General features: G+C 32.0%; 3 protein-coding genes across 6 annotated transcripts; 1 reads left to right on the top strand and 2 right to left on the bottom strand.

Annotated features, from left to right (window-relative positions):
- Positions 1-16372: 16372 nt before the first annotated feature.
- Positions 16373-24264, bottom strand: LOC128186819 (uncharacterized). Its single transcript, XM_052856727.1, has 4 exons — positions 24134-24264; positions 20195-20746; positions 19990-20094; positions 16373-19885 (listed from the first exon to the last, which is right to left on the bottom strand). Exons 2-4 carry the CDS (start codon positions 20744-20746, stop codon positions 19262-19264), a joined length of 1281 nt encoding a protein of 426 aa, XP_052712687.1. The 5' UTR covers positions 24134-24264; the 3' UTR covers positions 16373-19261.
- Positions 24265-28421: 4157 nt separating this feature from the next.
- Positions 28422-35922, top strand: LOC128186818 (TAR DNA-binding protein 43-like). Its single transcript, XM_052856726.1, has 4 exons — positions 28422-28812; positions 29387-29592; positions 30751-30891; positions 31256-35922. Exons 1-4 carry the CDS (start codon positions 28575-28577, stop codon positions 32042-32044), a joined length of 1374 nt encoding a protein of 457 aa, XP_052712686.1. The 5' UTR covers positions 28422-28574; the 3' UTR covers positions 32045-35922.
- Positions 35923-39753: 3831 nt separating this feature from the next.
- LOC128186817 (small cardioactive peptides-like) lies at positions 39754-48831 on the bottom strand. 4 transcript variants are annotated; one of them, XM_052856721.1, is made up of 7 exons: positions 48588-48823; positions 43636-43668; positions 43111-43149; positions 42753-42815; positions 42535-42651; positions 42079-42159; positions 41676-41962 (listed from the first exon to the last, which is right to left on the bottom strand). In XM_052856721.1, exons 1-7 carry the CDS (start codon positions 48651-48653, stop codon positions 41837-41839), a joined length of 525 nt encoding a protein of 174 aa, XP_052712681.1. In that variant the 5' UTR covers positions 48654-48823; the 3' UTR covers positions 41676-41836. The 4 variants fall into 4 exon arrangements, with proteins under 4 accessions (XP_052712684.1, XP_052712681.1, XP_052712682.1 ...); XM_052856722.1 differs by lacking the exon at positions 42753-42815 and having other exon boundaries at positions 48588-48831; XM_052856724.1 differs by lacking the exons at positions 41676-41962; positions 42079-42159; positions 42535-42651; positions 42753-42815; positions 43111-43149 and adding exons at positions 39754-39897; positions 40095-40316; positions 41529-41561 and having other exon boundaries at positions 48588-48775.
- Positions 48832-67851: the final 19020 nt, after the last annotated feature.

Raw genomic sequence — 67851 nt, 5'->3', positions numbered from 1 at the left:
TTTACGTCATTATACTTTCTAATGTTAGTGAATTCAATTTTGAACAACAACAAAATACAAATTGTTGTGTAACGTACTGACCTGTCTGTTTAACACACGATTCCAAGAAGCAAGGAAGACTTTCCTTTTATTCCGCTCCCTTTCTGACGCACCATGAGATAAAATATTTTGTAATACGTGAACTTATGAAATTGAAGATGATTCGGTAATCGTGTACCTAGTATGTGAGGAAGCACAATCAAAGCTATTGAAAATATAAAGGTTTTCACAATTTATGTACAAGTTAATTTATGATTAAGTGTTCACAATATCAAAGAATTGTTTAATTTGGAAAAAGTTTATGTTGCTTAGAATTTTTAATTATTTTTTTCTTATATTTTTATGCCTTCCTCCATATTCATTCTTTATGCAGCCAGACATGTGATGTGGTGCTTTATAGGATCTAACCGTTCATTCGTTAATTATTTTTTACCAAGGGTTGTAGAGGAGAGAAGCGGATCGTAGAGGAGAGAAGCGGATCGTAAACCCTTGGCTAGCGAAAATGTGACGAACATTGCAGTTTACAGCTTATGCTGGTAAATGTTATGTTTTCCACTTCATAAATACGATAGAAGTTGCAAAGCTGCAAAACAAAACAAAATTATATAAATGATTTATAATACAGATTATACTTTTGGGGGTTGAAACAAATTCTCATTATGTAAGTAAGCATGTTGAACATATGCTGCATCCATAATTTTCCTTCGGTAATTGTGGTACGGCATCAATTCATCAAATCAACAATACACATTTTGGGATCATGGAGTTTTATAGGCTGTGTAACATTTATAATTGATATAATTTACTTCCCTATTTTAGAGAAGACCTTTCATTCATAATATGTATCACCTATAAAGGGAAAGTCTTGACGGTTATACTTAAAGGTGTATGGTCACGATTTTGGTCCAAAATTGTTTTTTTTTTGAGATTTTAATGTTGAGAATGCTTTTGTAAGGTATTTTTAATGAGCAACTAAAATTTGAGTATCATTTGTCGAGTTATAAACGAGTTACAGAGCTTGCAATTCCTTGCTATGTAAACAGACCGTTTGTTTACATTTTGAATGTTGAAGTGAAAATTATAGTTTAGACCTAAAATGAATGCGATGAACGTTAAGAACTGTTTATCTATGCTTAGAATGAATAAGAATATAGACAAATCAGCTTTTAAAAGATTTTAATTTGGCATATTGAACCTATGTATACAAAAACAGGGCACGAACCTTATTTACCTGATAAAGAATTGTGAGCCCTGTATCTTGCTTATAACTCTACGACTGGCTCTCAAATTCCATTTGATCATTAAAAATGCATTCCCAAAGCATTGTAAATAAAAAAAAACCAGAAAAATAGAATTTGACCAAAATCGTGACCATGCCTCTTTAAAGTATAACATAAGTTGAAACAGTAAATATTGGTATGTTACTTCAAATTCACCGACAAATTGTTCAAAAGAGTTCTATGATATAGCTTCACTGTAGTCATTTTAATCTTTAAAACAATTTAAATGCTGAATTCAATGTATTTGTCAAAATTGAAAATATTACGTTTAGTGAAACCAAGATCATATAGCTAAAATATATTTCAAACACAATTTATAATCGCACAGTATGACACATTGGTTCTTCTAATACGCTGTCAATAATTACGATGACCAAGAAGTAAATGTATTACTGATTTTCTTAATTTATATTTCATAGTTACAGCAAGGAAAAGTATTATTAATATAGTAAAATAATCCTCGATGTACCCAGGATAATGAAAATAGATCATTTTACCTTCGATAGTAATACCATAAGTGAAAAATCACAACATAAAGATGATGGAGAGGATAACACAGGTGTGGTTTAGTTCGTACTAGTAGTTAGAGTCATTTTCTTTACAGTACCTGTTAACCTCAGATCAATGACCCGGTATTCAAGAATAATTTGTAGGATTAGGTTTTCCCTAACATATTTTTTGTTTTGTTACTTTTTGGAGAAATATTGAATTTTTTTTTTAAATAGTCCATGGCCACGCTAAGATTCATTGTTAAGGTTGAAACTTAATCTTCTAGGTTATTACCGATTTCATGTTTTGTTTAATTTCTGACCACATCAAATAAGCGTTAATTTTCACGGAAATGATTTAAAAAAAAAATTTCATCATCATCATCGGGATATTGAAACAAGAATGAAATAGCTTAAAACTATCTAACTACCTGTATTTAGTTCTACAACAGGTTACAATTTATCACATATCATTCAATAATTGGCATTCTGTACGCCTTTTTCAAAATGGTTTTTATATCGTCATTAATTTATTGGATTGCTTGAAAATTTTGTGTTTTGCTCGACATTATGGTAATCCTTTTTTATATTTTTCGTACAAACACTGAAATGGTATATGATAGTAGTAAAATTGCCATTGTTATCAATTGATTGAGGAATTTCCGGAAACTCCCACTTCGCTGGCTATCAATTAAAGGTACCCTAAAGTACAAAACATTATGCTGTATGAGTCCTTTCCTAACACTGTTCTATTTTGACCAGTCAGACTGTATTTCCTTTTTTGCCTTTTACAGCCTTGTAGCAACATCTAATGATACACTTTTCACTAATCATATAAAGTTGCACTAGTGGAAAGAATCCCGACAATTAATGATTTAATTCTACCATTGTCGAAATACCAAGCGGCCCCTTATGATATAATTTTAAACTTATATCATTTAAGGTAAAAAAAAATACATCCATTAATGATACATGATAATGATACAAAGAAAACTGTTAAATAAGTAGATCGTTAAACATAAATGATGTAATTCTTTTTGCATTAGTGGATGGACCAACCATCAATGAAACAATTACGTATAAAATAGTACTGTTTTAAATTTGCATTTTTGCATGTGCTTCTATTTATTTTTATGTTGGCAAAAGAAGTATCAGAAAGATTATCGATCAGTTTTTACTTTGCTTTTCCTATTCTTTTTGTTTGATAAGGTTTAATTTTCCAGGTACAAGCGTATTTGAACCATAACTTCTAATTAATCCCAGATACACCGAATTATTAGAATTAACAACAAACAAATAAGCATGAGAATTTATTTCCGATAATAAGAAAGTAATAACATTTAGTGGCGAGTTTTGTCACAATCTATTTATACAAAGTAAGCCCAAGGAACACTACCCACCTACAGGGGTGACCTCCCCTGGTCACTGGCGCGATAGTACCCCCACAGGCGACTATGGTGGGAACAGTCCTCTAGATGCCCACCAGAGTGACTGCCACAACCCAAGGAGGAAATCAAGTTCTGACTCGGGTCCTAACTCTTCCCTGCCTGGTATAACCCACCTAGGGATAACACACCACACAAGGGTAGGCCTCCCTAAGCTTGCCCTTGGCACCAAGGGTCCTTCATGTACCAATGAAGTGACGGCTGAATCCTCCCCAGCACTGAGGATGGATACCCCCCAGACAGCTCGTTTTATCTCACTCCCTTTTATTTAAAATAAATATAAATTTTACCTAACATATATATAAATGAGGTATCTAGAACGAACTGATCTTTGCTGTAAAGTAATGTCGTAAACTAAAATTAAAACATCCTTTTTTATTCATTTCTTTCTCATAACATTGGACATTAACTATTCAGAATCAACATTAATTATGACTATATATGACTTGAGTCTAAAATGGCCCCCTAAATTGAACATCATCATTTCACTGTAATTCTTTGTTCTCTTTGAACAGATATACATTTGAAGTTTTTCATAATTCTTATTTTGATTCAAGTTGCCACAATTTAGAAATATGACATCATGAAATTAACCTTTTCCCGCCATTTTCGCACTTATAGCCTAAAACAGCTTGTGTTCGAGATATTTTTCTTTCAGAAAACATAGAGAGCATGCTTGAACAAACGCAATATTTTCATCAGAGATGTATCTTTCCAAGACTAATAAATGACAAAAACAATTCCTTGTTCAAAGTGTCGCTCTATCTTTCCCATTCAAAAAAGATAAGGAAGATAAGAAAAAAAGTCAACTTTTGACTGATTTTGATTGAATTATAAAGTTTCCATCACTTCTGTCGTCATTTACTACTGAGTGCAAATGAATAAAAAAATGAGTGAAAAATATATTTATATCAACTCTTCTAAAAAATAAGATTACAATGTAAAGTACCTGAAACAATTCAAAAAATGGCGAGTTATGGAGGCCAAGTTTAGCTCATGAATATCATATATTATTCTTTTTAGTTGTTTTTCGATGTAATTACGTTATTATATGCATAGATAAATCAAGCTTAATGGACATGACATTGTGTATTTTAGAATCGTTTAAGATCAACGGAATAACCAATCAGTTGATGAATAGCAAGTTTATACTATGGTTTTCCAGTTTACAGGTATCCATTACACCTACTATAAATAACTTTATTTTCACACTTTTCTCATATTATTTAGCAAAAGGTCACTACATAGTTTTATTTTAGAACTCCATTTAAGAGTACTTAAATTATAAAAAATAATTTAGATTTTAGAATATTAAAAAATGTTCACTATATTTATTATCAATACCTGGCTATTCTTGTAAACGCAATATCACCACTTATCATTATTTTATCATTATAAACGCATGCATATTATACAAGTCACGTGACCGTAAGAACTGGGTAAAGCTTATTTAGTTTAATTTGATAAAATGCGATGTTTCAAATTACTGGTATGAGGAAAGATGAAGCAAAACACGTAGAAATATTGGTATCATGAAGTTTAGGTTATTACAAAACAGGTTAGTATTTTTATATAGAAATAGTTCGTGACATCAAGGTGTCGCATCAAAGGTAAATAACCGACCACCTGGTGTTGTGTTGTAACAGTTGTGTTCGCAACAAATACGAGTAGATCTATACGAACACTGTATAGGTACATGTACAACCAAGAAAATACTTGTATCAAAGGGAACCCCTGAAAAGTAGTACGCAACTAATTCAACGTGTGCTTAACTCAAACTGTTGTAAAACCCCAAGGCACTTTCTATTTGGTAAGCGCACAGAACAGATCTTACACACACGACTTAGACTCAATTGTAGTATACTTAATTCGCATTTATCCAAAAAACATATAATAGATAATCCTAATTGTGCCTGTGGACAAATTGAAACAACAATACACTTTTTATTAGAATGTCCTCTATACACTGATGCAAGGAAAAAATTCATTGACCCATTAAGACCGGTCACTTTAAACATTCTGTTATTTGGAGACCCAGATAGAAATTATTCCTATAATACAAACATTTTCAAACATGTACATCATTTTATTTCTGCTACTAAACGATTTGTAACTTAATTCCACTTGCTACCGTACTGTCGATTCTGTTATTTTTGCATCGTACGACTGTTTATTACTCGGTCACTTTTAATGTTAATTCAAGTTATGATATCTCTCTCTGTATATTTTCTATCATATTTTTCCCTTTTCATTTTTTTTGTTAAATTTTTCCATCAATTCCATTTTTTTTTATTTGTTGTTCCTAATATACTTGCCATTCAGCAAGGGCAACTATCGTTTTTAATAGTTGAAAGTCAATTTAAGGAAACGGATTAATATAAGTTGTAACAACTTGTTTCCGAATCCTGTTTGCATTATTTATTGTTTATATTGATGTACAATTCAAAATGAAATAAAGTTTAAACTAACTAATTCAAAAAACAAAATACCACAGTCTGAGTACTGAATAAAGATTGGCAATCGTCCTCCATGCGGATCGACTGATATTGTATTTTATTTTTATGTAACAATGAATCTGCTCCCTAAAATTTCGTAAAGTAAATAATTACTATGTCCAGGTATAAAAAAAAACATTGAAAAGCTGAGCCAGTATCCGTTTTTCATTAAAATAAGGATGGAGACACTAAGGTTAAGAGTGATAATAATCGGTGTAGGATGTTTTCAATTACCATCTATTTCTATTGATATGTACTTAATTGAAGCCGTGTCTACGAAAACGAAATCAGGTAAAGACCAATCGCAATCACTGGAAGCAGTGACAGCACTTCATTATTTCCTCGAGAGCGATGGTGGAAACATCACAGCTTTATCTTTCAAAGCCATAAAACTAGCCATTATTGATAACAATCATTGTCGTATTGTGTGAGTATAAAAAATGGTGGTACCTAACCAATGTACTTTCTTATTATAATAACCTGATTTCATTAGCAAACGCTTTATAAAATACAATTAATATTAATAAAATATGTATATGGTATAACCCCATACATATTTACTATTTAATGTCATAATTATAAGAGCTCTACAACTGTAACTGTAAAAAGAAGACAATGTGAAATTATTTAGAGGGAATAAGAAAAGAAAAATCAGGTTATAAACGATCCTATTTGGATATAATAAGGCTCAATTCCAGAATTTAGGGGAGGGGTCATTTGCCAAACAAGCTGCATCGGTTAACATCCATTACTTATACACATGCACCTGGAATTAAATCGATAAGTTCTCTTATCCTTATTATGGAAGTACTTTTCTACCAACACTCTCTGTAACTTAGGTGTTACTAAGATCAGTGAGTAACTTTCTGAAATTTTAGGTGTTTGTGAAATAAGTGGGATAAGTGAACCATTCTCTGTAATTCTAGGTGTTAGAGAGAGTAGTGAGATATCCATTGTAATTCTAGATGTTAGTGAGATATTCTCTGTAATTCTAAATGTAAGTGAGATTAGAGAGATATTCACTGTAATTCTATGTGTTAATGAGATAATTTTAGGTGCTAGTGAGATTAGTGAGATATTATCTGTAATTCTAGGTGTTAGTAAGATTAGTAAGATATTATCTATAATTCTAGCTGTTAGTGAGATTAGTGAGATATTCTCTATAATTCTAGGTGTAAGTGAGATTAGTGAGAAATTATCTGTAATTCTAGATGTTAGAGAGAATAGTGAGATATTCATTGTAATTCTAGATGTTAATGAGATATTCTCTGTAATTCTAGGTGTGAGATTAGTGAGATATTCACTGTAATTCTATGTGTTAATGAGATGAGTGAGATATTCTCAATAATTTTAGGTGTTAGTGATATAAGTTAGATATTCACTGTATTTCTAGCTATTAGTGAGATCACTGAGATATTATAAATTGTAATTTATCATTGAGAACTGTTGATGTTTTTAATACAAAAGAGTTTGAGGCATATTTATACAATAAGGTTCTATTTTAAAGTATATCCACCACAGTAAGATGTTGACCCTGACACTTAACAGTACTGTAACCTCTGGCAACAGTCTTACTTTAATGCTCACTCGTATCGGACCGCCACGGGTAAAAGTTTAGATTGATATACAAAGGAATGACATCCCAACAGTGTTTTTAAGCAAGTAATGAAAAATGAATTTTTAAAGATAACCCATTTGGAGAAAGGATAAATTTGAGCGCAGTACGATAACATATATTTATAACCTGTAATTTAAATAATATTCTGGCACATTTTATTAATATTTTTCTCTACATTATTAAATTCAACCTTTACATTTTAAAATATAAAAAAATGTTTCATAACCGCTAAAGTAGCCGTTTAAGGATTTTATTATCTATTAATGATTTTTTTTGCCTTGTTAACAGCATGACTTTTCATGTTGAATATATCTTACGGCAATCGCTTTTAACTTAGTTCTTGTGTGTTTTGTAACTGTGTCATCGTATTCAAACGTTTACCTAGTTTGACAATGATGATTAGTGTTAATAATTATGTGGGTTGTCTCCACAGCTTTCGCTTACACCTTGAATCTGCAAACCCGAATAAACAAATCGAATTAGGGAAAAGTCAGATAATGATAGTAAAACAATGTAGAAAAGACAATGTCTGAAGTTCAAGGTTCTTGCATGACGCCATTTAAGTCATTTAAGTTGTTTTACAGTTCCGTCTAAAAGCTTTTTATTTTCAATATGAAATTTTGTTATTCTTGGTACAAGTACTCCAATGTGTAAACCAATCAAACACCGGTATAAAAATCGTTTGAGAAATTACATCTTGATTTTCAAATTCACAAATATAGTAGGCATATTATCCTTTTATTTTTGATAACATGATATCCTTAATAATGATTGTAATATATAACTCATGTTAAAGAGATATAAAAAAAATATTTGTACTTACGAACTTGTTTGCTTACCTGAATAAATACAATACCTACGTTATATTTCGGTTTTTATTTCTAATTTTGAAAAGAAAATAAATATAACTGTCTGTGTGCAGAATAACTGGCTTCTTCAGAACGTTATCCTTTTGAAATGGGTCATCTGTTTCCTAGTGGTCCATATAAAGTATCTTAAGATATTTAATTTTTCGCGGATCATAAGATAATCCTTGACTAAAAACGATTTAAAAAATGATGAACCATCTATTACCAGTCTTTAGAATACATTAAAGGGACATGGTGACGCACAAACCCATGATTCAGCAAATACCGAATTTTTACACGATTTCAATACATTTCAATACATTTAATACATCATATGAAAAGATGAACTTTTGAAAAATTACGGTGTTCAATTCAATTCAGTTTATTCTCTCAAACCATGAAATGAGGTCAATCATTATATACAGTTCAAAAGTCAGAGGCACATTTTATAAATGAATAGATAAGTAGTAGATAAATAGTAATTAAGCATAAATATACAATATATACAGTGAAGATAGGAAAAAGTATAATAATGGAGAACAGACAATTCAAAAGTAAATAAATCAAATTAAAAGAGAAAAATAGAATTGCGCGTTGGGCCAACACAAAAATATTGAGTTTTCCTTCCGCTTCATAGCCACGCAAACGCAGGGCAATGTAAATACTGCAGCGTGACATACATCATGAGCCAGAAACCTTTCATTGAAACATGATGTCTTCAAGAACTACATATTTATTAAGATGCATTTTCTATAAATGCAAATTTCTTACCACAGTCATCGAATAGCTTCAAATTCAAATTCTTTTTCTTTAGTGTGTCAATCCCATTGTAACTATTTTTAGACAGAAATCGCAATCACATGACACTAAACCAATGTCCAAAACAACTCGGTTTGTTTACATGTGCAAATTCCGGATGAGTTTTAAAGACCTGTAAATAGGTTATGACTTATGATGCGCGAAAGCTTCTGTATGATGAAATCTCGAGTAGCTCTTTTTATTTCCGTTGTTATAATCACATATATTTTGAGTCACCGTGCCACTTTAAGATATTGTGGTGTTAGTGGGGGGGGGGGGGGTTTCTTGGTTGCATTCTTAACTGGTTCATATGTTTTTAAGCATGTATTGTTTTGGTTTATTTACTTGGTTTTTATTTCTCATGGCATTATTCTATGTCATATTTCTACCGTCATATTATTAGATATTATACTGTTACATTGTCATATTACATAGTATGACAGTAATATTACCATATTACAAGCATACTATGGCATATTACATGTATACTTTGTCCTAACAGTTTTTTTAAATAACTTATCTCAATTTCGAAACAAATGTATTGAGTAGTAATTTATCAAACTTACCACAGCACAGAATACTATCACGTGACTTATTTAACACATGATATTGAGAAAGACTTTTAAAAGTTGTGATTAAATAGATAAAAGGTTTAGACAATTTTCAATTTAGCTTGACGATTGCCTGTTTATCATTATTCTAACCACCTAAGGCGTCTTTGTTCCGAGGATGTTCTTTTGATCCTACCCCGGAATGTCGAATATGACATTACATAATAATTAAGTCTTTATAAAAAAAAATTTCTAACCCTCGTTACTTTATGGTAGAACAGAAAGAACAATACGTAGCTCAGTGCAAATAAGGCAGAAATTGATTGGTCGAATTCCCTTCTATTGGGCATAAACAGCCGTATAATTGTTCAAAATATGCAAAATTGTATATTCTGGGTTCCGTTTTTTGCGTGGTCAGCATACTTTGGATGTCTCCAGAAAGTGTTGGGGCCTTGTTCATCATGCAATTACATCCTTCAAACTTAATATTAGCATATTTCCTTGGGCAAGCTGTGTTGGTTTGTAAGTCCTTATTAACTTATTTATTCAGTAAATAGACATGATGAATGTAATGCATAGGAACTTCGACCTTCTCAATTAGCGATGAAGCTGTGTTTGCTAATTGGCCTGGGAACCTTAAGGGCGCTATACTGAGAAACACTAAATGTTATTTCCTATACTTTTTAATGTGAATGATACTGAAACCGAATTTTGAAATTGTTTTCGTAACTTCTCGTTACTGAGAACTGCGTCTTTATTTATGCAAATGCATGTAGTCTTTAGCTATTTTTACTGGAAATATATTACACGAGATTCGATAGATTTTAGATACGTTGTATGAACATACAACTACATCTAAACAGAAGACAGAATAATCTCCTACGAAGTACTTTGATATATAATGTAGTATACATGAATAATATACATGTCCCATAACTATATTTAGTATACCGTCCACAGGGGCATCGTATCTGCTCTACACTCTATGACATATATATAAATAATAAATAATAATGTGTATTATTTATATATATGTCATAGAGTGTAGAGCGGATACGATGCCCCTGTGTACCGCCATACTAGACCATGTTTGTTGTGTATTTTATATATAATGCAAATCAAACTATATAACGGAAAAAAGGATCCACTGAGCGTACGCTCCACTTTTCGTTGTCAAAATACACAATTCATTTACCTAGTACTCTAAAAAATGGGGTTTTCTGTAGTTTATGCGACATTATGAATACGAAACATCCATTTTTGCATTTTCATTTTTGTATACATGTTCTGTGGAATTATTGAATTCGTGAGGACCGCTTTTCATATATTGTGAACCCAGAGGTTCGAGGAGTTGTACAATCATGTAATTTCCTTAATTTACTTGCACGGACATTTATGATTTGTTCGGATTGTTTTTTGGGGGGGGGGGGTTTTGGCGTGAAGTAATCACGAATTTCTAATATTTCTACAGTATACCGGTATGTGTGACTTATTTTGGTTTTAACAAAAATCAATTTGTTTCAAATGCCCTACTTTCATTCTTTATGGTTTTTTTCATGTTTTAGGGGGAAAAAAGGACAGTTTCGAATAAAGTATCCTTAATACTTGAAAGATTATTAGTGTTGCTTAAATTCTTTTCATTGTTTTTAATGATTATCATCCATTAAAGGAATGTATCTTGTTAAAATTGTAATATATAGATGTTAAGTATGTACTTAGTAAAGTAAAATGCGAAACTTGCGGCTATGACTGTGGTATTGAATTTACTCAGTCAGTGAAAAATGCAAGTTACAGACGGGAGGTAAAATAACACGAAAAGTAAAATGGATATGACACAGTAAATTATACACCGGTAAGTTTCTGATATGTAATGGTGCAACATGAACACGGTTCGGAAGGTAAACCCATTGCATGGAATTAGATGGGTGTCTAAAAAGCGATAAACTGATAAAAAATAATGAAAATGGGTGAAACATGAAAGAGTTTCGGGGGGGGGGGGGGGGACCGAAACACTATCAAAATGTAGAAAATTTTACACGTTCTGACCAGTAATTTTCCTCAGAAGTTGGTGATTGGCCTTATAAGGAGTGAAATAAAGGTATTTGGCTAAATGAAAACTGAATTTCTGATTACAGAGTTCTGAAGACACATATCCTATAAATCGAATAAAAAACTGGCCCCTGCAACCTTATTGATATTCATGATTAACCCTTAGAGATCTGGTTTTTATAAAACATTTACATTGTAATGTTTGGCATTATATCAAAAGGAAAAATATTATAATAATTGATCTTGTTTTTATTTTAATTTAGTACGAAAAAATCAAGGGCAAGAGAGAGAGTCGCAGTAAGTCGTCCTCAAAAACCATAACTCTTGTAAGAAGGACTGTTCCTGTTTTTCAGTTGAAATAGGTGCAGAAAACAAGCTTCTAAATTATTATCTTGAAATTTACTCACTCTCACTGCTTTGTCACATGAGTGAAACGTCTCTGTCACGCAATATTTAGGACGACAAATGGAAGGTCAGTGTTATCCAATTAAATGTGCTCAGCATGGGGTCAAAATATCCCGAATCATACTTGACAGGACCGTTGCATTGCTTTAACCTTAGTAATGGGCATGGTACTGATGGGCATTTTTATATCTTCCTGACATGCGATTTTGTTTTGAAATCAAATTGACATTTCATGTTTTTGTGGGTTATTTTAATGCTCCCGAAAAACAACTGCACAAGGATTGTCCTGTTGTTCATCATTCTGTCTTTGAAAACTTTTTTTCTAGTTAAAGGTGCATCATAAAAAAGTCGGTTGGAAGAATCGTAGTTCATAACCTTGTCGGCCTGCAAACATAGATAGCGTCACTTACATGTAATATGCGTAACTATATCCGTCCTGCATATTCTCTAGAGAGGTCAGTTTGAAAAGAACTAAAACGTATATCATTTGGACACGTGTGCGTGTATTATATATATATATATATATATATATATATATATATATATATATATATATATATATATATATATATTCAATAGACTTATGCTCGTTTTGTCCATTTTCTGTTGAGGTTTTCATGACTTGTTAATAATACGTGTACAAAATTGCTGTTTTATTACTTCTTAGAAAACTATGAAATAGATATGTGCTCAGTAGATTACCAAACTTGGAAGGTATTTCTTGATCACGATCAAACCTATATGCTTTTCTGAAATAGTTTAGGAATGACAAAGGGAATATTCCCTAAGGTATATTTGTAGACTATAGTTATTGCTTATTTGTTCAATTATAGATTGATCATTGTTTAAAACATACATAACATTGTAAATAGATCGAAAATGCAATCGAACATACAATATGAGAAAACTATATTTTTTCAGGGTTTACTTGATGTATTGAGCTTTTAGCTTGACAAATAATGTCAGCATATACTTTTATGAAATTCTATTCCTAACTTCTTATTTTATAGAATAAAATCATAAATAAAATCTAATCAAATTAAGTTTCATAACATAGTTGAAACTGACCAACATTGATGTAGCATTTTATTTGTTTGTTTTGCATTCTGGTGTCAGCCTTACAAAGTACACTCAGTTGTCATTGTTACGCAAAAAAAACCCGATATTATATAGTTTATTTTATTACCTAATCAAAGGGATTTGTTGCTTTATTACAGATAAAATATTTTCGTCTATTTTGTAGCCGTAAGATGTATTCAAGTTTGAAGGTAATCTATTGGACCGCCGGTCAATATACTGCGATCTATTTGACTGGAAACGTATTTTAGAAAAGTGTAATTGCTACAAGATTAAACGATAACTTTATTATGTTTATTTTACTATTGTCCTTAAAATTTATCTTTTAGGTCATCTTGGTTTTGATTAACAATGGGCTGAATGCATAATGGTATGAAAACATTCTGTAATTTATAATTGTGAACACAAAATTCTAAAAAAAATTATCTAATGCCTGAACAGTCAATTGCAATAGACCCGAATTGTTTCCCTTGGTGCAGGGAACAGCTCAGTATGATCTATTGCCCGAGGCCAAGTGCAGGGAACAGCTCAGTATGATCTATTGCCCGAGGCCTGTTGGCCTCGGGCAATAGATCATACTGAGCTGTTCCCTGCACCTCGGAAAAAATATTCGGGTCTATTGCCTGTTAATTTAATTTAAGAAGTATTTTATTCAAGTTTATAGATACATTGAAATGGATTGAACAGCAGGCATAATGCCTATTTATGTTCTCTCCTGTAGTCAAGGTATAATATGAGTAATTATATAATTTCATATAAGATATATATACATATATATTGCAACTGAATTTTGCATAATAGATTAATATTATAAATAGCATTGGAATGAGGTACAGTGCAAAAAAAATAAACAAAACAAATAGCTTATGATAGGAAAATGAAAATCAAAAAAAAAAATAGAAAAATAATGGTTAATTGCTAAGGTTGAAAATCAAAAAAAGTATATGTAGTGTAGAGAAAAAATGAGAAAGAAAAGAAAAAAACGTGTTATAAAAACAAAACAAGAATTGATAACAGAGTCGAAAAAAATGGAAAGTTGGGGAGGGGGGTGGGAGGGGAAGGGGGAGAACAAATGAGCAATAAAAAAAATGAAAAGAAGAGAGTGTAAGGAAAGTCAGTGGTACCCATTTTGATACATTTTTTATACAATGTGTACATTTTTACCTATTGACTTACTAAAATCTGTTTGTACTTTTTATGTAAAAATGAATTTTATCAAAAAATAGTAAGTTATTTTGAAATGTTAGTTTATCACTTCCAAAAAGTATATTCTTAATTGTGATTGGTATGGAATTGTCGTTCATATAATCAAATAGAGATTTTCTTTGGGAGGCATATAATGGACAGTGTAAGAAATAATGTTTAGAGTCTTCCACTTCTAGGAAGCACTTTTGACATAGTGGAGAAGCAATAAGGTGGTGTGAGTAAAGGTCGGCATTTAAGTTATTAATGTTATTTCTCAACTGACAATGCCAAATATTTTCTAATCTTTTGCCATGGTTAAATAATTTATACATATTCAGTTTTTTACTATTAATATTTTTGAGGCTGTTCTTAAATGCTGAAACTGTAGTTTTTTGTATTCTGAGGTAGATTGTTCCACAATATAACTGTAGATGGTATAAAACTATTGAAATAAGATGTTGTTCTTGCAACAGGAGTGCGATAGATGAAATTGTTGCGAATATTGTAGGTATTATGTGGGGAAAGACATTCACCAACAATATTAGATAAATATTCAGGGGTATAATTGTTTAATATTTTGAACAATAATATTAATTTATGGTTATTTCTACGTTTCTTAAGTGTTTCCCAGCCTAATTCCTGATATATGTATTGTTTAGATGAGTTTCGTCTAAGACCAGTAATTATTCGTGCAGCTTCAATCTGTATACTTTCCAATAAATTACTTTGTTCATCTGTACAATTGTCCCAGACTACATCACCATACTCTAACATAGGGCGAATAAATGCAAAGTAAATTTTAATTAATTATTGACTGTTCTAGCATTAAATAATTGTATACCATCGAATGGTTATATTCTATTCTGTTTCAAAACACGATTATTATTTATTTTTAAAAAAAGGCAGAAGTTTGGCACTTATTTTTTTTGATGATTTTTCAATTAAAGTGGTGCTTACTGCTGAGAGGCGATAAGCATGACATGAACTTAAAATCTGTCTTATGCTTATCTATCCTTTAAAATTAAGCCTTTTAAGACTGAGCTGATAAAGTTTCAAGTAAGAAACCATTTTAATCAATTGACAAACGATGAATTTCTATTAATTTAAATGAAGATCGATTTGCACAAATGTTCTTCCAATGAGCCCGGTATTTTGCAGTGGAGGCGACCCACCCAGTATATCTATGGTCGTGCATTAGGGATTCTGTGTGAGTTTAATGTCGCCATAACAGACATTTATCAAGGAACGCCTAGAATGTGTCTCTCTCGGGAACATGTCCATCCTAGATATCTTAAACAGATATATAAGACGCAGATTTTTATCAAAATACTATTGAACCATTGGATAATTTTAAAAGAGGATTTTTAAAAGAGAATGCTTTAGGTTAGCAAAAAAACGTCCCTGGCGAAATAAGATTGATTTTTTTCTGTACGTTGTAATGCTGTAATAAGTTTTCAGAAAAATATCCCATTAATAGTACAATTAAAATAAATATTTCTGCACGATCGATGGCAATGCAATTTACACAAGGCACGCGACAGTAAAGCATTCGTTTGAATTCATAATACGTATTGTATTGTTTATTACCAAGAACCATACGATTCATAGGTTTAAAGGGACTTGGACACGATTTTAGGACATTTTCTTTTATTATGTATAAAATGGTTTACTTGCTCATTTTGAATGATTGACTAAAATTTCAATATCTGAATGTTAGAAGTCAAGTTTTAAGAGAGATATAGAGGTAAGAAATCATTGTTATGTAAACAAAGCTCGAGTCTTATATTTGTTTACAAATAATGTAAAGTATGGAATTATCATTTCTTTGACCAAGTGACTCGTGGAAAACAAGGTAAACCGATTCAGTATGTTCATAGATAATATGATAAACAGAAAAAAGCAACATTTGATTGAGACTTATACCAATAAAACACATATGTAAACCATAACAAAGCTTAAGCTTTGTTTACAAAACAAAGACTTTCAAACTTTGTATCTTGGTTATAACTTAATATTTGACTTTCAAGTTTTGATAAAGCATTAAAAGTACCCATATTAACCATTCTAAACATTAAATTTGAAAAAAATAAAATTTTAAATTTTGAGATCAAATCGTGTCCAAGTCCCTTTAATATATATACATAAGTAAAGTGAACAAACATATGTAGACATTTTTTTTAAAAAATCACAATCTTGTATTAGACTACGTGTGCACATAGCAGTGTGCAAAATGTACATGACAAAAGTAAACAGGATAATGAAGAGTATGTTCTCAAAAAACAAAAACAATAATTATAATTTTATCGTAATTTTGAGCATTTATATAGGTATTTTCCCAAATTGCACAACTCTTTGATATTCTTTGTTGAAAGCAATTGCATAAGTTTGAAGACAGAAGGCTTTTCATAATATTTTTTTACATACAACTTTCTTATTTCCTTATAAAATGGACATACATGTATTAAAATAAAATGAAACTCATCTTCAATCTGTGATAGTGAACATAGTTTACAAACTCTCTCATTTCTATGGATTTTATAAAATCTGCCACGCTCAATCTCGAGTTGATGAGAGGATAAACGGTATTTACTTATAAATTGTACATATACAGCTGGTATTGGTTTTTTTTTAATATTCTTGTACTTCAAAATTATTACTTAAGTGCTTATACATTATACATTTGGGGGAATTTTCAAAGTAGCCATGACCTTCTTGTATAAACATATCGGTCAACCTCTGGCTTCACTTCGAATAAGAATTCATGTTCATTAAATTGTTCTTTACAGTTCCATATATATCCAAAACCTAATTGTTAATCAATTGTTTTATGTACGAGAGCCAACAATTAGAGGCTAACTGTGTTTCACATTCATTTACCGTATCTTGGTATATATTGCTTAAAATAGAATTATCACTATTCTTTAATTTTATCCAATATTTCAATATTCTATATTGATTCATTCTACGTAGATATCACTTATGATAAGTCATTATATTATAAGATCAAGATCTGAACAGTTCACGAAAACTCTCATGAATTTAATGCTCATCTCTTCGAAGAAAACCATATTACTCCACGAATAACAGCGTTTTTCCCAGTATCTGATAGCCAAGTTAAGGTGGAATAACACACCTAGAAAAAGTCACTCAAATTAACTGTAAATTATTTGATTATGAATGATATAATGATAAATAAACTATACATATGTCAAATACGCGAAAAATTTGCCAATTGGGGCTAAAAAATGAATATCTAAAAAAAAAACCAATTCATTAAGTAACAACAAAAGCCCCTGCGGGGGTCGAACACGGTATGTACGGGTCACAAGCTAGACACTTTATCCACTCGGCTAATAGGTAAGTTATATGTTCCTTTCAATAAAACAAAATGTCGTTTCGATCAGGGGTCAGCCATGTTATGACGATGTGTTATTCCACCTTAAAACAGAAGACATCATAAGAAAACTCCAATTATGAAAATAGGGTCTTTTAGCTTTATTATTTCGTCTGGGGGGGGGGGGGGGGAGGGGGGGGGGGAGATCCTCAGTATAGCATCAACTGAAACTACATTGATTAATTATCTAATTTAAAAAAATCAATTTTGCATGTACATGTCAAGTGTATTATGTATTGGTCACACAAACTCTCTACAATTATTTTCAGATTTTTTCACACTCATATCACAATGAACACAGTTGTAAACTTATAAAAAAAAAATACAAAAAAAAAAAAAAATACATAAATGTCCGTTCACGCCGAACAAGACAGAAACAAACAATATATGTAATACTCAACACGCTCTGTGTTTGTTATAAAATATGCACGACGGATTCATTTAAACAATAAAATACTTTCTTTGATGATTCATGCGGATTATGAAGGTGGTGACAATGCAGAAAACAATTACATAATCCGTGATATAGCGGGTTACGTAATTTTTTTCTGCAATGATCGCTACCTTCATAAACCGCATGAATCACCATAGAAAGAATTTTATGGTTAATAATTACATCTTTCTTTTAACTAATTGGTAAATTGATTATAAAAAGTAAGTGAAATTCACTTACTATTATGTACATTAGCACGTAAGATTAAAAAAAACGGGGCGTGTAGATTGCAGCTAGTCTGGCTGTTTCTATAGAGTTATGAATTAACTATAAGTTTCCGTAAGAAATAGAGGGAATCATACTCGGTAGATGTAAATATTCTTAACTAAATCGCAACTTTGATTTTAGAATTCTATTGATGTCTAAATGGGTTATACATTAACGTGTACAAACATTATTTTACATATCATAAATGACTACATTCTATTTCCATGACAAAGTTCTTTGCCCTTAAAATATAGAGCTGTAAAATATCAACAAACAAATAGAAACAAAAAAAATAAATAGATCAAAAAGCAGACATTACATTCCAAGAATGTTATAAATAAATATATCAAAATACAAGTATAGTCACACCAATATGTGCGAAAGAGCATAAAACAACGAATTAGTTGAAACATTTCAAATCTGAAATGTGCACCAACACTTTCTGGGAAACTGAGATCAACAAATATTACATGTGTTAATAATGACTTAGATCACAGGCTTTAAACGCTATTTAAGAAATAAAAGAAGAAGAAAAAATAACCATACTACATGCATAAAGAATAAACTTTTTTCTTCTTTTATACATTTAAAAACACGCCAAGTGCCTCTGATTCGGACCGTTGAATGTGAACAATACAGTCAATTATATTAAGTTAAAATTGCATAGTTTTGCAATTTACGGATATATATATAACGCATGGACATACACAAACATCTGTCCTGAGAGTTAACTATGCCCTGTAAGTGTACTTTTCTATGCTGCAATGCTTGGGCGCTCGTATACTGTTGTTTACATTTCTTCCTATGCTCTTGCTCACTGAGCTCCCTATCGTTGGACGTAGGCCTTCGACCTTTCACTGTCTTTTTCCCAGTCTGTAGCTTAGGTCCTTCATCTCCTTAGATATTGCTCTTTTCTCGCTCTCGTTCGTCGTTGATACATATAAAATAGGGCACCACATACCATGGTGGGCAGAATTACCACAAACAACATCTCTCCATAAGTCCACGGCTGCTCTGGAAAATGATAAACTGTTTCTACGTCTTCTTTTGTTATAAAACGAGGAATGGATAACTTGTCCATACGAGAAGAAAATTGGAAGACTCTATTGACGATTATACTAAAAGCTGATTGGGCAAACCAATGACATCCAGTTGTCTTAGGTCGTTCCCAATGAAAACATTCAGAGTTCTTGGCACCTTTCGGAGATATGCAATTAACAGAGAGGGCACATTTCAGCCATGGCTTCATGATGCCAAGCCACGTCAAATTTGTCCTGTATAGAACTATAATGCTAGTGTCCATCATACCCATGTCCGTAAAGGTGCATCGTTTTTCTTCGAAAAACTCGAACGTCTTCGGGTGAGTGTACGCAACAATTGAATTGAAAATTTCTTCTTCCCACAGAAAGAAATCGTGAGACCCTCGGAATTTAAGCATGCTCAGATCACGTGCATCCTTCAGCTTAACAGTTGGATCAATCCAGATAACGGATCCTAATTCTTCCAAAATAGTCTAACACGAAGAAACAAAAATACCGCATGTTATTTACATCTCATATGATTGAAAAATCAAAATCAAAGAACTAAGTAATAACTAAATAATTTTAAAACTTGTACCTGGATTATGATTGGCTGATAGGCCTTGTTTGAGAAAACAGCCATGTGTGCTGGGTAATGGCCGACGTCAAACGATCTCACTTCGCAGTTGCAATGTTTCTTCATCTATTAGTTAAACAAGTCATACATGTATCATATGTCACGTGATTATGATTTTCAAAATATGTTCATTTGCAGTGATTGGTAATGTTATAATGATACTTACGATTTCTTTCTCTGAGTTGTACATTCCTAAATCGAAAATGATGAGTTTGATGACAACTTTCCCGCTCTTATTGACATCTTCGATGTCCCGGATGAGACCTTGAACTTGAAAAAAATCAGCAGACGACACTGCAGTGACGATGGGAGGAATCTGTGGTAGTTCCCTCGGAGAAGGTGTCCCAGCAAACGTCTCCCCATACATCTGAGAGCCTATTCTCTTGATATAAGGACCAGCATCTCCACTGGAGTAATTCTCAGCAATTTTTAGATTTTCTTCCAATGATTTCTTGAAGTGAACATCACAGTTTTTGCCATCCAAGTCTGGTTCAATTGAGCGGTACGTACCAAAGTATAAGAGGCATTTATAGGCTGCTAGGCCAATGCACACCCAGAGACAAAAAGACGCAAGCACCGTCCATGGGCTGAGGGGGAAATTGTGAGGCGTTAACCTGCCCCCTCCCCCGAACAGAAGTGGTGGCCCCGGCGTATCCTTTCCTTTCCCCAACCTCTGCTTGTTGTGTAGAGGCAAGGCCGATTTCTTGGATTTTGGCATCTAAAGAAAATAAAGCACCCACTTCAATGTATGTAAATAGTTTTAGAATACACATGTACTTTGTTATAGGTTCAAAATATTAACACGTATATTAACCTGAAAACATGCACTGTTACAACGCACTTTGAAAAATTACGCACTTTGAAAAATTTGTTCAAAGTGCGGTTTTTTTGGGACCAAGTCAACGCACTTTGAAAAAATATTTTTTTTTCAAAGTGCATTGATATCGTCGATGTTAACGCATTTAAAAAAATAGTTCAGGGTTTGGTCGAAATAATTGATACTTTTATATATACACATATATATAACAAATAATTGTTTTAACTTTTTAAAGCTCAATAGGAGATATTTAAAAAAGAACCCAAATTCATTCTCAACAAACTTGATAAACTGTTTCTCGATTAGAATTTTTTTCGTTACTCGGAAGCTTATGACTTGTAGTTTGGCAATTTACACATAAAGAACAACTCGGGAGATTTTAATTATCCAAATATAACATAAACTGCATCGCTTAGCAATTGGCCTTTCTTATGTATGCAGCAAATTTATTCCTTATATGGTACATTGTGTATAACATCTTTCAACTGGATTCAACTGTACGATTGTGCTTATAAACAAACATGATGTGAAAAAAACATACATAAGTAATGTTTATCAAAAAACAAAATGACCTTTTAGAAAATCAGTGCGAGGAAAAAATCCCACACCTTATGTTTATTTTAAAGTTTATAATAATGTTTGGCAATGTGACTTTTTCTTTTATAATAAAGTGGTTTATTTGATAAAAATTTTAAAAGAAGGTTTATGTTGAAACCTTTTACAGATTCTATAACAAACAATTGGAGAAGTTAATGCATGGTCAGCTCGGGGTTTTTTTTTCAATATCACTGTACATAATTTACAATATTTTTTCTTTTCCGTTCTTGTGCGTTTACTCCAAGTTGCTGAATATCATGTTTTGGAAGAAAATATGAGGGGTTAGGGACCTTTTTCCTGTAACCTTAAATGATGTACTGGTAATTGACCTGTATCTTTGGTTTATCTCAACCATTATCCCCTTTCTCAGAGACGGAAAATTAGATTCACTAGTGTTATCAAATTAATCATACTACTATCAACAAATTAAAAATTTTAAGTCCAGACTTTATGATTTTTACATATTATTTCAAAGAGCGTTAAGTGTCTCAATAAGAAAAAATGTTGATATACATGTACCTTCATAACGCACTTTGAACTTTTTTCGAACTGCGTAAACTTTGTCCCAAATTTAACGCACTTTAAAAAAGAAGATGGAGGAATAAGATGGCGCTAATGCCCATTCGGTTAAGTCGTGAAATACAATTTTGAATTTATTTTTTTCCAATTAAATCTATTCAAATATATTATAATACGAGTTTGCCAAAGCACAATTTCTAACTATATTCAGTCTTTAATATATTTAACAAGTAATAAGAAAAAAAATATTGCTTGAAATTTTGTTGGTATCGAACCCATACCATAAAATGTCTGTAATTCGTTGAGTTATAAGCGAGTTACAAAGCTTACAATTCTTTGCTATGTAAAGAAAGCTTTTGTTCACATTTTGAACGTTGAAGTGAAAATTCTAGTTTTAGACCTAAAATGAATGTGGTAAACGTTAGAAACTGTTTCTTTTTTTTCTTAAAATTAATAAGTAAATAGACAAATCAGCTTGAAATTTTTTACCGGTATATTGAACTTATGTAAACAAACACAGGGCATGAGCTTTGTTTACATTTCATAGAATTGTGAGCCCTGTATCTTGCTTACAACTCTACGACTGGCTCTCAAATTTCATTTTATCATTAGAAATGCAACTACATGTAATAAAAACAGAAAAATAGAATTGAACTAAAATCAAGAACATGCCCCTTTAAAGCAATTTACATATGTAAATATGCATTAATGACCGCTTATTCTCATATACATGTATGTAAATAGGTATGTTCTCTTTCCTCTCTCTCTCTCTCTCTCTCTCTCTCTCTCTCTCTCTCTCTCTCTTCATGTTTGTCAAAACAAAGAAATTTTATTTCTTTAGTTCATATATTCCTGTTAAGTTGAAAGTCTCTAGTTAAAGCTATTAAACCAAAACCAAACCTAGAATGTCTAGCGGGGAAAAACTAATAGTTAAATTAATCCTTCCGAGATTTTTTGCCAACAAAGGTATGTTTCATCAATGAAGCGACCCAATGACAATATTTGTAGATAATTGAGCAACATGTTTTATTGTAAGGAAACAGTCACTAATCATTCCTTCCTGGGTTATTCTCGGAAATTTCTTGGGTAAATGGACGAAAAGACTCGCCAAAAACGAGACATGATGTCACTCCAAATTACGCTACTGCACATTTCAATAATTTATAGTATTATTACTTCAAAACACGCGGAAATAATCCAATAAATTTGATAACAGCCAAGTGATCATTACAGGCAGTTAAGACTATACAGACTGGCCACAAGCTTAATCCTGGTCTCCTTTTCCGACGAGTCACTGGTTGGCTATTATACCCCAGTTTCCTGCTGGACCTACCCAACAGCCAGCAGTAGCTGATAACAAATGACTGCTGAGTCACAGATAAATTTACGCATTCTTGGAGTTTGCAGGGTTTGACACTGGCGATATATTTATTAGTCTTCTATGGCTGGCCATGACCAAGTCGCCATGCCTCGGCTCCATGATAATAGGAATTTGCCCGAACATCGCCAAATAATTGAAGGTTTATTCGGTTTAATATTTCAATTGACTTATTTTCGATTTTTAAAGAATTCGGTAAAGAGAAAAATGATATCAATTCACTCTTCTTTTAAACTAACCTTTCTCTAAATAAACAAAACTCAATACAAGTTCGGATAAGCTAAGAACCTTTGGAATAAAAGTAAGTTGATCCACAGACATGCAGTCCCCCGTGAAGTTATGAAATTGTAGTTATGAGGATGTTTTGGGTCGGGGTATCGCATGCTTCTACAGGCATTCCTTTTCAAATACTACATTAGTTTCTTTATTAACCTATACTATCATATTGCCATATGCTATCGACTAAATACACTATTGTACGCCTAGAATAACTTGTCAATTCAATATATCTATGTCACTACAATCTTCCATCCGTAACCAGCCCCCCCCCCCCCCCCTTCTACCCGTCCTCAAGTTCTCACGTTCGACGAGCTCATTCTATCATTGCCATTATCGTTAGTATGTTTAGACAGTACATTTTTTAAGATTGACGAGTTACATATTTAATTTTGATTTACTCAGTTACATGTGTTACTACAGTGTTGCTTCACAGTAACGGATATAAAGCTCCACGCCGAAACACTTCCTGGGTTAGCACAAAAAAATATAAGAAAAAGAAACATATGCCATCTTACCCTTGTGTATGCAGTATTCTTAGTGAAGGTGGTCAAGTAGGGGTACAGGTAAAAACACGTGTGTACACGGCCATAATGGTTCCGGTCAGTGACTATGACAACAATGAAACAATAACAGAAAACTCGTTTCGGATGAGTGACCTTTGTCTGACATGAAAAGAACGATAACTCTAATTTATAATGCGTTAATTTTAAAAAAGGCGTTAATAACATGTTTATAAAAATATTTTTCATCAGATTACCGAATTAAAACTTTTGCAGCAGTGTCATGCACTGCAAACGATGAGAGAGAGAGAGAGAGAGAGAGAGAGAGAGAGAGAGAGAGAGAGAGGGGGGGGAAGAGAGAGAGATGCGATGCTGACATTGGTTTTATTAAGGAATATTTTGTAATTATATGAATAAAGGGGGGAATGTATACTGGATGATAAAATTAAATCGAATAATTCATTTGTTGCAATAAAGAAAATAAACTGAATAGTAGAATTTCAAATTTTAGCATGTGCTTATACTAACGGCTTATTAGTCATTTAAACATGCCACAGGGGTCAACAACATCAGGACAGAACTTGTCCAAAACGAGTGAAATGTGCCATGATCATTTCGACCCCTGTTGTGTATTTAACCGATCAAGGTTAACATTAATCAACTTTCCAACCAATGATCACGTCAACTGATTTATAATTTATTTAAAGGGACTTTGACACGATTTGAGCTCAAATTTTTCAAAAATGTATTTTTTCAATTGATCAATATGGATATTTTTCATGTTTTGTCAAAATTTGAAAGTCAAATATCGACTTACAAGCAAGTTACAAAGGTAAAAATTCCTTGTTTTGTAAACAAAAACAAACCCTCTAAGGGGAAAAAGTCAATATTCATTAAGGAATAAGGAATCATTCTTTGAGTATTATGAGGTGATAGTTTCGGTCGGGGCGTGATCAAATCCAATAAAGCCCGAAATTATCACTTCATAATATTCAAAGAATGATTTCTTATTACTTATATTTATATGATTTTAAGCCATCGTTCGATTTTATTAAATATTTAAATATGAATAAGAAAAACGCGCTGGCGCCTCAATTTGGCGTCATTTGTAAGTACAAAACCGATACCTCCTGTTATCACAGGCAAAGACACTGGAAAATGTAAATGTTATGAATTAAACTGTGAAATTTTTTTCATTGTTCATGAATTTATTAAACCCACAAAGAGATTTTCATTCTGTGTGTATACATGTATCAGACTTAGCTTAGGTTATACATGTTGTTTCATTGATTTTGGGGGGTTTATTCTTAATTCTATCAAGGCTGGGACAAATAATCTGTTGATTGTATATAGTTTTTCTCTCTTTCTTTTTTTTCTCTGTTATTTTCTTCTTAAGATATTTATCACGTCTTATTGCATTTAAGTATAATTCATTTATCAATATATCAGAATATTATAATAAAGATCCACACATATTAATATATTAGCTCTGCAATTCACAAATAATATACTTAATACGTTGTTATTCAAATGCTTGACTATAGATTGATATGTATATTATCCTATATAAAATTATAAAATTTATGTAACTTGACCTATTATACAAGGAGAGGATACACATAGACTATGCCTGTTGTCCAATCCTACTGAATTTATTGAATGAAATATGTTCAAACTACAAGACACGAGTCGTGTTATTGTTTACGTATTCATTGTATTGGTATAAGTTTCACTTTAATGTTGCTTTTTGTTGTTCATAAAAATATTTAGGAACACATAAGGTCAGTTTATCTTGTTGTCATAAAGAATTTTGTCAAAAAAATGGTAACTTCTTTACTTTACATTATTTGTCAACAAATATAAGATTCGAGCTTTGTTTACATAATACCGACTTTTTTCCTCTGTATCTAGCATTTCTAGCACTGAAACTTTGATAAATTATTCAAAATACACTAATATCCAATTTTTCATCTCAAATTGTGTCTAGGTCCCTTTAAATTGTATAGCTTTTAAAGATACACAATGTATATTTCAATAAAGCACAGGATTAGCAATCTTTTTTTTTTTGCATATCCGTTTTGCAATTAGTTTGCATCATGATCAGATATTTTTATATTATAGGTACATGAAAAGTGATATTAATGGCACTCTGGCATGCGGGGGACCTTTCTTTTTTTTTAAAGAAAAATGTAAAATAAATAATTTCTTCTTACACAATTTCAAGAATTCAAGCATATGTTTCCTTATACATTATCTCCGTAAATGCTGCTTCTGACCATTATAGTTACAACATCCATTGTATGTCTCATTTTCAAAACAAATACGAATGAAAATTTCTATAGAACTATCCAATAAAAATCGTACATATATTAGAGTAGTATAGTGTAGTATAATTGATGATTCATGTACATACATACATTACAAATTTTGACTTATAAACAAATAAAAACTTCATACGTGTGTACATGTCTGTACATTTATAGCTAAGAGTTTGTTACCATTCATCAAATTGAATATCTTTTTAAAGCAACATGTAAATTCTGGAGAAAGACATGTGAATTTTATCATTAAGCTTTTGCATGTTGCTTTAATTAGAATGTAAGATCATTAATTGTTTTTATTAGACATATGTATATTATATAACGAAAATATATAACGATGTGTTACCGGCTGCTCATGATGGATTTTATTGGGGTATTAAAACAATATTATATATTACTTTATTCATCTTACATTTACACGAATATCATTTTTTTTTAAAAACTTATTTTAAAATTTCAACAATTTTGTTTTGCGTATTAAAACGTTTCCGTTTTCTAAATGAATAAAAACTACATGTATATTTAAATGAGACATAAGTAAGTTGTTGTAAATTATATATCTTATTCTATGATATGCAGCATTGCAAAACGACATTCAGCCTTATTTATTTTTTACATCCGCTTTACATTGCATTTATGAAAAAAAAATTGCAGTTTCTGCTTACCACCCATGGCCTCTTTTGAAAATCTGCATGTAGATTGTTTTTGTTTCAATTTTATCATATTTTAATTAAGCTAATTAAAATTAGACTAAGATCCGCTCCAACCATAGTTTCATTGTACAAACAATTTTGAAATTTATGTATTTATCAGCTTAAGGCAAGTAAACTAGAAAAATTTTTAAAGACATATTAATGTACATATTTCTATGGTAAACCTTTACTCTATCAAACCTGAACTAGTATATTACCTATCACTTCGTTTTATGTGTTTAGATATTGTACTTTAACCATGTTAACTCTCTTGTTAATTTTTTTTTTAAAGAGTCCAGAATTTCGTTCAACTGAGATTCTATAATAATTTTTAAATGAAAAAAAAATATGCGAGGGAGATTTATAACTATGAGAGAAAATCCGTAGGCTATATTATTTGAATTCAAACTTTCATCTTTTAATTAAGTTAAACAAAGTTAAAAAGAACGTTATCAAAACAAAATACATGAACAACTAAACAATATATGTGAAGCTGACTCTGGAAAATTGTCTTTTTATAGCAAAATTGTAAACCAAAATAAATATGAACTACAACAATACTTGAAACTACCTTTAAAAAATGTGACAGATCTGTCCTAACAAAAGTAAGAATCAGTGCTCATTCATTATTTATTGAAACTGGTAGATATTCTAAACCTCCTAATCCCAGAGAAAAACGTCTGTGTAATTTTTGCAAATTGTTTATTGAAGATGAGAAACACTTTGTATTGTATTGGTCAAAATATGACCAATGTAGATTGAATTATAATGATGTATTTAATGTGAACACATATACAAATCTCAATCCCATTAAGGAACTTGTATATCCTAAAAACATTACAGCTGCTGGGAAGGATATGTTGTTTTCTAAAAAACTGTTTCAACGCTAGAAAGGAAAGTCAACAATGAACACATACAATTTTATGAATACCAATAATAGTAATCACACAAGCCTGCTTTTGTTCACCCAATGTTTTGTCCATTGTAGATTTATTAGTTAATGTTTAACTTTTGCATGCTATGTTTAATATTTTGTTTTATGTAACTCATATTCATGACTGTATGCCGACATATGGTAATTGTCAATAAATGAATTGAATTAATTAAAGGAAATCTACTGATTTAAAAGTACCAAAGAATTTACGGCAGAAATGTTTGCTAATCTTAGCGTTAATTATGTGGAAATCATTCAGAGATTGTGACAATTGGGTCATCATAGATTTCTTCGATATGTTAGGTTAGTGTGATAGTCGCATCAAGAGAAGATAACCTGGTGTAGCTATGTAGGTCAGATAAAAGATGGCGCTGTGTTCGAAGGAAAATTGTCAACAGAGGACGCCATCTTGAACGACGCACTTGAGAACGGGACCACGGCGGGTAGATTGAATTTATGGCTTATTTAGGAAGATTCTACCACGACAGGTGATATAAAACGTAGAAAACATGAGTCAGTATATTCAGGTGGCCGAAGAAGAAGGCGAGGAGCCTATGGAAGTTCCGAGCGAAGAGGACGGCACCCTTCTTCTGTCAACACTGTCTGCTCAGTTCCCTGGAGCTTGTGGGTTGAAATATCGCAACCCTGACACAGGTTCTATGAGAGGAATACGACTAGCAGATGGACGGCTGTATCCGCCAGATATAGAGTGGTCAAATAGGATATATGTTGCAGTGTTTCCAAAAAGTAAGTAGGCAAACTGTGCTTTTACAAACTACGCTTTTTCCCTGACGCGGAGCAGACGCTATGGAATTATTTCCTGATTTGTGAGAGAAAATTGATTTTCCTTATGCAAATACATGTGTATTTTATCGAATTAAAATATCAATTAACGTTATTCATAATCAAGAAAGCTTGCTCTTTCAGTTTTAATACAGAAATTTGCAAACAAAAATAGGTTGTACCGAATTTATTATTTGACAGGTAGGGGCAGATAACTCTAATGCATTTTATTTCCTGTAATACGAAAAACACTTTTTAAAATTAAAATGCTGATGTTATGTACAAGAAAAATAATTAAACATAAGTATTTAATTTTCTGTAGTTACTTCTCATTCTGAAAATGTTCATAAATTAATAATAGTATTTCTGTATAATTTAAAATTATGATGTTCATATATATTTTCTGTTGATTATTAATCTTTTCCTATTTTGTATATGGAAAAATGGACTAAAAAAGAAAGCATTGTTAATGTTGATCGAATGATATGTATAACAATATTTACTTCTGATAATTTAAAAAATGTTTGTACCTTTCTAGCTGAAAATAAGAAGAAACAGGGACCAGGAAACAATGCTTCTGTCAGCACTGGTAGCCCAGACGAACAGGAAGGGGGGCACCACAAATCAAAGAAGTTCGAGAGACAGCGCTGTAGTGACCTCATTGTGCTGGGATTACCATGGAAGAGCACAGAAGAAGACTTAAGAAAATACTTCTCACAATTTGGCGAACTGTTAATGGTTCAGGTATTTGAACTTGAATTTCTAAATACATGTATAACTAAAGCTGAGATTATTTATAGTACCAATATATATTAATGAATTGAATATTGACTTGAAGCCAATACGATTTTATGGAACCAAACGAGAAATAACTCTCTTATTATATATATCATGAAATTAATATAGTTTAGTTTAATAGTATGTTATAAATCTGAAATGTTTGCATGATGATATAGACCAGGAATTAAAAGGGTTTAAAAAAAAAATGTAATCAAATTTTCCGTGAAAATATTCACCAAGCCCAGATTTGAATTCTGTAGTAAAATGTTTTATTAAAATTCTTAGAAATAAAAATGAAAGTAAAGAATTAAAAAAATGAAATAAATGTTTAACAGTGCAGTACAGGGTATACGATATTTGAACAAGTTCCATCATGTACAAAACTGTCAAATGAATTACATTGTACAGAGTCGTTGCACTTTTGACAGAAAAATAAAAACATAATTGGAAGTTCTACGACAACGTACTGCTACTACTATTACTACTACAGATTTTTATTCAAACTATTGATTGAAACAATGGCAGAATGTTCTTCTGTGCATAGAAAATGAGATTGAATACCATTACTTAGTTAAAACAGTAAAATTGAATCCCTTACTAAATATTTAAAAAAAAAAGAAATTCCAAACATCACCATTTTTAAACATAAATTTAAAATAATTCCCACAATATTTCAGCTCTTACAGTTACAATCTTTTAATATAAGCTAAAGTTAGCATTGAACTATAAGTGTACTTTATAGAAGGGATACAGAAACAGTCTTGCTAAATCATCACACAACGTTACTTAATTCACTGGCATGAAATTCTCTTCATATGAGAAATACAAACAGCCAGTTGTTTTGTATCCTAGGTGTTTTGTATCCTAGGTGATTTGTGTCCTAGGTGTTTTTTGTCTTAGGTGTTTTTTGTCTTAGGTGTTTTGTGTCTTAGGTGTTTTGTATCTTAGGTGTTTTGTATCCTAAGTGTTTTGTGTCTTAGGTGTTTTGTATCCTAGGTGTTTTGTATCCGAGGTGTTTTGTATCCTAGGTGTTTTGTATCCGAGGTGTTTTGTGTCCTAGGTGTTTTGTATCCTAAGTGTTTGCAAATTTTGATGAGTTGTAAAAGTACGGACTCGTTTCAGGTGAAAGTTGATCCACGGACCCGTCAGTCGAAAGGTTTTGGGTTTATACGATTTGCGGATTATGACTCCCAGTTCAAGTGTATGTCGCAGCGTCACATGATTGATGGCAGATGGTGTGATGTCCGTATTCCTAATTCCAAGGTTAGTGCAATATCCATACTTGCATGTATTTTTAGTTATATTTAGAATAAATCAAGGTAGGCCAATTGGAATATTTCCTGCAGTAGAGTTGGAGGAGTTTAACCCTTGCATTAAAGTTAGGGGGGAAGTAATTTGTTGGGTTGAATGTTGCATGCTGACCATAAAAACTGAGCTGTGAGCATTCTGTTTTGAAAATGTTTTTATTGTAAGAAATATATTGTCTTGCAAGGGGATGCTCCACTTTATGATGCATATTCCTTGTTCTGTACACCCATACAGAAACCTTCTCTGTCAGTACTTAATGAACTTTCAATATACATGTAGGAGTTGTCTATCTTTTCAATATGTACATAAACCTTTACAGGAAGGAGCCCAGCAGATAATGAATAGGAAAGTATTTGTGGGGCGTTGTACAGAGGATATGACAGCGGAGGATCTACGGAATTATTTTGGCAAGTTTGGAGAGGTTGTTGATGTATTTATTCCCAAGCCATTCCGTGCATTTGCGTTTGTTACTTTTGCTGATCCCGAGGTGTCACAGAACTTGTGTGGAGAAGATCACATCATCAAAGGTGCCAGCGTTCACATAAGTAGTGCTGCCCCTAAAAACTACGACCGTCACAATGACAAGAAATCAACCAGCCCCCACCAGCTTGGATACACACAAGCATATCCTCCCAATCCATGGAGCCAGGGACCACGCGGATCCACCCAACCCATGCATAACCAGGGTACTCCCATGGCCCAGGGAAGTCTACCTAATAATCTAGGACTCAGTAATTTAAACCTTGGGGCCCTCCAATTCAACCCAGCCATGCTTGCTGCTGCACAGGCCATGTTGAGTGGCCAGGGTGGTTGGGGCCCTGTAGGTTTGGTCAGTCAGGGCAATAATCCCCCGGCAGCAGGGACAGTCACCACGGTAACAACCAATAACATCACGGGAGGAGAGACGTCCAGTCAGGCCAGTGTACAAAGCTTTGGTAGTATAGGTAGTGGCTCAGGGGGAACGGCTGGCACAGCTCCACCTATCCCCAATAACAACAGTTTTCTAGGCTGGGGGAGTTCTCAAGGTTCAGCCTCGGAAACCGGAGGCAGCCCTGGGGTAGGAGGCTGGGGGACACCCCAAAGTAAACCCAGTGGTGCATGGAATTGATAAAGGTGTGTGACTGGTAGAAAAAAGTTGATGTTAATTTGTGAAATTTTAATATATTTAGGTGGTATATAGAAAATATATTTGTGTTTGGTATGGAGGGCTAAATGAAGGGTCATTCATCAGGCTTATAAGTGCATGTTACTCATTTTGATAAAGAATGAATGATGGAGAAGATATTCAAATGAAACATGGATATCTATCAGAAGTGTTGAATACATAGAGAATCTGAGATCTTGATGATTATCAATTATTTATAGATGATATATGACCCTGATGCAAGTTTTAAAAAACATCATGTAAATAAAGCATTATTGTAAAGAATGCATGATTCTGATTCCATTTGGTTTTCCCACTCCAGGGTAGTGCTGATTTCAACCTATTGATTGTCTGAAGTTTTGTTAAAGGTAGCTAAATTCTCCAAATCATGTTCATCTTCTTATCTTCTAGTTTTTACCTAGACAAAACTATGAATCAATTATCCCCCGAAGTAGTAGCATTGCTGTGAAATACAGAGGTTCATAATGAAATGATTATGTCACTTGGCTGTGTTAATGTTTACCATGTTTTGAATTATTGGTAATTAGATTCCACAGATTTTTGTTGTCGGAGAGAATTATGCACATACACAAACTAAAGTTAACGTAATCCAAGTATTATAATAGTGTGTTTACATACCAGTTTTCATCTCCATTGTTTAACTAGCGTGACTGTTTTTATGTACCGGTACATCTGAAATAGTGACTGAGCTTCTTATCAAGAACCTGGAAGTAGCATTTATGGTAAATGAAAGAAAATCACAACAGAATTTTATTAATAATTGAGGTGTGCCATAGCCCAAATGAGATACAAGAGGTACATGTAGAACATTTAATGTTGAATACACGAAACTGGAAAACATGGTGAATTTCGAATGAGAACATCATTCATATTTACAATTGAATTCTGTACATTACTTATTTATATAATCTTGAAAGATTTGAAAAAAATGTTGTAGTGACTGATTCATTTTTAAAGACTCGTGCAGATTATGGCAATGTAGCATTTTATGTATAGATGATTCGGGGAAAATTAGACAATGTGAGACAATGTTAGAATATAAAATAATTGTTTCCTCTCTTGGTGTACAGACATTGGTGTGAAGTTTGCTTTTGCTTTGTGTAGTATTGAGAGTAGACATTGTTTATTTTTTATCTTGTAGTGTACTTGGTGTGAAACTGTTGAAAATATTCAAATTCTACATCACAGATTGATGAAATCTTGTATTCTTATTTTGCAACTGTCTAGAAATGATTGGTAAATTATGCATGTAAATAATCTACTTTTTGGCAAACCCATGTTGATTCATGAAAATTTCACGTTTGTGTGTTTTGAGGGATTTATTATCCGTATCTTAGAAATGTGTATGTTGGCTCTATTTGTTTGATTTATTTATATGACATGAATATTTTTGGAAATTATCTGAGATGTACATAATAGTAGCTAAGTATTGATGGGTGACAGTGTTTGAATGAAAACTAGATGTAAGCTTTTTCTTGTAGTCCTGTTTGGTGTTTCTTTTTATAGAACATTTTTTTCTGTTGGTTTTATGCAAGTTGTTAAAAAGCATATTTAAGAATGAGTGGAATTAGATAAGACTTGTTTGTAAGATTAGAATTTTTTCCTATTCTTTTGTGTGAAAGTCTCCATGAAATTTGAAATGTCACTTTATCTACATTTTCAAGAACATAGGTAATGCTATACAGTATATTATTATTCTCATATAGTTTCATGGCATGTGAAATTATTTGGTAAAAAGTAATCATGAATTAGCAATGTATTAAAAATCTAACAACAAATCACTGCCCTATGTCATCTTATATCATTATGTAGCAGATTGAAAATAGTTTAACATTATTTGGCTAGTATACTGACTGTAATCTTATATTAGAACTTTTCAATATAGACAAGCTAACCACTGATCATCAATATTGTATACAGGGTTATTTTCGCCCTTCTATACTTTTAAATGGTTCTGCCCCATCTTAAATTTCCCCGATCTTAGGGCTTTGTGTTAAAAAGATTTATCGTTTCTTTCAATTCACTCAGTCTTAACTTCGCCGATGACGACGAGGGCGAAAGGGGCAGAAATGAAATGGTGGCAAATTCTTCCCTTTAGACAGTACATGTACTTTTATTCATTAATTTCTTGCTTACTCTATATTTAAAGTAGAGAGACATATTGAATAAGAGATAATAGAAGGTAACAGAATACTGAGACAGCAAACAAGCTATCTAAATCATAGGCCATAGAGCAGTAGGGAACATCACTTATTTGTTTTGTTTTTTGCTTGTGTACATTTTTTAAAAGGAAATCAAATTGTTTTGCAATGAATTTATGTTTTAAGACAAATTTTACTGAAGTTTAAAAGGGTGTATTGGCTAGAATATTCTTGTATCCTGGGTGACACCTACCTTATTTTAATTGGAAGACTTTTTACCTTTATTGGTAATGAAAATGTTCACACTTTATACACATAGCGTTCAAACATTTCATGAAAATGGCATATGATAGGAGAAATTTAACCTCAGTGATTGTGTATATATACATGTGTCACAATTTGGAGAAACTCTTTTTATAGTCTGCACTAAGAATTGATAGTGGTAGGTGTGATGCAAGTTGTTTTTGGGGTGTCTGTGTATTTCCTTAGATTGTAACTAATACTGCATAATGCTGTAAGTTGCTTGTTGTTGATTCAGACCACACTGTGTACGTTGAGGGGAGGAATGTGAAGGAATTGTTATATGTTTGAAAAGATTGTGAAGACTCTATATTTATACGTCTCTGGAAATCTGTTTGCAAGACAAGACAAAAATGTTTTCAACTGAGTATTGAATGATTTGGAAAATAAGAGGTATTTTATATACATGAACAGTATGAATTTCGTGTTCATAACAAAAACCAAACTGTTAATGATTTCAAGGCAGCAAACACAGCTTGAATGAGTTGGATATATATAATTATATAAACTGTGAAAGGTTTTTATCATCTTTTGTTGTTCTAGTTGAGGTGGTTCATAAACCATGCTTATAATCACTACAGCTTCCCATTAAAGATTTAATACACACCATGAATTTGAATTTTTTAAATCATTAATACAACCTGTTAAATTTGAATAGTGAAATTACAAATATATTTGAGATGAATTTCTTAAAGTTCCTGATGGTTGTAATTCCTAGTTTTTTTCCCTTGGATTTGGCTATTGACTTGTGAGCAGAAATTTGAGAAGCTGTAGTTGGGTATGGCATGGTTTGTCAGTGCCTGGCAGTTGTTGAGTGATTTTTTTATATCTATTTATTAGTCTGGATGCCTATGTCTTTGTTGAAGTGTAAAAGCACTGTATATGGAGGCTTTTTAAAAATGTTTTCACTTTGTTTCATACAAAATTTTCACACAAATATCTATGGAGTGTATTTTTTTTTTATCAAAACAAAATCTGATGAATTTCTGATTGTGCGATTTTAATAACTTGTTTTGATTGTTTTTCTCAGAAACACTTCTCTGATTTACACTGCTATTTTTTCATCTGTTCTCCATATACAGCTTTCTGTCATTGTTATAACGGAACGGGTTACACACTTGACAAAACCACACAGAATTTCAAATTTTAAAAGCAATTTTGATTATTTATCAAATTAAAAATTACATGCAAGCTCATGATGTGGATTTTTTTATTTCGGTTTGAGTGTAGAATTTTAAAAACTGAACTGCAGATTTGTTCCCCTTTAATGTCAAGTGTGTAACTAGGAATACCAGATGTAATTTGCTTATATTCTTTGTGTGTGTATGTTATGAAGTGTATGAATTGAGTATACTAGATAAATCAGATATATTAACTCTTTCCGATCTTTTTGTGTTTGTTTACATTTACATGTATACTGGTGCTGCAAGCAGGCGGCAAACAGGCATCAAGCTTGCTTTAAATATTTGGTCCAAGAAACAAGAGACAGGTATAACATTAAAAAATACATTCTGTCGAGATTGCTATCCTTGATTAGAAAGGTATTGATTTTTGAAAAATGGGCATAAAAAGGTTTTCCGTTCGATATTTTCAATAATATTTTGCCACATGAAAGAAGGATGGTAATAGATTTCTTGACTGTAAACACATTTACGTATTTATATTCTCCGATTTACAGTCGACATGAAAGTAAGACGTTCAAAGTATTTCGTGGAAGATACAAAACAAGAGTGACAATATTTCGTTATTTCGGTGGTTTCATTTAATGCTTAGAATGAATATTTAGGCTAAAATACATTACCCGTCTTTGAAAAAATGATGTATTCTTTGAAAGTTTTGTTGAAAGAACATTGCATGTAACACTCCCATCAAAAAAAAAAAAAAAAAACAGAAAAACAAAACAAAACCAAGATGCAACAAAAAACCAGGAACTAATATTTTCTAATGACGACCCGATAACGAGGGTCTGATGGTTTTAGCCATTTTTACACTACACCTGTAATTATGAGTAATACTTTAGAAACAAAATTTTGTTGCAGTTAGTTCGAACGTAACTTGCTTATTATGGAACCCTTGTATTCATAGTAATGGCTGAGCAACAGAGGAATTGAAAAAGAAAATCAAGAATCGTCTCTCCAATTTTACGGAAGAAAACTAGAGATATAGATCATTTTGAGACCCTTTTTAAAACATTTTACTTCTTTCAAGGAATATGATTCTAATTTTGATGGGGAAGATGATTAACTGTCATAAAATATAAACTGAAAATGAATTTTGACCAAACCCTACCCTCACAAAAGAGGTTGCTTTAGTTTTCAAAAGTAATTACATTTCAATGATATTTGATTTCCACAGCAACATCGCGAAATAATGCTTCAAATTAATTAATATAGGTAATATGTCAATTTTGCACAAAAAGCAAGAGAGAATGTTTCAAAGATATGATATACAACATCATGCAAATCTTTCAAAATCGCTTTAAACTATTGTATATTTCTATTCTCTTACTTTGGCCACGGTTGTCATTTTTCTCGCATAGAGAATATGAAACGTGTGTTTTAAAAGATTTGTAAAGATAGAGAATTTTTTATAGTTATCCTTTTGAGCCTGATAAAAATTCTTTTTAAAAAAATAACAAAAACAAACACCACTTTTTTCAAAATGTCGAACGGTTACAATAGTAATCACCTTTGAATATTGATATATTCACCAATCTCTTTCTATAATTTGAAAATTGACGTGCGTAGACAAAATGACGACGTCACATTACATCTCAAATGATAGCTCACATAAATTGTATGTACCTACGTAACTTTTTTTTTTTCATTAAAAAAAGAGAAATTTTTCCAGTGTATGTGATATATTGGTAATAAAAATTGGTTAAAGCTCGTTAAAGAATTTTTCCTTTTACAAAAGAGAATTGATATTTTGTCAATGAAAAAGACTGCCTACATTTACATTCTTTTCCAGCTTAACTAAAACTTCAGAGAGCACATCTTAGGAAGACTTTTAAAGGAAGAGACTTTTGCATTTTAAAGCACCAAACCCCGTTTTTTGGTAAACGCCCACTGTTAACAAAACTCATACATCCAGTTTGTTTGCTCTATGATTATCAGGAGTAGAGAAAAAAGACAAAATATTCATGCACTATTCAGAAGATATTGCCTTGACACATGTACTATACACACTGTCAAACCCTCAAGAATCACATGTATTCCTTTTTATGAGATGTAAGATATTCCCTCTAAAGGGTTCCGTTTTAACAAGAAAATGTTTTCTTTCATACGAAGTTCTTTAACGATGAGATGAATTGAAGTAAAAGAAGAAAGAAATATATGTAGAACAATTTACAACAGTGTCTCTCAAAAGATACATTACCATATACAACTGTATATATGGCTATGTGATGAACGGATATTATTGTATTTTAGGCGATAGCTTATCTCCTAATAACAAAATTCAAACGCACTCGATAAAGCACATTCGAATACACGTTACTAGCGTTTATTAATAGAACGTATGAATCACAACAGCTCTGCCCCTAATCCTATCTAAAACAATCTTTAAAGTTCGTTATGTAACTTGTATCGAGGCGAATGTGAGAAGTTGTGCAATGGTAGATTATTTCATAATCACCCTTCATGAAACACAAATTGTTGTTATCATTTTGTCATAACGATGTCAATTCTGGTTGCGGAAGCATACTTATCTAGCCTTACAACTGTCTTCACTTAATACAGTGTACTAACCGACACAAGAATGGTCTTACATCTGATATTTTTTAGAACGAATCTTTTCTTCTCCACTAATCATCTGCAAATCATAAAAACCAGTCTTCCGAACGACAAGCCAGTTTTTGTGTTTTGAATTTTTTTTTTACATGATGGATGAAGATTTTTAATTGATAATTGACTATCATGTAATTCCATTAGCGTAGCTTATGACAATCTTAACGTTGATCCAAACGGCTGTTACCGCCATGTAAATCAATCGGAAAGTACAGCTCAGCTCTTTCGTCTTTCCAGTAACACCAGGCCAACGCGCCCAGGCTCCGCGCACCTGATTATTGTCTCTTCATTAGTGTATATATTTAAAAAAAAATACGTAAAACTCATCACATGTGACAGCTGATATTTAGGTAGTAAGATTTACTCGACAGTGTTAATTAGAATATCAGTTCGGTGTGCTACCATTGCAGATATAGAAAATGAATTTTTTCTCTAGCTGTAACACAACAAACGTTTTTCCACGAAATGAATATTTTAAAGTAGATTAGAATTTGATCAATGAAAAGTAATCAATAATTACATGTTAGTAAGGTTGGATGCTTAAGAAATTACCCATTATCTACTCTAAAAATTTTTACAAGATTATTTTAAGTTAAAAACTGTGGTATAGTAAAAGTCCTTAATGTAATTTATTTATTTGTTTTTGTTGAGAATAGCCGACTAAATGGTGTCCAGTCCAAAAAGTCGAACAAGTTCCAAAGAACAATTACCGGTGGTCCTTGGTTTCTACGAATTCACAAACCAGATTTGACAGTTTTATTTTGCATTATGATTATGAATGCAATATACACCGAGCTGTGGCTTTTATTCTTTTTTTTCCTTTGTTTTCTTTTTATATGTTGCCAAAAATGATCAGATTCAAACCTTCACGAAAGACACTAAGAGAGGATTAAGTTATGATTCCAAAGCTTCCCAAGACCATAATATATTAAGTATCGTTAGAAGGTCTGTTGGTTGGTTTGTGTAATCCACGAATCCTTTCAGACCAGATCAAGATTGCGATGCTTTAAAAGACATCACCACTTCCCCAGTCCCGCTCCATAAGATCCCTCCTATTTAAAACGTTATTATAAAATGCAAATATCACAGCGGAGGCTCAGTAGTTTTTTCTATTAATTGATAACGATGAAATATTTATTTAACATGGCATAGGATCCTCACAAAAACAAAGATGGCTCTGTTTGTCAAGGCAAATGAAGGAGAATACAAGAAGTCTGGCTGGTCCTGATAGCATTGACAAACATCCGGAATTAATTTTCTTTTTAAAGCCTTTTGTTTCTTCTCAACGTTCACCAGAGCCATTGTATGCATTGGAGTCGTCAGTATTGGAACAGTTGACATAGTGCACGGAGAAATCAGAAACTTGCTGAAAAACACACTCTCTGATTCCATAAATGGAGAGCAGAATCTTCTCTCAAATTGCAATTATTAACCAAAATCCGTTATATAATCAAATATACAAATTTATTTCACTGTACAATTATAACATTGAAGTTACATTATTAAATTGTCAATTGCATCAATAAATGACGCTGTATTAGCTCTTCTGCTCCATTGGAAGTGCAGCCTGTAATACAAAAAATCAAGTGCATGATTTAGAGAAATGTTTTGAGAGAGAGAGAGAGAGAGAGAGAGAGAGAGAGAGAGAGAGAGAGAGAGAGAACATTATTTGCGACTTCTTAAGTACTTTATGATAACCATCTCGATCATTATCATCATTTGCTATGAAGGTGTAATATCAAAGAAATAAATCAAATAACATACCACATCAGAAACACATATTTCGTAGACTGTTAGATCGGAATCCACATAGACTTTTGAAGACAAATGACCACAGCATTTGGCGGCGGGACAAATACGTCTGGGCTCGGGATCCTCTGGGCCCCAGGCCCTGGATACACCCACATTGCAGCATGGAATGTCCTCCTCGGATTGTTCCTGGTCAGCTGATTCCTGATTCCTGCCCATCCGTGGGAAATAAAAAGCCTTCAAGCAAACAAACCAGATTTCACTGACAACATATTGTATAGTTATTTGTTTAAACAAAGATTCATTTGTATCTTTTCTTAATTAATTGTTACAATGGCAACTTGATCTTTTCAGCAAATACTAACATCATTTAACATATTTGTACATGTATCAGATACCGAATAGAAACATTACCGTTTATCTGCCAAGATATTCGATTTCAAAATGGTACTTCAATGCAGGAAAAGGATTTTTTTCTTTATTGAAACAAATGTTGAGCGTGGAATTGCAAACACAGATCGAAACCTTTTAGCTTAAGTCATGAATGTCATCTAGATTGGACAACTATTGCATCGATTTAAATACTTCCAATAAGCCAATAAAACAGACTTTTCATTGGGCTTTTTTTAATTGAAATCCATTTTTTATGAGATTACCCGGATCCTGCTTTTAATTTAATGAGAAATAAAATACACTGAGTATACTATGCTAAAAGTAACATCACTAAAACCAAGCAATGTATGGTACTTCAGAATAATAAAAAAGTCGTATAAAAGATGCAAAATATTGGAACTGTCATTTGATACCATATTGCTCCAAAGTGAGAATATCAAATGAACAGCACTCTATTACATAAAAGTCTTTCGTAATCTACTCAAATACTAAAAAAAAAATGTTTCTTCACACATGTCATTTGATTTCTTTCAACATTCAATACCTTACACTGGCCGCCGCTACTCAAATATATAATTATGTATATCTGGCTTAATGGTATATACAAAGCCTTCAGAATTCAGAAGCAAGCAAGACAAATTAATAAAATATATACATAGAGCTCCTAATTTAAACTTCTATTGTGTTTTCCTCATCCCTTCAGACCTATCTACTAGTCATGCATGTTCTTCGATAAGCCGACTGTAGTGATCTGCATTTGCCTTCTCCTAATGGCAGCATACGCTGGGGAAATCCGCCAGTTGCAGTGCTAAGACAATGTATTTTGAATACAATTTACTTCTGGTCTTTACAGATATATTAATTTTATTCTAAAAATCGTCTAGATGATTCTATGGCGAAGTCTTGACATGGCAGAACAAAAAAAAAAGCCAATTAAAAGCTAAGACTATCCACTACTGTATTACATAGAATTCAAATTTCAAACAAATCGAACATAACGTGACACAACAAAGCGGATATATTCTAATATTTGATTGCTTTATCTACCATACTTACCGATCGACCCATTCGCGGGAAATAGAAATATTTCTGGAAAGGTAAGCATACCAAAATGAATACAAACAAAGGCAATACTATTAAGATTATTTTCATTGCTTCTAAGATATGTAAGTCACATAAAATGGTAAAAAAAATAACGACAACTTTCTTTTTAAAAAATCATTTATTAGACAAAATAGTAGTACATTTTATGGTGAAAAGACTAAAACCTAAATAAAGAGATCGTTTGAAATGATATGATGAATCAGCTATCTAAACAGTCTGTAATAAGTCTGTTGAATAAGAATGGGCTAAACGTGACAGATTCAGATGATGATGATTCTATTTGTCGGTCCCTCGTCATCTGAGTGGAGCATTGACAACAGCTTCTCTCTAATGTCATGTGGAAAATCGTCATCTGCCGAATTTAACATTTTTTCTGCATATTCTCTCTGTAAGGTAAGGACATTTTAAAATGGCTTGATTTACGATTATTAAAACATCAGATTTCAGTTGAATATGAACAAATCTTCACTTTCTATTGAAAAACAACTTGTCTTTAACTTACATAGGTGTGCATGTCAGCTAATGAACTCCTTTTTCTTCCCAATCTTGGAAACTGAATTCCCCTTTTATTCACTTCGCTTTCCTTTAACATTGTAGAAATAAGTGGTGTTAAATTTAGCAAGAGATGATATAGCTCTCAAAAAATAATTTCTTTTTACATGTTATTGCACACATGTTTTTGTTGTTTTTCTTATCCATTGCACATGCTCTTTACCTGCTTTTTATTGCAATCGAGCAACAGCATGCATTGATGTCAACATCTGAAGGGTGAGAGAAGGACGGAAGTTTCAATGAAGAAAATGGCGATCAAAGATGGCGGCAGACAGGAGAGATATCAAAGATTTACTTCAGAAAAAAACGTTTCACACTGCATTCGCTCACGTCACAACAGATGAAGGAAAGATGAAAAAATATCCATGCAAATTTTTGAAGGCTTCTGTGTGCTGTGCAAAGTTACCTGATAACGGTCCTGAGGGGACAAATCATTTTGTCCCCTTAGAAAACTATCTATTATATCATCATTTAAAACCGGTTCAATTTCTTCGACATAAATGTCTGGAGAACTGTCAAACTTCTGAAATTTGTACAAAGCATGAATAGACAGGTTACAACCAAGTTCAAAATACGCGGCTAGCAATGATATTTTTTCGTTATTTCTAAAGTCCCCTGACGTACCTCGGGTGGAGAAGATCTTTTCCCACCCAAGCGTGGAAATTGTAAGGGCCGCTTGTTTACTTTCTGCGCAACATCAGTAGAAAGAATGTAACAGTGATGACAAATAGATGTTTTAGATTTAAATTGAGATATGGCTTTAATTTTTGAAAAAATAATGAAAAATTAGAATTATAATATTTTGTTCCGTGTTAATGATAAATTTAGAGTTAAATTTAAATTTATATTAAATAGATAAAAACAGACTGAATAAGATTATAAGATATACATGCTTAATGATGAAGAAAGCAATGGAGAATAAGAGAGAGTTTCATTGAGCATGCGCTGTGCGTAAGTTACCCTCTGGTACATGTAAACCTACATATTCTTGTAACCTTCCCAAGCGCGGGAATTGAAATCCCTGTTAAAGGATGTCAAAAACAGTGGAATATTAAATAACAATAACAAAATTGCCGCACAAAAAAATGAGCAAAACATTTGATTATGGTTGGATCCTGCAAACGCCCCTAAAGGCATCTCGGAACGTTTATTTCAGACATCACCAAAAACTGCTGCCATTGACAGGGGAAGCGTCCCTCTGCCAACGTCTTAAGCTTGTATCTATACCGTATTACATAGCCTTACCTGCAGGCTTAGACGTTTTGCGACTAATACGACATACTCTAGGCTAATTCGGCCGGTCCTTCGAAAATTAATGTAAAATTACTCCAAGTTGTCTTCTGTGGAAGTTTTATATACAATTTTTCTTGCCTTAAAAATCATATGGAAGCTAATTCTTGATTTTATCATTTCTCAGATTTTTGTCGCTGGCATTTTTCTCTTATTCTTTGGGGTTTTTTAAATTCAAAGTTGAACTGTAATGAATTACGCGTAATTGAATACTTACAGGAGCACGCTTCTGTCTTAAAGCTGATGTTGGCTGAAATGAAAAAAAAAAACAACGTGTCAATATATTATTCATTGTACGTCGGCATTGTTTTGAACACACAGGCGTAACTATACAATTCATACCTCAATTCAGTTACATACAATATGTATAGAACTTTACTAAACCGCATCTGATCAAAAATAAATTTTTGTAAACTTATAAAAGATTCATATAAAAGCATAAAATACATCCAATATATGGTGCAGCTATTTTTTCCTCCACAACGGCTCGTTTTTTGTTTGTTTGTTTTTTTTTAATTTATTTATTTTTTGGTTTTATTTTAATCATACACAAAGAAGTTTTATGATATTAGCAATTCTTTCATATTTTTCATGAATACACAGTTGTTACATAATTCCTTACACATATAAATGTTATCTTGGTTGCAATGATATATGACATCTTAAATTAACTAGATGTATTCTTAAAAATAAACCACATCGGAGAGATTCGTAATTATAATTGACGTAAAGTGTTGGGAAATTAAGTGTGAACAAAAGATGAATGATCTTAAGGAAACTAGCACCATTACGTAGTCACTTAAGTCAGGTCTATTTCAATCATCGAGGACGAGGACTTTCAATTTGAAACACTCCTTTGTCACCGATATGTCAGAAGAAACATGATTTTAATGTGATTTGCTGAATTTCAACACCCCGCAAAAGTCCATTTCTGCGGTTCCTCGGCGAGCAGAGTAAAAGGTTGGTCGGAGCCGGTGCCAAGCATTAGCTAGGATTCCGTAAGGATCCGTCTGAACGCCTCTCTAATGACAAAATGTTCTCTGTAATTATTCCCAATCAATTCTGACGAAGCGGAAAGGGCACTAAGGAATTTTGTTTTAAAAGACATAAAAAAAATTTGACAGTTTAAAAAAAAAACTCCCCAGCATAACATCTCGGTGTCACAACTTGATAGCGATGTACATTATGTTGAATGCAAATTGACGTCTGTCATAACTTGATAGTCATTAAATGAGAAAGGTGAGATGGCACTTGAAAATTTGATACGAAATACAAGGAAGTTTGGTACAAATACTTGGGATAAAAGGAAGTTGCATTTTCAAATGCAGATATTGAGGGGGTCACAAAAGAAATATTCGGATCCAAAGAAACAATAGATAAAGTTATATGACCATTTACAATGATATAGTTCTGGTGGTTAAATCAATATTGTCATATGTATTGTTCATAACTATTTGCATCTGAAATTAATATATGCCATTATTGTTCTTTAAACAAATAATAAACTTGGCAGCTCCAGCGATATAGTAATAACTGATAACTGTTATATATAAACTGTAGGTGGGAGAATCCACCATAAGCCTTACAAATCTCTTGCCCGGTTACCATTCTAGATGTTATGTTAGACTAACATAATGATTGATTTTCTGTAAGTATTAGAAACTCTATCTATTTACCCGAGCTTTACCAATACAGGCCACTTTTAATCACTCCATATAGCCTATTGATCACTCTTAATTTTACGATGTTCCCTTTTTTACGATCCTCTGCTTTGTTGAATTAAACAATATATTAAGTGTGAGGAAATTTGATGCCTAATTGTAAGCAAAGTGATCCTTTGATGAAATGTTCAATATCCATTGTTTGGGAAAAGACATGGTTAATACTGTTTTGCATGTTTTTATACAACACTGCTTTGGTTATCAATATTCGATAGTGTGGGGTTAATAACCTTAACATTTACTAAAGCCCCCTTCTTGCCAAACATTAAGCAAAGGGAATTTGCTCTCACATTATTCAAACAAACCTGGAGAGGAAGCCATTATGGAAACGAATCCCGTACAATGTCAAGTTTTCTTCAAACAATACTAACTTCCGAAATGCAAAAACAATGAAACCAAAAGTTTTAACAAGAACTGTTGTTCTCTTTTGAAAATACACTAAACTTCTATAAATATTATTTACATACAATTTCTTGAAGTAAGTTTTTATTAGTATTGTTCTTAACATAAATTTAGATTAAAAAAAAAATAATAATGAGAAATTGATATTTAAATTTCAAAAAAATCTTAAATTTTGTAAGTGACTGTATTACAATTCATATTTCATTTATTATCTGCAATTTGTAAAAACATCACAACTTAAATCGTGATACTTAAGTTCAGAACCTGGAACGAAACGGAAACCTGTGTTTGTCCATCCATGTCATAATGATGTTAACGGTGAATTAAAGAGCTATCGTAATGAGTACACAAGAAAGCCCCCAAGAATGCAATCCCTGCCATCCGTAATCCGTATACTACTAGTATGTCTGGGCGATTCCAATATGGATCAAAGTTGTTTTGCAAGTGTAGAAGGGCGAAAATAAACCTGTATACAGTAACATCATATTATTGTACTCAGTTAATTACAAAATTAGTGTAAACATTCTAGAACTTGTTTAGAAGTAAACAAGAAAGTCCCCTCAAATGTAATCTGTGTAAAAATATCCCTTTGGAATATTCAGATACAAGATTAAATGGGTATCGAAGAGAGATGAGTAAACCTGTGTTTTATTTGAACATCCCAAAAGTCTTGTAAAACGCTAGAATAATCATAGAATCTGGAAAATATTCTTCTACAATTAACAATAGTTTAAAGTAAAAATACAGAGTTAGGGCAACAGGATAACATTGGTTTGTGCATCTGAATGATTATTAATTTTTATCGATTTTCTGTCCTGTTACCATGAAACTTCAGAATTCATTTTAATGAAGAGATTATAACAATGTGAACTCAACAATGAGATTTGTTGACATAAAGATTTTATTTAAGAGAGAGACTCTCGTTATAGATTAAGTCAGCAAGCCTTGTTGAAAAAGACGACAGAATTTATCATCAATTCATCAACTTGTTTGATAATTATAAATTCTTTCTTTTTACTTTTAGAAAATCCTTTGAATACCAATAAACAGCAAGTAACCATATATCGTTACTAAACCATTTTGTTGACTCAGGTTTTTCTATGCATTAAGTATAACATCAACATTAAGCTTTATCCATCAAACATCAAACTAAGTCAAATCTAAACTAGATATGGATACTGGTAAAAATCTTCAGCGAGCGATTGAATCATAACGTTATCTATGTTTTACTATCTTCAGACCGATCCTTACTGTTAAAGATAGACGGAGGAGTTCCAACGAACTTGTCGTCTCCTTGCTCGCTCGATGAAATAAAACGCAACTGTCTTACAGGAGAAAAGGCGAGTTTATAGCCTGGGTGTCTGTTTAGTTTATTCCGCAGCATGATTTCGTTATTACTGAGTGGTGTTATCAGTGTTAGAATCTCAATCTGTAGTGTCATTTCATTTAGATACATTTAAAAACTCCCAAGCGCCCATTGAGGACAGTAAAGTATCGCTCCAGAACGACCGTAACTGCTGGAGCCAAGTGTTCATCGGTACATTGCAAACAGACGATTCACGGACATACAGCAAAAAAAACCAACGTCATTCTCAGAACTGTAATTTTGTTTGTGGGTTTGTTTTTAAACATTTAAGATTTTTTCTTATCAAACATTCAGTTTATTCTTAATGGGGCAGCAATAGGCTTCAAACTTTTCCCATGCCATTTTGATAGTGTAAAATATCATTTTATATCATTTTTTGTGAGGGCACCTGTTATGACAAAACTAAACTTTAAATTATTAAACTAAAACTATTAGAATCATCTGCATTACGGCGCTATCCAGGCGTTATGATTAGTTAGAAAAAATATCTGGTTGGTAGGTTTATTTCAATAAGGATTTATGTTTTCAAATGATTAATCAGGGTATGTTATATGTCTCAAGTAATAAACACAGAAATATACTGAAATACGTTAATCCCTCTTAATCGATTAGAAATATAATCACCTCTGATAAATTACCGAATTTAATCAAAATGTATCGCCTCTTGCAAAGACTCGGATAGTCCATAGTAATCTGCGCAATAATTGTTTGATTAGCTTGCTAATCGCAGCACATTTCTCGTAAGGCACAATCGTTAACCGCACTCATAGATTGTAATCAGGACCGAAATATATCTCAATCTTAAAGACAATGTTTATCCGCGAACAAGCACCTTTCTTCTCGACACAACATTAGAGGCATTAGTCTTTAATCACCCCCTGTAAGTCTTGCCTTATATGATAATACATCAATGTCCTTTTAACAGATAGTCGCACAACACGATATTCAATATCACTGTCGAATTACACAACGTTTTGGTGTACTACTAGAATCTTTAGCCTACATCCTTTCTTTGCTAATTGTGAGAGATACATTGATTGTGATAATTAAATCTAAATAGTGAAAAGTTTGTCAAGAGAAACTCTCTGATATTTAACATTTAAAAAGTCAGTTACCAATAGAAAGATGTGCTAGCGTGGGAGATTTTTGAAAAACGTTGTGTAACAGGATTAAAATGTGTCTAAAATAAGTAGACAGGTGTGGAAAACAGTTTTAAAAGAAAATAATTGTAGGACAAATGGGTTTTATATGTTGCCTACAACTAACACGAAACATTTTGTTCAAGTTTTATGAAAGGTTGTAGAGATGTTGTTTTTTTTTTAAACATGAAAAGGAATATCAATGCAATTTACAGTCTTGTATTCATCAAACCACCGTGGTTTCATAGTTTCAATAGAAAAATATAGCATAAAACAGGAAAGTGTAAAAAAAAAATTGAAGATATCATTCTAAGTCAAAAGTTTGCCAAGATCCTTCGTAGTGAAATTCTCAAACTGTTCTTTGGCAAAATGTGGTTTAAACAAAAGAATGAGAGCATTAAACAAAAAATAATGATGAAAATAATAGGAAGACAGGATAAGTATTTTGAATAGTTTTCAAAAGCTAAGTAGAGTAGTTTAAACAGAAACAAAAAATGAAAAGAGACGGAAAGCAGCAAGGGTATTTTGTAAAGTTTCTTACCTTTGCATCCGTTTGCAGAAGCAAGACAAAAAGGAGCATGAAAGATGTAATCCCGGACACAAGCATAGTGATTTGTTGTTGCTCTGACTCTGGTGAATTCCAGTGACCCTCTGAAAGATCAAAGCACGTGTATGCAGACAAATACTTCTTGACCACCCACTTCCAGAACACAAAATGACGTCATCAATTATTAAGCACGTGACGAATTTTACAATCTTGAAATCTATATGGAGATGCCATATTAATATTTAATGGCAGACAACCAATGAAAGCCCGTCTACAAACCTTGCGACTAGGACACGATAATGATTTCCAATGTCTAGTTAAGCATTTAATAACAATCTCTGCCTGCTTCTGCGATTTCACTAAATGGGATGTTTGACGACTAAACAAAATAACTGATTGGTTTTTTGGTCTCCTAAAATGGTGGTTTTGGCAGGAGGTGCCAACATAGACGTATAACAACTGTTGGTCCAGTCTCATCAACACACATTAGTCCATGTAATCAGTACAACTCGCAGCTCGTGTGAATCAAACAACCCTCGCCCAGACTGCTGGAATTTTGCTATTATTTTTCTCGTATGAGCTTCAAAGTGAAAAACACTATCAAATTATGAAATCCCTATTGTATAAATTCCATACCAGCTTACTGGGTATATTTCGGATGCCATTTTCGTAACTAATAACATTTAATAAATGTAATTGAAAAAGTAAAAAGTAAAAGTAAAATATAGTTGAACAAGTACCTTTTTATGGCCCAAACAATTATTTGAAGGGACTTGGATAGGAAAAAGGTATCTTAGCAAACATATGGACCAATGTATTGATACTACAAAAGTAAGTGCCAACTGAACTTATGTAAAACCATGATACTGATATTTGCAGTAATATTTCTGATGCGTCCCTACATTTAAAAGTGTTGTCATCATTGATACTATAATACACTTCTGTACACACTGCATTGAAAAGTATGTAGTTACATGTATCATTATTGAAGAATCAACGACTTATTGTTTAAACCTTGTATTAAAACAATTGCAGTAGAAGCAGGGCGATACATAGTATTCTGCATGTGTAGAAAATTTTGATCTTTGACTACTTTAAGCTTTAAAAATTTGTTTTGGGGGAAAAAATAAAGATTTTTTTACAAAGTAAAGTTTATTAAACAAAACTAGGGTAAAAATATTTTGACAGTTGCAGAAAATAAATAAATTAATCCTTTAACTTTTTTAAGTGCAACATATACAAAAATGCAATAATAAAAAGAAAGAAAATAAGCCAGTTATATCTATGAATTATAAATTTAAGTTAACTAAATCGATTTTTTGAAAAATTCTTAATTTTAAATTCAGTATTATTTGCCTACAAAATGTCTAGTTTATCAGTTTTAATATGATAATGACAACTGTAATGCCTTGCTTAAAATATATTAAAAACAGAACAAATTGAAACTGGCTGAAAAAGTGTTATGAAAAAGGAATATGTAGAGATTCTGGTTAGAAAAATAACCTGTTAAGAGATAAATGTTTCGGACAAAATGTCTTACGAAAAGAATGAAAGGAAAAAACAAATATTTTAAAGTTACTTTAACTAAAACATTGTTGACTAGGGACCAACCTTTATTCGAGAAAAATATATATATTTATATATATTATAAACAAGTGTTCAATAAAAGTAGATTTGGACTTGTTCAGTAAAACCTATTAATCATGAGTGCATGTGAGACATTGTCACACCTTTCGCGTGCAAAATTTTGCGACATTGCAGAAAAAAATACATAACCCGCGTTAGCAGCATGCGGGTTATGTTTTTTTTCTGCAATGATCGCTACCTTCATAACTCGCATAACCCATCAAACAAAATAAAATTCTTAACATATTTTTTATATAAAGATCTTCGTTTTTAACAAATTAATGAACTAATCGTTAAAAGTAAGTAAAAGTAACTAAATTGCTAATGTTCAGTGCGTTACATAAAAGAAATAGCCAACTTGTCTTATATGGGAACTTGAGTCTTACATCAGACATCAGTATAATTATTTGGTTGGATCTTTGTTAAGTTGCTGAAGGTTTCCACCAATGGATAAACTAGTTAGAACTTGATCTTGTAGATTTCAGTCCTGTCAGTTTCTATACACCCGTGACCTACAATCAATTTTCGTATGAAATACTTAGTGGATGTAAATATAAATTTTATGAGATATAGACAGGACTTTTTTTTTTATAACATTTAAAGAAATCTTAATTCCTTTTAATGTCAAAAAGGTCGTGATTTCCTTTTGGTCACAGCACAGGCACCCATAGTCAAAAAGTTTGGCAATTACGCATTGTACGCAGCGGCTGTAGAAAGGATATGCCTTTTCGTGACGAAGTCTATTTATAATTCGGGCGTTACGTCTTTAGAATGATTTAGTGTATATCCATACAGCATGCAAAGACTAAGAAGCAGGAAAACGGTGAATAGAAACATGTCGGTCACGCTGTATTTTCACGTGGAGTCTGGAGATGGGTTACCATCATAAACAGTTATCGCTAACGTGTGAAGATCAATTATTCAAATCTTCAGTTGAAACCGTTGTTAATTAATAAGGACAGCTGATTATTCATGCTTAAGACAGTATATCATTTATAAACATAACCCATTTGCATGAATAATTTAGAGGATTTTATGAGAAAATTAATATTCAACTTTAGTTGACAAATATTGGAGATCAACTTATAAATTGTGTTTTGTAAATAGGGGATTGTTAAATTTGCTACTTTTTTTTAATTCTTTTCTGGGAAATCATTTAGGTATATTATATTTTTCAATATTTTATTAGTAAGCATTTTCCGCGATTCTTTTCCCCGTGGTGTCGTTTTGTCATTTAAACACAAGGATGTTGATTTTAATATTTTTAATGCATGACCATTTTTGAATGCATATTTTTTAACACACGACATGTGAATTTTTCATTCTAACACCTCTTTAAGTTCTTTCATAGACTTAAAAAAGTCATCAAATTGGATAGTAAAATGTAATTAGTTTCAAATTTCATACATTTTGACATATGAATTAAAGATTATAGAATTATGTTGGACCGAGATGGTGGTATTGACGGTACAATGAATAGTTTAAACAATAGAATACGTTAGCGACAAATTGGACAAAAAAGGGGGAGGGGGATTGAATTTCAATTTTAAATCTTACACTGTATATTGCTATTGATGTTGAATAAGGCTTTGTTAGTATTAAAGCGATTTACAAAGAATCGTAAATGGTTTTAAGTGCATACCAGTATGCATAGCGGTGATAATAAAATGCCGCTAATGCTAAGAAATTTTTAAAAAGATTAATTCAATTTTATTTTGATAAAATAACAATCCATTATTTCCACTACAAACTCACTTGTTTTAATCAATTTGCCTAGCACTAATACAGTTATATCTTTTATGCAGTGTTTTTTTTTTATCACGTGGTTTACAATACCGATTTGTTGCCCAAGTGTTAGGTGTGAAGAGACATGTTTTCCACTAAAAGCATCCAAAACAGACACTTAATGTTTAATGATAAAATGACATCATCATAATTTTTTTTTAATCAAAATCATTAATAGGCAAGTGGGCTATGGAAAGTGTTGATAAAATCAATGGACGACCGTTGCTAAGAAGTTGTTAAATAGTTTTGAAGATACAAGCTATTTATGTATATGGAACTTGTAGTTATATCAGAATAAAGAGTGGAGCTGTGTGTGGGAATGTTAGTTAAAGATCAATCCCTTCTTTTACACATTTTGATAAATATTCTTCTTTTATGTAAAAATGTTTTTGGCAGCATTCGCCATAAAGCATTTTTTATCATCAATGGTTAAAGAATGATTACTTTACTAAATCGCACAGGAAAAAATAAACATTTCATCAGCCAATCGTTGTAACTGAATTCATCTAAAGTTTATCTTATTTACTATACAATAAAGACTTGAAAAGCTTTGAAGAGATCATTATTTTCTATTTTATAGCTGAAAGATTAAACTTGAATTTTAATTACGAATATTGTAATGTGCCTTAAATCCTCTTACAAAATACAAATGACAAACTCTTATAGTTACATCATTTATATTGATCTTATATTTTTTATGACGTTTGACATTCACCCAGCAGTACAACATTTTGAGAAAAGTTTAAGAAATTTAAGATGTTTGTTGATTTCAAAAACATTTGCTGTGTTTCAAAGATGTTCGTATTATATAAAATTACTAACTAACCTGATCGATATCATTAGCGTGTACATCTCGTATAAAACAACACCAGCTTGGTTTATTGTGGTAAACATCAGTGTTCCTTTGTACACGACATAAAACATATTCCAATATTTTCCTTTTTTCTTTTGTTTCTATCAGACTTTTTTCCATATTAAAGTGAAGTTAATTGTTTTAGTTCTATTTTTCATTGTAACGAAAAGATTAAAGTGCTTCAAGACCGGTACCTTGATCCCGTTACAAGCCCAATACATGGCACAAAATGTATAGCAATGCGGTAAAACTATGAATTAATGCATCTTTTTTTGACCTTAGTGATCATGAACTCCAAATTTATTTCAATGAATTCATTGAAATCCTAAAGATATTTTTTTTACCCCCATTGAACACCAAATATTTTCAAAAGAATTCTAAAGATATTTTAAATTACCTTAATGATCCAAATGAAAATAAATTTTACTTCAATCTTCCCTGATTATATAACACTGAAAGGAAATGATATATTTTACTTTATGAACACTGACTTAAAGAATAAACGTCTCTGGCAATAGCTGTTTTCCAATAGCCAGCTAACATTTCTTATTTTCTACCCCTTGAGATTTTAAAGTTATCTTTAAGATAGATACTACCAAATCTTCTAGATCCCTAAACTGTATGATACAAAATAACAAGTTGACCCATTCTTTAAGAATCACATGGATTTCATTTGCTTTCCTTTCATAACTGATGGTCATTATAATCTTTATACCGATATATGCCAATTTCATCAAGACAAATAGGTAAGTTATGTAAAATGTTTTTGGAATAAGTTCATTTAAAACCGCACTCTATAATTGTTCTAGTGATCTTTTTAAGGTCCTCTGTGATACCTAAATTTACATTACGAAACCAACATGATGATGCTGCTCAAAGAATAAATTCATATGATAAAAAAAAGATGAAAAGAAATCTTTTAAATATTCATCAGACCAAGGAATACTGCCCACTACGGAACAAACAGTTTACTTTTGTATGGGAAGTCAATTAATTATGTCATTTATGTTCAAATTAAGCCCCTAAACTTCAATTATCATCATAAACCATTTTGTCATTTTACAAATTATTCATCAGATATAACTTCAATTATTAATATTTATTTTTATTATTTCTAACCTATAAGCTCTACAACTGGTACAGAAAAAGCCCAAAAAACTTTTAAGTTTGAATTCATATTTTACACGTAGCTGCTCCACTCACGGAGAGTCTAAAATAGTTACAAATATTTCGCTCTCAAAAGACAAAAATTGCTTTTAACAATGAAAAATTCTGACATAGAGAAATACAATTCAGTTCATCATTACAATATATATAACTCAGTAGCATTAGAACCGTGCTATGAGCAATGAGCCAGTTATTATGAATACAATCTATCCCCTACGACTACTACAGTGTATTTCCACTACGGATAGGGGTAAGTAACATCTGCAGGATGAATAGGGCCAAGTGGAAGTGTTTTATCGCCGGGAGGGAATCAGATCTCCGTCCCGATAAAGGTCACTTTAGGTTGATTAATCTAAATTATTCAATATGTTTACAGGGGAAGGTTTGATTTGCCATAGTCTAGTACAGATAAATCGAAAAGCATGAAAACAAGACCCAAGGGGGATCCAAAAGGCAGGTTAAAGAGCTAGAGCCACGAAGCATAAAAAATTGCCCTATCATTAAAAATTACCATATTTTGGTATAATATAGGGTAGAATCTTAGCTTTTCATGACTGTTTTTCTTTTTTCGATATCTATCATACTTTTTTATAAACGGAGTTTACAATATGGCATTGTTTTGATGAAAAATGTAGAACAGACGTCATTTTTGTTAAGTAACGTCATGAAATGATAAAACTACGTATGACTTGAATCTAATGAAATAAACAAAACAGAAAACAAATAAAATTATCATGTAGACATTATAATTAATTTATGAAAATCAATTTATTGATGAAAATACCATGAAAAGCTTTTTTACAATAAAGTTTCAAAAATATTACAGGTACCAGTGCTGAAGGTCAATATAACAGCGGTACATTTAAATATGTCGGTGTGTTAAAAGTTCTTTTTTTCTGCAATTTGAAACTGCCTGAAGTAATGCTGATGATGCGCAGTGTATAACTGAGGATTAATCATTGAATTCTACCAATGTAATTACAAATTATTAAAATTAATCATATAAATATGACAGAGATACGGTAATTGAATTTAATAGAGATATATGTAATCTCGAATTTTGATGCATTACTGTAAAAGTCTGTGTACATTATTTTCATGATTATTTTACTTGTTTCAAGGCTTCAATATTTTCACCCAATCCTGGTGCTTTACAGCAGTTAGATGCCAGGGTTCAATCCTTTGAAATGTTTTATTTTCCCATTTTCCCGTGGGATCACCGTGCGTTCATGTGCGCTCACCTTGCGTTCACTTGCGCTCTCCGCTCCGTTCCTGCTCATCGTTCACAAAACGCCCACCGTGCGTTCACAAAGATTTCGCCTTGTGCTCACTGCGTTCGTTTTGTGTTCACTTATTGTTTAGTCAGATAATATTATATTTAGGCTTATAACAATACAAACATGTAGTTTATTGTTATTATTTCCTGATTACCAACGAAAATTACCTCCCAGGGCACTCCGAATAAATCGTTTATCTTGCGTTCACATAGAGTACATATATCGTTCAACGTTCTCTTTGCGCTTGCGTTTGCGCTCTGCGTTCGCTCACAGTTCACCGTTCATAAGCGCTATCCAAATTCGGCTCAGTGTGCACTCACCGCGTTCGTTTAGAGTGCACTCACTGTGCGCTCACCGTTCACGAACTGTTCAAGTGAAAAATAAAACCTTTCAGCGACTGTGTATATGTAATGGATATACTAGTATGCCGAAAGCAGTTCTGTATGAAATAATATAAAACAGTTTCGAGGCCCGTTATAGGGCCGAGAACTGGGATATTTTTGATACATAAGTGTTTGAGGCATATATCGTACTTAAATCACTCCATTGAATATCATTGTTGATTCCTGAGACAGTCCGATTTTAAAGAATAACAGTATTATTAAGAAGCTCTTTAATAATCGGACTGTCACAAGTAAAAATTTTGACTGCTGGAACAAGGGAATGACATTACAGCAGTGTTTTAATGTTCATTAATTAACTGAAAAAAGAATATCGATTTCTTTAAAAATATTCTCATGAGTTAATTATTCCTTATAAATGCCATAAGGTCTATTCATTCACATTTCATTTTTTCTAGTGATATTCATGTCTTTTGAGAATTTTTCCAAGTGATAAGCTATCCGTAAGAGAGAGAGAGAGAGAGAGAGAGAGAGAGAGAGAGAGAGAGAGAGAGAGAGAATGTGGGTTTACTATTTTGAAGCGAAGATAGGTTAAAATGAACATTTTTATTTAACACATCAAGCAGTAGCACATAAATAATGTCGTAAAATTGTCTTGAAAAGTCGAATTCATAGCAAGCATGTAGAATTTGTGTTATCATTTATATAGATTTGTAATGAACCCGGCCGTAAATCCATTTTTAGAGGGTAGGGAAGGGGGGGGGGTGAATGGAAACAAATACCGTTTTAAATCTCTCTGTACTCATCGCCTTTTTTTTTTTTTAAAGAAAGGGCCCGGCAATCTGAATTTATTTTTATATGCAATACAAGAAAAACTTTAATTAGATTTAATACGCATAAATTGATCAAAGATAATTTCAATCGAGAATTTTATAGGCAAAAGTAAGTCACCGATGTACACACGCTTAGGGTGTATTTTTTATTTTATTGGACAAATGATCAACAAAGACATCGAAATTAGGATTAGACTTCTATATAGTGCACATGCTAATAAAGTATTCTAAGCTGTGTTTACCAAAAGCCGTCTTCATCGAAACGGACACAATCGATCTTTTAAGAAAGGAGTGTAACTGCATGTAACGGTTCACCGGAAATACATTGACCACGCGACGAATCAACACTGATCAACAGTGGCTGATAAAGAAAGACGTATGCATTGGCAAAATGTTTTTATACAAGGGGCGATGGCTTAATATTCAATTACAGCTGTACTTAGGAATTAAATAATCAAGTTTTTTGACGGAATAAGTTAAGTTTATCATATATGTAGGCCTACATGTTTACACGTGATGTCGACTGTCTTTCTCCCGCGGTATTCAGGAACACGTACTTGTGTAAAAAAAAATCGCTTGCATCTTTCCTTTCGTTTAATGCATTTCACCGTTTGACAAAAAACCCACAACTAGCTACTTATACATGCTATCGCTTATTCTAAAATTATAAAGGTATAGGAATATATATTTACTAACGTACGTACAATGTTAACTTTGCCAATTTAATGTTTTCTGTTTGTTAGCAATGGTCATATATCTCATACTCTACTGAAATTGAATATTACCGTGGTACATAGAAATAAAGCTTTTTAAAAATGCAGACTTTACTGGTAAATTCTATTGGCAAAATACTGAAAGAACTCAAGATTCCATGTTCAGATTCAACTAACGTCGCAAACGTCAAACTATGACGTCATTGATGATGCACGTTGTAAGTATAAAATTACTAGATAAAACATGGTAAAGTTCAGTTTATATGCAATTCTTCCTCAAATATTTAATAAAATAAGGATTTTGTAAATAATCACAAATAATTCTTTATCATTATGAATTAAATTCTGTTATTTCAATAAAAAGGAAGCAAATAATTACCCTAAAATAGAGTGGTCTGTTTTATTTTCTGTTACTAAAATTTTCAAAATTTGTAAAATACACATTGGCCACACTTGAGTACCTCTACGAAATTTTGCAGGCAGAAGCATTAATGCAATATCTCTCAGTTTTAAAAGTTTCAAAGAGGTACTCAAGTGTGGCCACATTCAAAATTGGGAAATACTGCAGTAAAATCTACAATTTTCAGCTATTTTTAACGATCATAGTATGTTTGATGATGCGCATGTGCTAAACGGTGGGGCCGAAGTGAAAAAAATTCATATGCATAGATGCAGAATATTGTGCCCTACATTATAAGTAATTACAATTTGTATTGTTTCAAACTTGAGTTTTGTGAAAATTTTAAGGCACATTTTGATGCTTCGTGGCTCTAGCTCTTTATTGCTTAATCACAATTCTTCCCTTAATATTCAATTAATCGGACGTGTTGTTACTCTTATTCCCAAGACGAAACAAAAGTCACAAGAGGAAAAGAAATGGTTTAAGTTCTGATTTCTTTTTTTTTTTGAGCATAATTGCAGTGATATCGTGATATCGGTGTTTGTAGATACAGTTGATCAAATGAGCAGAGTGTGACAATTTTAAACACCGGAATTCATGGATTCGGACACATTAACTCGCCACTAGAGAATCTGTTGCAATTAAGAAATTGTCGCGAACCTTATGTAAATTTCATCTGAATTATATTGATGCTTAGTAGAAATGGCATCCATTTGTTCTTCTATTTAGATTCTATACATTATATATGTGATGGTATTTCTTTTCTGCCAACGTACTGGTACTTTATTACAAAAATACCAAATTTTTCAATATAAAATTGAAAATCGTTCTTTGAACATTATTTGTTTTCGTTACAGTAATCTACTCAAGATTAAGTTTCAAATTTGTTTAACCCTAATTTATTTATTTACTTTACTTAAGAATATAAAAATTCAGTCCTTAGGTATTGTCGTGACCAAAGCGAAAACAAAATGAAATGTGTTGGCTTTCACGAAAGCAGTGTACAGTTTTGTTCGTAAAATGTTTATTGCCATTAAGTCCCTGTTTTATTCCTTTAATAACAGAGACGGATTCCAAGCATTTAGCATTAAATAACCATAGAGCTGAAAACAATATTGATAAAACCATGAAACATGGTGGTTCGATTAAATATCATAGAATTCCCAGACACGGTTCAGATGCCCAAAATGAAATGGTCGAATGCAATAGCAGTTAAACGTTATAAAAAAAATATCTCATACTGTATTTAACCAGAATAATATTGGACAGCTAGGCAAAAGATGCCATGATTAAAAGGGGAAATTAAATAAAATACGGTGAGAAAACTATCTTCAGGAAATCAGGGAGATCTGGTGATTCAACGCCAAACACAGCTCTACCAATTCATCTATAAAATCAAAGTATATCAAACACTTGAATTAACGTTTTGGGCTCGCAAAAAAAGTCACAATATAGCGGGAAGCCTTAAATAAGCACTTGATCTCTAAAAATGGACCGTTTTATTTGCTGTAAGTGTAGATTAACTTTATTTTTTGATCTAGTATTTTCAATTGTACTACCTTTTTCCATGAACTGCAATTTATTCCAATTACCTTTTTATTTCAAAATTAATGCCGGTAATTAAATGTTAATACAGTTCGCATGAGTTAGAGAGATGTGTAACAATTTTTTCAGTGCTAGTTATTTCTTACTGCTCAGTGATCACCAAGCATCATCATTATGAATGCGTACAAAGCTGACAGTGTTTATTATTCCATTACTTAATCGAGAAAAACAATAAAACACACAAGGAAATGTATTAACTTAATTCCAAAGAATACCAGACTTGTCTCAATTAAATGATGTAATATAAGACTTGCATTTATCATGCGAATAAATGGATACCAGTAAAAATTTGTTCATATAAACACAATATGGCATTAGCAATTGAGTAATATTTTATGCTCCATAAATGCAAGGTGTCTATCAAACGGTTTCTTGAATATTAGCTACAGAGAATCCTATCCTAAAGCGCCACATCTTCAGATTGCCACGTCTCGTTGACAATTTCATTTATATGTCCAGTTACTAATACAAAAATCAGTGATATGCATATATGTCTCGTTTCATGAATTCCATGGACATAACTTACTGTCTCTTGTTCCAGTAATGTAGATTTATGTCCGTTTGATTTATATTCAGTTATTCCGATACATTCTAATATTTACGTAGTCACTTCACACACACACTCACGATTTACATGTCATAAAAACAACGAAGTTATATGGCGAAGTATATTAGAATATTGAGAGACAATGAAGTGTTAGCAATGCAAATCAACCGAGTACTAATATCAGAAAGAAAGAAGCTTCAAGATCCTACGATAGAAAGCAAATGTGAGTGTTAATTGACAGTGTTAATTAAAAAAGAAAGTTAGATGGTAATTGAGACTAGTCTTTATCATATGTTCTTGTAATGTAAAGTATACAGATATAAGAGATATTTTAAAGCTGCATGGTCCGATTTTTTTGTAATTACAGTATCACAATTTTTTTCATACAAATCATTTATCTTAGAAAGTTATGGACTTTCTCCTATTTACACCAGCAGAATCAGTCTCCTTTCAAAGTTAAAAATAGTCAAAGAAAATAAAAATAATTTCTCTTTGGGCAAACGAAAAAACAAACCAAAATGCATCACGGGAATGTTTAGAAAAGGAAACCGCTTGGTTTCGTCCCCCGAATGATTGGGGTTATTCAACCCTTATGCTGTGCATCGATTATAAAGAAAGCAGACTTTAGAGATATTAGCGAACAAAACGTACAATGTTAATTTGTAATTTGTTTGATCATTTCGACCTTTATTTAAAGCGATGACGAATTCGTAATACAACCATACCCATCTCGTCGTCAGGGGTTAAATTTAACATGAGGCGAAATAATGCGGTACCTTTTGATGTCGTTTGTTTTGTTAGCAAATTTTGTACGTATTTTTCTTCACTGAAATTTGCCATAATTGACGGGTAAAACTACTGCAATGTCTATTATTATACATATACTTAGCATAGCCATCGTTTAAAAGCGTGCATAAAATTTGATATAAAATCGGACCAAGCAGCTTTAATAAATTCTACTGTTCTAGGTATGCTTTGTAGATTTTCTAAACTTAATGTATTTTTAAAGGATAAACCTTCTGATTTTTACATGATTATCATAAAACATATAAAACCGACGTCAATGTTATTCTGAGATATGGTCCCAAGCATAAATATCTAGACATGATAAAACGCCATCATTTCAGTGTCAAAGCTATACACGTCCACCTATCCCAATGTGTCAAAGATCTCGAAGGGACCTAAAACAGTAATAGACAAAAAACATATTATACCAAATGAATTTCTGAAGATTCAATTTGTTTAAGACGACTTTTGATAAATAGTCTCTAATTAGTGTTATTTGATGTGTTATGGGATAACGTTTAATTACCAAAACAGTTAAATTCGGCTTAACTAATGGGTAATAAATGTAACAAATTATTTGAAGAAACACAGAATAGCCTCAGAATAAACTGTAACGGAATTAAACTTGTTTTAATGTAATGTTGTAAAATAAAACATATTATTATCAAACAAACTAATAAGCATCTATCTAGGTTAATTTAAGCCGTTAGTCCTAGAAACAAACAAACACATTGATCACCACTGTCCATAACAATGAATTGTATTGACTACCAATTAAACATTGACAAACATGATTATAATATTTATTGCTTAAATATGTTTTAGATGTAGTCTAATTAATTTCTGATGTTTTAATAGGTCAAATTGTACTTTAAATCCATCAAAACTCTGAATGATAATATTACCATGTTTGCACACGAGAAAGTTCAATGTACTATGTACACATAATAAACTGAGTTGAACAGCTACAATTAAATGAGTTAGATGTAGTTAATGTCATGGCTAAAAGCGGGTATTTGATTCATATATCTGATATTTGCCATCAAACTTAAATCGTATAGATGGTGGGAGTAGCATGTGGGTTTAAAGTAGTTTAAAGTTTGAGATTAAACAAACATTGGGGACTTTAAAACATACCAGCAGCTAGGATACAATGAATTGATTAAAAAGTTTGAATTATCACATTAAATGGGCTTCATCCACTGCTTTAAAGCTCGCCTGTACTCTAGGAACTGTGTTAGGAACGTGTGTGAATGACAGTAAGCAAACTGCGATAAACTTCCTTTTAAAACAGAAGAACAAAACCAAAAACATTGCATTGAATTTGCAAGAAAAAAATACAATAAAATCAAAGAAGAGTTCAAATATAAATTAATTACTTAGGAATAATTACTCACTCGTTCCAATTAATCATCTCCAAGGTCGGCAGCGCAAACACCGCACATGAAAAAAAAAAACTTCTCGCCATGAAGAGTTTATGTCAAGTTCATCTTATATTTTTAGTAATAGTTAAAGTATTTGTTCCGATTTTCATAAAAAAATTTTACAATTTTTTTCCCGGTCATAAAGATGAAAAGAATCGTCCCCAAATTTTTACATTTCGTATTGCTTGTGTCGATAAAAATTTCTGGTCCTCTATATGATCAATTTGATGGTTTATTATCAATTATTAGATGAGGCAACCAAGGATGCGTAATGTTGGTGTAGAAATGCATATAATGCCCATGATTTTTAAAATGATTAAAGTGACAAGTCAACACAAATGTCAGTATACTAGTATTTTATGAAGGGTTTATTTAAGTAATCTGTACTTGAATTAACTATTAAATATAACACTGAATAGCGGAAAATATATAAGATATACAAATGGAAACAAAGTTGTACAGATCTATACACGTTTTCATGCTTTCGTGTTATAAAAAGACTTTTACTGGTTTTTGTTTTATTTGTGTTTTGTATCTTCAGCACTGGTTTGATCAAAATCACCATTTTTGTACCATTAAAAGAAAATCCAAAATGTTGAACTAAACAGTGTGTAAAAGCTAACAGGTTGACTTAGAATAAATTTTTCCTTAGCGGTAACCTTAGTTTAAGGTGTAAGAGATATTTCCATTGGTTTGCTGTAATCAGACAAGGAAAGGTTATCTTTTATTCCGAGTATTGAGGCAATGCACACCAAAGAGGGACTTTTGTGCAGTTAGACACTTTCATCACTAATAATGTGCAATTCGAATTGACAGAAGGAGACAATTAAGGATCTGGTTCGAAAATAAATTTTATTTAACAAAATATCTTCAGATAATTGATATCGACTATCCAAAACTCTTTTAACACGACTTTAAAACACTTAAAATAACAGAATAACACAAGTTTATGATAACATTTTAAAAAAACTCTTTATCATCGTGATATGCTACCTATTATGTAATTTTTTCTAATATTTTTCATTGGTTAGGACCCATACCACCATTTGATTACATAAAGCTATTAAAACAAAATGCTCATCAAATGGTACATCCCTTTCTTGCATTGCTAGTTCAACTATGACCCAATTTACTTCTTTACTTCAAATTCTATCCCATAATTTACCACCTTTCCCTTCTACTGTGGTTTCATCAATATTCGTTGAATACCAATTTTGTGGATTTCGTTGTTCAGTTGATCCATGAAATTAAATGTTCATTGAAACGCAATTTCTAGTAACATTTTGTATTGAAAGGGTCATTGGCCACGAATTTACTATCCTTGAAACTGTGATTTTCACTTTATCAACGAAAATTGATACCCTTGAATATTAATGAAACTACAGTATTAGCCTTTTTTTCCAAAGGGGTTAAACTCTGAAGGTTGACTTTGAAGGATTTTCAAATTATCTTGAATTCATTTTATACACGTCCACAAAATAGATTATTATATTTTCCTCAAATGTAATTTACTTATTCTTTCAGTCTGTTTTTCTAGCTATAAAGTTTTTTTAACATATGGTTTCCATTCATCTCTTTCAATTTTCTGTTTCTAGTTTGTTCTGCTAGAGCAAATTGCTGATTACCAAAACAATATTCAGGTTAAAGACTTCTCTCAAACAAAAAAAACCCCCAAAATTTAAAGAAGTGTTTCTTAAGCGATGCAAACTCTAAAAAATTTTAAAATTCTTTGGAACAGACTTTTGCAGAGTGTGTTTCAGTAAGTCTCTCGTTATAAGTATTATCATAAACATATTTCTTTTAGCTTTGGTTACATTATCATTGTTTTTTTTTCTACATAAACTCTTAATGAAATATAACGTATATATAAAATAATTTAGATATATTCACTAGAAACTATGTTCCTTATTATCGTTGTTAATTATTACTTCTTCAATCCGTCCCTGACCATTAAATAGATATTCATTTTTAAAACTATAAAAAAAAAACGGATTCATTTGTATAGCAGCTTGGGCCCTTTTTCACGTTACATGTTATACTAATACATGACTGATTTTATGCATTGACGTTAAATTTCAATAGCAGCAATGGTAAAGGGCTACACTTACATTTTCTAGCCGTGATGAAGACTGGACGAGTTACCGTTCTCTATAATATAACTGTGCATGGTTACAAAAAAGATCAGCGAGTAATGTATTCCTAAGAGAAATCTGTTTACTAATACTCAAGCAAAAAATCACCGAACTTGTCTATTTAGCTATATGTAGCTAACATTTTAGTGCTTATAGTAACCACATATTCTAAAGAAAAATATAGGATATATCATATAGTCTTATAAATACCTTTTCTGTGCTTTATTATCGGTTTTATGATTATGATTCTTTTAATAGGAGCAAAAAAATATTTTTTGATCATGAAAAATCTAATTTGTTCTTTACGTGCTTTTTATAGGATGTTACTCTGGAAAGAACTAAATTTGTTGCTAAGTTACCTGTATCCATCCAAAGGTAACAATAAATATTCATTAAAAAATAGAAAGGGATTTGTTGAGTGGATAGTGATCGACATTTCTACTTCTTAAATTAAATTTAAATATGATTTCATTGGACATTAAGTAGCCATAAATATCAGTAAATGTTAGCTTTAAAAAATAAATATCTTTGTACTGATATGCGCCCCTTAAAATTCTCTTTATAAGATTTGCCCCTTTAACAAAACGTGGTGTGCTCGAACATGTATGCTGTGATTCATTTAAAATAAGCTTCATAAATTGAATATGACGATAGAATACTAAACAATGGAGTAAAAACAAATTGTTGTTCTATAATTATGTAGAAACAGCATATTATAGACAGAAATCTTAGCTCTTTCATAAGACACACAAACCTGCCCTTTCTGTAAAGACAAAAATGTCCATACATGTAGCTTTATTACGCTGTAGTAATGATTAATAAAAATATCTTTAAAACTTTGACAGGAACCAAATAAAATGTTTGCCTAATATTGAACACTCCCATTTTATACCATATAATTCATCACTTTTGAAATACAATTCCCCGTTTCTTTAAAATTCTACCACAAATCTACATATTCAACGCACAACATATGTTTACTAACTAAATTTTTATCAATTCTTAGAAAATCGAATTACACTCTTGGCAAAAACCTGAATTAAAATTAGAGGCATATGTTTTTTGGTTCGAAACCACGTTTATCGTACCTAATGAACATTTATCAAAGTAAAGCTGTCACAGGATTGTCTACTTAATAAACTATTATTGTATAAATCATCGCCCTTAATTTCAAAACAATTTTAAGATTCAAAATGTAATATATATTTGAAAACCAATCCGCTAAATTTATGCATCCAAAACTAAAGGATTTAAAAAATAAAAGTATGATATAAATATTTGATATTTTAATGTAGAGCTATTTAGTCTTACTCTCTAATTTTTTAGAAAATAATTATACTAGCACTATAAAAGTATTACCCTTTTGTCAATTTTACTTTAATAATTGTATTATCAAGTTTCACTGATTAAGTAAAATACCATCGAAAGCACATTGCACATTACCAAGTTCGATTTTTAAAAGGTTAGTTAATCAAATCTTTTTTGATAAACCATAATGACCGACGCCAAAGATAAAATACAAATGAATAAATATACAATATTAACTAAATATTTTACAACCCCTAAAAAAAGTTGAGGGGGATATCAGGCTGTTTTATATAAAGCAAGACACATTTCTTGAACTGGTTTGTTTCTTCCAAAACCCGACACAAGTAAGGTTTTCTACTCTGTGTGAGTTGATAACGAAAGGGAAAAAGAAAACGAGATGAGCATGTTCACATAAAGTAAAGTACTAGTATTTCTGTTTGCTCTCAAAGGTGTTTTCTTATTACCGCGTCTATTATACGATGTACCATGATTTTCTCTACATGTATATTTTACTTAATTATCCATTTTTTTTCAAATTTTACTTCCTAATTGTGCTTTGATCAAAGTTATAACCACTGATACAGTCTTTTTATACGGATTTTTCCAGTCAATTACTAGCTATATCAGCACTTGGATCTATATTCATTTATATCTTTTATGTTTGGAATGAAGTATGGCAAGAAATATAACGATATTGAATATTATTTTGAAATTGAAATTGAATATGACAACTGATTGGATTTTCTTTGGAGTGAGAATTCCAATCGTTCACGGACAAAGTCCGGAGCCCGGAGCACTGCAAAGCAGAACAAGAAGGTCCTGACTCCTTATGTAGCCGATCCTGAGCGGAAACCAAAGCAAAACTGTTAGAACACTGCTCTTGTTTTTGGCAGATTCATGTGCCTTAAGGTGGGACGACCCTCTAACAAGAGAGGTAAATTCTTTAGAAAATAATCCTTGTTCTAGATAACTCAAAATTATTACAGGCATGCGTGTAGCAAGAAAAGAGGATGGTACAACTATCATGGGCTCCAATTCATTAATTTTGGAAAGCGACACTTAATTTCACATATAGAAAAACGAATTTTGAACGAACTGATCTCCCAATTTTGGCAGGGTGCAGAAAGTTTTAGAAAACCTTTTTTTTAAAATATAGGAAACAAACCATATGTATCAATTTTATTTAAAAAAATGAGGCAATAACAATGCCTCCACCCAAATGGATTACGATTTACTAGTACAATGTAATTTAAATACTTCTTAATTCAACGTATAATTACAGTACATGAACAATATGTTTTTAATGCTTTATGTCAGAGAATCTTTAGATAATAGATTTGATCACACCCGACCGTATTTGATCACCTCATAATATCTAAAAAAAAATTATTCCTTATCATTAATAAATTTCCATTAATTGTACGATTAGATATTTAAAAAGTCATTGAAGAAATGTATTAGACTTAAACATTACAAATCGATTGACTGCTGTAAAAAAAAAAGAGCTAAAAAAAACTACAACATGAATGTGTATAATAATTTAACCTTTTTCTCAATAAATGGTTGTAGATTGGACGACAATGATCTCTTCTCACATTTGTTAAGAAATTTACAACTTCAATTACGGCTGCAGAAGCGCAACTCTACTTTATTAAAAATGATATTGTTTTGTACTTGAGAACGCAATTTGCATGCAAAATACACGTAAACCCTTTAATTTATTGTGTTTTATCTTTTGACAACAGTTTTGGTTAGAGGTTTTTTTTTCAATAAACAAGGTAGTTCAAAAAATGTTTACATTTTGATCCACTTGTGTATAAAATGGCCGGGCATCTCCCTTAACTCAAAAGGAAACCTCTAAAATAGCAGACACGACACAGAATTAGGAGATGAAGCCCATTTATTTGCAGATAGATGCTTCCTCGAGTACATCAAAACTGAAGTCTTTCCTTTGCATGTAACACTTCATTGTTGCATTTCCGCAAAATAAAATATATTCCTTTACATTAGCTTTCCGTTCCGACAATACCCCTCGAACCGACTCGATAAATGATATTTTTAATAATTTCATGTGAACTTGACATTAAGAAAAGAGTTGATTACAGATATACAATTCAAACAAACGGATCCATTCTATACTGCTTGGATCGTTTGTTTTTGGTAATGGGTCGACCCTTTAGGAAAGCCAACCAGGCTTTCGTATTGAGTCTTTTGGAACAGTTTTCGTCGGCATCAAACATCTCTGTTCGCCCTTGAGCATTTCCTATGCTTTAGCTATGGTGCATTTGAAGCGAGAGCGGATACATGCAAGAAATACTACTAAATTATGTTCTTCATTGGGAAAAAGATGCTCATTCAGCCTAAGGGTGTTATCTGGAATATTTGTCCAAAAAAATAACTTACGACGTCATCTTCAAAAACAGCAGATAGGATCTAACAAAGCATTTTGTGACAGCCTGGG

Source organism: Crassostrea angulata, chromosome 6 (genome assembly GCF_025612915.1).
Source record: "Crassostrea angulata isolate pt1a10 chromosome 6, ASM2561291v2, whole genome shotgun sequence".
Classification (NCBI taxonomy): Eukaryota; Metazoa; Mollusca; class Bivalvia; order Ostreida; family Ostreidae; genus Magallana; species Magallana angulata.
This window is presented reverse-complemented; position numbering and strand designations above follow the sequence as displayed.

Bases quoted from the DNA above. Each gene is read 5' to 3' on its own strand.
- LOC128186819 (XM_052856727.1), bottom strand. From the start codon at position 20,746: ATGCCAAAATCCAAGAAATCGGCCTTGCCTCTACACAACAAGCAGAGG. The intron at 20,095-20,194 runs GTAAGTATCATT...TTTAACTAATAG, and splicing joins ACAACTCAGAGAAAGAAATC to ATGAAGAAACATTGCAACTG. The intron at 19,886-19,989 runs GTACAAGTTTTA...TCTTCGTGTTAG, and splicing joins ATCAGCCAATCATAATCCAG to ACTATTTTGGAAGAATTAGG.
- LOC128186817 (XM_052856721.1), bottom strand. From the start codon at position 48,653: ATGCTTGTGTCCGGGATTACATCTTTCATGCTCCTTTTTGTCTTGCTT. The intron at 43,669-48,587 runs GTAAGAAACTTT...TTTTCATTTCAG, and splicing joins TTCTGCAAACGGATGCAAAG to CCAACATCAGCTTTAAGACA. The intron at 42,160-42,534 runs GTAACTTTGCAC...ACAATGTTAAAG, and splicing joins CCCCTCAGGACCGTTATCAG to GAAAGCGAAGTGAATAAAAG.
- LOC128186818 (XM_052856726.1), top strand. From the start codon at position 28,575: ATGAGTCAGTATATTCAGGTGGCCGAAGAAGAAGGCGAGGAGCCTATG. The intron at 28,813-29,386 runs GTAAGTAGGCAA...GTACCTTTCTAG, and splicing joins TGTTGCAGTGTTTCCAAAAA to CTGAAAATAAGAAGAAACAG. The intron at 29,593-30,750 runs GTATTTGAACTT...GACTCGTTTCAG, and splicing joins GCGAACTGTTAATGGTTCAG to GTGAAAGTTGATCCACGGAC.